The sequence below is a fragment of the Mustela erminea genome, chromosome X (assembly GCF_009829155.1).
Source record: "Mustela erminea isolate mMusErm1 chromosome X, mMusErm1.Pri, whole genome shotgun sequence".
NCBI classification, from domain to species: domain Eukaryota; kingdom Metazoa; phylum Chordata; class Mammalia; order Carnivora; family Mustelidae; genus Mustela; species Mustela erminea.
In genome coordinates, this window is record NC_045635.1 from 115,966,199 (window position 1) to 116,038,287 (window position 72,089).

Here is a 72,089-nt window from a genome sequence, read left to right on the forward strand (position 1 = left end):
CAGTTAAGTTTATTTCTAGGTATCTTATGGTTTTTGGAGCTATTGTAAATGGAATTGATTTCTTAATTTCTTTCTTCAGTTACATGGTTAGTGTATGGAAATGCAACTGATTTCTGTGCATTGATTTTATATCCTGCCATGTTGCTGAATTTCTGTATTAGTTCTAGCAGTTTTCGTGGGAGTCTTTTGGGGTTTCCACATAAAGTATCACGTCATCTGCAAAGAGAGTGAGTTTGACTTCTTCTTTGCCAATTTGAATGCATTTTAGTTCTTTCTGTTGTCAGATTGCTGAGGCTAGGACTTCTAGTACTGTGCTGAGCAATGATGGTGAGAGTGGACATCCCCATCATGTTCCTGACCTTAAGGAAAAAGCTCTCGGTTTTTCCCCATTGCGAATGTTATGCGCTGTGGGCTTTTCATAGATGCTTTTTAGGATATTGAGGTATATCCTGTCTATTCCTATACTTTGAAGAGTTTTAATCAGGAAAGGATGTTTATTTTATCAAATGTTTTTCAGACATTGATTGATATGATCATATGATTCTTGTCTTGTCTTTTTCTTTAAAGATTTTATTTGTCAGAGAGGGAGGGAGAGAGAGCGAGCACAGGCAGACAGAGAGGCAGGCAGAGGCAGAGCGAGAAGCAGGCTCCCTGCCAAGCAAGGAGCCTGATGTGGGACTCGATCCCAGGACTCTGGGATCATGACCTGAGCCAAAGGCAGCTGCTTAACCAACTGAGCCACCCAGGCGTCCCTCTTTTCTTTTATTAACTTACTCTATCACCTTGATTGATTTGCAAATGTTGAACCACCCTTGCATCTCAGGAATAAAACCCACCTGGTGGTGGTGAATAATCCTTTTAACGTACTGTTGCATCCTACTGGCTAGAATCTTCTTGAGCATTTTGGCATCCATGTTTATCAGGATTATTAGTCTGTAATTCTTCTTTTTGATGGGGTCTTTGTCTGGTTTTGGGATCAGGATAATGCTGGCCTCATAGAACGAATTTGGAAGTTTTCCTTCTATTTCTATTTTTTGAAATAGCTTCAGTAGAATAGGTATTATTTCTTCTTTAAATGTTTGGTAGAATTCCCCTGGGAAGCCACCTGGCCTTGGACTCCTGTTTTGGGGGAGGTTTTAATTTCCTTGCTAGTTATTGGTCTATTCAGATTGTCTATTTCTTCCTGTTTTAGTCTTGGTAATTTATAAGTTTCCAGGAATGCATCCTAATGTACTCTTCAAAACAAGAGATAATGTGGTCACTGTCCTGTCTTATCAAGGTGCAACGGATATAGGCTGATATCACCAAGGTAGGAGTAAAAGTTAAGGTCTCACATAGGCTAAGGGTCAGGTTGCTTAGAGAATAAAAGTAGGAAGAGTCCATAGTCATCATGAGATATACTAAGTACTATGAGATACCTACCTATGGGCAGGACAAGTTGCAGTTCAAATCCATAGTTAATCTATGTCTCGAAGTTAACTGAATAAAAGTGAAGATAGAGAAATACAGTGTATGGACTACGGATACGGACTCTGGAGCCTCATGGTTTAGGCTGGAATCTTGGCTTTACTACTTAACAACTGTGTGATTTTGGATAAGTTACATAACCTCTCTGTACCCAGATTTCCTCATTTATAAAATGAAGATAATAATAGTACCTACATTATAGGGCTGAAGTGAGGAATCAATGAGTTAATGCATGTACAAGTACCTAGAAGAGTTCTTGGCACTGAATAAAAACTTTATAAATGTTAAATAATTAGAACTCATGTGGTCTAGGATTATTTTAGGGACCACTGTCTTGGGGACAGAAATCCTGGAGATAACAAGTCCTGGTTTCAACGTGTCTGCTTCTTTAGACACAGCACCATAATCCCAGAATTTGGACAAGTCACTGATGAATGCATTGGCTCTGATGAGCACTTTGAGTCTTCCCAGGTAGATCCTTGGTCTGAGTTTCATATTTCATGGGAATACACATATATACTTCTAGGTCTCTAGAAGTTCTGACAGATCTGCTGGAAGCTTTTACAGAGACTGCTGTGTCTATCAAAGCAGATTTTATGGCAGAGTACTTGACCACAAATGTTTTCAGGAAGAACACAGAGATCACATGATAACCCTCCTTGGTGCAGTCTGGAAATGTCAGAGAAGTCAGTGAAGCATCTCTGGGCTTGGATGGTGGGGAATTTTCTGAAGCTCCTGGATATATCTTACACTCGACCTTTATGTCCCATGGCCTTACAAAGTAACAGACTCGGCATCACTGACCTTATTTTATAAACAAGAAAACTGAGGCCTACTATGACACATCTAGGAAGTGGAGTGGCTAAGAATCTCAACCAGGTTTTTCTGACTATCCAGGTTCCTTTGAATGACATGGTACTTCTCATTCCTGTGGTTTAGTTTCCATGATTTAGCTTTCTGTGTTAGTTCTCTTTTAGTTTTCATGATTTAGCCCACAAGAAGTCAAAAGTAGGAGAGCACTGGTAAAACGTACCAATGGGAAGGAGTTTGATAAACCAAGAGCTCTTCAGTGACTAGGTATATGGATTCAGAGTGCAGAAAGACCAGATGAATCCCATCTCCAGCACTGGGAGTAGTTTGATTACAGTTTGAAACCACTGAAGTAAAACTGGTAAGTATGGAGAGCTAGGGAGAGTTGCTCAGGATAATACACAAAAGTCATTATGGCCTCACTATACTTGGAGAGAACTACACTCTTGGCACCAATAACACTTTGGTACATTGATTAATTTTGGAGGGGAGGATGGAGCCCACGAACCTGATACTAAGATGTTGGATAAACTTGCATTTCCCAAGTACAGCACAGTTAAGGTGCTGGGACAGTCCTCCTCAGGATGGTTTGCAAGTAGTGTTCAGGCATGGCACAGTCTGTAGATAGGAAGGAGATTCTACTGGATTGTGGCCTCCTTGGCCCTTGACTCTCATTTTGGATCCTAGTTGGGCTGGTGATCCCAAAGAACTTATTGAGTTCTTCAATGAGTATAGCCAACAAGTTCTTTTTTTTTTTTTTTGGAAGATATATTTATTTATTTGAGAGAGAGCAAGAGAGCGAGCACATGCATGAACAGGAGGGGCAGAGGGAGAGGGAGGATCCCAAGCAGACTCCACACTGACCGCAGAGCCTGACACAGTGCTCAGCCTCATGGCCCTTAGATCACAACCTGAGATGAAATCCAGCGTCAGATGCTTCACCAACAGTGCCAACCAGGTGTCCCTATGGCCAACAAGTTCTTATATATGGCTCAGAATTGCCACGACATCTTGAACTACTTTATCACTATCACCTTTTAAAAAAAATTAATATATAGTGTATTATTTGCTTCAGGGGTACGGGTCTGTGAATCATCAGTCTTACACAATTCACAGCGCTCACCGTAGCACCATAGCAATAACAGTACAATTTCCCTGTCAGAGGAATTACTCATATTTCTTGGATCTCAGTGGTTATTCATTCATTTAACCAGTATAGGTTGAGCCCCTAATATATACCATCTACTAATGGTGAGCAAAAACACACTCAGAGTCTTCTTCATGGAACTTACGTACTAGAAAGAGAAAGAGGCATTAATCAACCGTTTATTGCTGGTCCCTATCCTCATTCAACAGCCCAGGGCTTTGGCCCCATCTTAAAAGAAGAGATTTCTGATTTTTGGCCTGTTTTAAGAGATGGAAATAAAACTCATATTTACTGACAATCTCCTTTATACCAGGTACTTTACTGGCCCTACACTTCCTCACTTAAGTCTCACAGTAAATTTGCAAGAAAGGTGTTATTTATCCTCACTCTTACAGATGAGGAAATGGAGGATCAGAGAGGTGTAGCAACTTCCCCAATGTCAGGCAGCAAGTAAGCAGCAGGAATGGAATTTACTCCTAAATTTTATAGAGTTTATGAAAAATGCTGCTTCCAGGGGGTCCTGGGTGGTGCAATCGGTCAAGTGACCAACTCTTGATTTCAGCTCAAGGTTCTCAGGGTTGTGATCTCAGGGTGGTGAGATAGAGCCCTGCCTCGAGGTCCACATCGAGGCCCAAGTCAGGCTGTGCACTCAGTGTGGAGTCTGCTTAAGACTCTTTCTCCCTCTCCCTCTGCCCCTCCCCTCTTCTCTCTCTCTCAAATAAATAAATCTTTAAAAATGCTACCTCCAACATTATGCAGTGACAGCTAGTACAACATCTCAGTAGCTCATGGAGTGAAATGGTCTTGAGTTCTTTTTACAGAAGTTCTTATAATCTATATGATAAACTGAGAATTCCATTCATTAAAATAAAATAAATTATAAATTACTTAAAATTCATTCATTGTCTTTTTCTGCAAATTCTGTTCACAGACCTATCGTTAATGATAACACACCATCTTCTCCTTTGCAGCATTTGGTTTGAATATTGATGAAAAGGTTGCCAGCGTTCTCAAAGTGTTGGGAAGAAAAGGAAACTAGAAAAATGGGAAATAATTTTTCATGAAAAGAAAGCATGTCATTTCCCTGAGGAATAGAATACTGTTTTATAGCTTAGTTATGTCATTAGCCATCAAGCAATGCTTCCTCGCTATAAAAATATGCTCTGCAAGCAATGTAAGTTTAGCTGGTTCTGACTTTGTTTGTTATTCTAAATATGATTGACATAAACATTTATTAGCCTGTTACATGGTGAGTAAACAGGATTGTAGAAAGGTTGTTGCTGTATTAATTCTGATTTCTCTGTTCCTGTCTCCTCTTTCGCCTCTTCACCAGCCCATCAGAAATAGCTTTACGTTTGGAAGCTCAACAGTGTCCACTAGTGGGCAAATTGGAGAATAGCCGTGTGACTACAGAGGGAAACCCATGAGTTTGAAATGTAGGCAAAAAAGATTTTCTCTAAAGATTATCGTATATGTTATGAAAATGGCATTAGGTAATATCCAGATCTTGTAATGGATTAGAGAATAAGGTTGTGGGAAAAGTCCGTTCTATATTTGCTTAATGAAGAAATCCTATTTCTGTAGAGAATTCTAGCAGCAATATTAGAAAGTTTTTTAAATTGTTAACATTTTTGATATTCACTACTACCTGAATACTAGTGGAAATCAAAAGTGTCTATGTTTCCAAAGCCCATCTTGCCCTCAATCCTTGCTAGAGATTCCAACTCTTATGGAAATGTTTTAAGGATAGTGAGGCAAATGTCTATTTGATCTCGTGGGGCAGTTATTCTCATACTTTAGTGTACGTAAGAAACACCTGGAGAGTTTGATAAAAATGTAGAAGTAAATATGCTCTGTTGCTGCCACCAAGACCCCCGCCTTTAAGACTGAAGGATTTGTTTTCCCGGATGCCGGGAGCGTTCTTCACTGCCAGCTTATAGCTTCCAGTACTTCCTAGAAATTTCCCTCAGTTGAAGACTTCCTCTAAGGTCATACCACATTCTTAGCATAGGGACATCTGGGTCGATGCACTCTGAGATCTTAAATCCTGACATTCCCTGGACCTTCTGTTTCTGCAGAAGGCCACCTTCCTCCTTGTTAAGAGATGTGGCTTTCACTTTAGTTGGCGACAACGTAGAGGCTTCTCCACATCAAGAAAATATCTGTCCCTCTAGAGATCTCACCCACCTCACCTCATAGCTACTAGGACAATGACCAGGGTCACTCACAACATAATTCAGGTGGGGCATTAGGTCTTGCCAAAAGGAGAAAGAGAGTATGCTCCAAGGGAGCTATAGGACTTAGCTAGTGTATATTGGTTACATGTGCCAGTGGGGTACATACTGGATTAGGTTCCGAGGGAGCTAGATGATGGATCAGAGAGGGGAGAAATAAAGTAGAATATTGGTGAGTTAACAATTAGAAACTCCTCTTCCAGGATATAGGATTTAACAACTTGTCAAGGACCCTGGGACACAGGGTAAACACATTGGTAGGATGACTCCTAGAGACCTGGAGAAAGTGATGGCCCACACAAAGTGAAGTAGAAGTGGCAGGAAGGCATTATGGACAATGGGGTAAGGGATTAAAAGCCACAGAAAGTTGGGCATCCGAGATGTATTTTTGTAAGGATAGAAAACTGTGTTCCACAGTTGGACCCAAAGGATACTCCATTTACGAAAGCGGTACGGAATGCACTAGTGAGAGGTCCATGAGCATTAACGGGTTGTTCTCTGTAGGCCAGGGCTGATGGTAGGTGAGGCTGTCCTAGAACTGAGCTCACTGACAGCAAAAAGGACAATAGGATTCTGAAATAAACAAAGCCAGATAGTGGCACTTACCTGTCAGAAGCCAGGTAGAGATGACCCTAACAATAAGCATCAAGGTCAGAGTCAGAGTCAGGGGCCCTGACCATCAGAGAGGTATAGAAAGAGTTAATTAAATGCAGTGTCCCTGGGGAGTTAGAGAGGAGAAGGGAGGTGGGAGAAATTGGAAGGGGAGGTGAGTCATGAGAGACTATGGACTCTGAAAAACAATCTGAGGGTTTTGAAGGGGCGGGGGGTTGGGAGGTTGGGGTACCAGGTGGTGGGTATTATAGAGGGCACTGCTTGCATGGAGCACTGGGTGTGGTGCAAAAAGAATGAATACGGTTATGCTGAAAATAAATTAAAAATAAATTTAAAAAAATGCAGTGTCCCTAGTGCAAGATAGATGGACAGACAGCCATGCACCATTCAGTATATACACTCAAACAGCAAAGATCAGTGATCAGGAAGCTGAGAGTGACTGCCCAAATAAAAGGGCACAATCCTTTGCGTAAGTTTCCAGGTGTGGGTCTGGTTTCTGACCCAGAAACTGTCTGAGGGAGAGATTGACTCCTTAGGAGGAAGGACCCTGGAATACCATGGAAATGTATACTGTACTGATTCCAGTCCTTCCTAAAAGGGGCACATGACCACATACTTGGGGACCTGAACATTGGGAAAAGGTGAACATCCAAACATTTTGAGGAGGATTGGACACATTGTTCAAGTTAATATTGGTATCTGGTGATTCAGGGTGTCATCATGGCCCCATCATTAGAAAGAAGTTATATGAAGGCCAGGTAATAAATAGATTCTTGGCCTAGGACTGGTTCACAGGGAGTACACCAGGACCATGGACCCATCCATTGAACCTTCCCCTATTTCCAAGTTTATAATTATGATGGACATACATGGTAGTGGCAAAAAGTGGGGAAGGCCAAATAGAAGCCTTTGGAAATGGGCCTCCCCAGTATCATCCTTGACTAAGGCAATAAAAAAAAATATCATCTTTTTGGCAGTAATGGAATGACAGAAATAAATGCCATATTTAATGACTTAAATGATTCTGGGGCAGTAACTCATATTATATCTGTTTAACTCCCCAGTATCGCCTCCACAAAAACGAAATGCAGATTAGGGTCATCCAGTCACCACGCGACCAGAGCTGTAGACCAAGAACTGCTTTCTATCAGTCTCATCAGTTAAAAAGTTGGGGCGGGCCATGAAGGAATTCATCACAAGTTGGAAGTGGCACATCTGGAGGCCCAAGAAGGACCAAAAAACATAAGTAAGCTGGATGAAAAGTTGCCCACACTCCCATGTTACTCACCATTATTGGACCAGCTCCTTTTCCTCAACTCATAGTTACGGCCACATAGGGAATCTCTCATGATTAGCTGATGGCAAGGAACAAGGGCAAGATTAGATCAGGTTTGGGTTAAGTAGGTGTGAAGGGTAAACCAGCAAGACTGCTGTTCAGCCCCCATTGAAGGGTGACCTTGATAAATAGTGGGAGAAGAAATTTTCCCAATTTCTTGGCCAAGCTTTGGGGGATGTACCTGGTCATCTATTTTGTGTGGAGAGGAAAGTTTAGAAGCTTAAGGTTAGAACATACATGGATTAATCAACAGCAGCAAGTCATTTTGTTAGTCAGGAACTTGCAATGAGAAAGATTGGAAGATTGAGCATAGAAGGTCTAGGGTAGAGCCATGTGGATGGACTTTTAGGAGTAGGTTGGAAGTGTGGATATCTTTGTGTTGCATGTTCAAAACACAGAAGGGACTTGAAAGAGACACAGAAGAGACATTAAACAACCAAGTAAGTGTAATAACTTGGCTAGGTGATGGTAGTGAAGCTTTGTCATCAGCCACCCCAGGGTTAGCAAATGGATACACAAAAGGAATAGCCATAGTGGCAGAGATGACGGGTGTTCAAGAGCCCCAGAACGTGAGCTCCCGCTCACCAATGTTGATCTAATTGTGCTATACTACTGCTGCAAATGTTGAATTGCGGCATCTTCTCTTGAGGAGACCCACTGTCTACTTGTTGGCAGTTTGGCTGTGTTGGACTTCTCCCATCCTGGAAGGGGCAGAGGTTTATTTTGGCTAGAGTCGACACACATGTTTTTGGTGTGAGTTGGTCTTTCTTCATATGAGTTCGCTCACAGGTCCTTATCATCATATTTGTTCTATTGACATGGGATCCCACATTACACTCCATGGACTAAATGACCCGCTTCACAGCAGAGTGATCCTTGTAATAGATCATGGGATCTATTACAAGGAATCACATACCATACCACTCAGAAACTGCTGGCCTTTTGAGTGTGCCAACTTGGTGCCCTGTAAGGTAGGGCACCATCTTCTAGGCTGTAGTATAAAATTCTTTTCTTTTTAAAGATTTTATTTATTTGTCAGAGAGGGAGAGAGAGAACATAAGCAGCAGAAGCAGCAGGCAGAGGGAGAAGCAGGCTCCCCGCCGAGCAAGGAGCCTGATGTGGGACTCGATCCCAGGACCCTGGGATCAAAACCTGAGCCAAAGGCAGTCACTTAGCTGAACCACTGAGTATATATTCTTAAGTAAAGACATTTGTAAGTTGCCATGTTCCCAAATAGTGGAACACAGGAGTTTGGCAACCAAAGTGTCAAAGTATGAGTGCCCCTGCTTACCATCAGTTCCAATAATCCACGTTGGGGAATTTGTGCTTTCCATCACTGTATTTATAGGTTCTGTGGGATTCGATGTTCTAGGCCCCCAAAGGGAAAGACTACCCCCTTGGGAATGCAGCAAGAGTCTCATTGAACTAAAGGTACGACTGATGCCTGGACATTTTGGGATCCTTGTGCCAACATCCCAGCAGGCAAGAAGTGAAATGACCATTTTGGTAGGGGTAATTGATTCTGGTCATTAAGAAAGGAGATAATGGGACAGGAAGGAATATGTGTGGCACCCAGATGATCTACCTCTTGGTACTACCTTGAAGAGCCAATTTTTTTTTAAGATTTTATTTATTTATTTGACAGAGATCACAAGTAGGTAGAGAGGCAGGCAGAGAGAGAGGAGGAAGCAGGCTCCCCACTGAGCAGAGAGCCCGACTCGGGGCTCGATCCCAGGACCCTGAGATCTTGGCCTGAGCCAAAGGCAGAGGCTTAACCCACTGAGCCACCCAGGTGCCCCTTGAAGAGCCAATTTGAAGACAAATGTGCAAGTGCCGCGGCAGCCATAGCCCAAGAAAGGCGTGGTGACCACTGAGGAATAGGGGTCTGGGTTATGCCACCAACAAGCTGTCTAGACTTGCAGAAGGCTTAGTTGTTTTTGGGAGAACTCTAGAATGAGTCATAGAGGAAGGAGAGGATGAATGTCATTATAGCCCTGACTCTAGCCGTAGCAGCACTGTAGTTTACCCCGCTAATCTTCAGGTAAGGTTCCCTATCAGAATCTTGGAGATGATGTTCCCAGAACGTATATGAAAAAGTAGAACCGAGCTTCATAAGATATAGAGTGTAGCGGAGGGAGAATATGGCACCAAACGCACTCTCAGGCTGAAGTATTTGTACCCCTGTAGCTGAGATTTGTCAACCCTATCTGGGAATTTTCATCAGTTGAAGAAAGCTGTTCCACCTACGGTCAGGCTTACTGTCTTGGATTGAACCCACGTGCCATTCCTGATTGATGATGGACTTTAAAGGCCTGGCACCCTTGCCTTAACTCAGGGCAACTCTAAAAGGTCATCTTTGCTTCAGTGTTCACCTTGGGGTCAGCTGAGCTTCCTCCTGAGACCCTGTCACAGCCCAGCTTCTCTCTCTGCACAATCTTGCTTCCTTCCCTTCATGTCTCCCCAGGTTTTGATCCCAGCAGCACTCCCTAATTTCCTACATTCTAATCCATTTCATAATCTGTTTTCTAGAGAACCCAACAACCATATTCCCGGGTCCTATCCCCAGAGGGTCCTCTGTAGGTCTAGGGTGGTGTGAGGCCACATGATAGGCATTTTACCAAATTCCCTGGGTAATTTTGACACAGATGGTCCTCATATCACATTTTGGGAAACACTGTCCTTCAAAGACTGGTTTGATTGCCTCCTATTCACCCTCTTGGTGACAGAGGAATCCCCTGCCCTAAGTATTGCAAGATGACCAGCACAAGACACTCGGCTTCAGACAGATAAAATCAAGCTCATAGTGCTAGAGGAGGACCTAGTGTGCCACACGGGGCTTCAGAGAGGTGCACTTAGACATACAGCAAACAAGCAGGGGCTGTGAAGTGATCCCTGGTCCCTATGGAAGGATGTGACTGACTTATTTGAGTAATTCCATGTGCTGGCAGAGAGATCAAACCAATTGGGTTCAGAACCAGGTGCAGTGCAGCTAGCCTGACCTATCTAGGTGAAGTTTTTTTTTTTTAAGATTTTATTTATTCATTTGACAGAGAGATCACAAGTAGGCAGAGAGACAGGCAGAGAGAAGGAGAGGAGGAAGCAGGCTCCCTGCTGAGCAGAGAGCCTGATGCGGGACTTGATCCCAGGACCTTGGGATCATGATCCAAGCTGAAGGCAGAGACTTTAACCCACTGAGCCACCCAGGTGCCTCTAGGGGAAGAGTTTTTGCCATTGGGTTGGAAGGGCATGTCTGGAGAGAGCAGGGGAATTCACCATTAGGGTCCTGGGAGGCTCAAAGATGTTAAAGGCATCCCATGAAATTTTAAGCCTTGCAATGTAAAGGCAAAATCTTATAGGGCACAAAGTCACAAAAAGTCCTCTATTAGATAGCTTTTAAGTGGCTCATTCCTGGCCACTCATTCCTGTTTCTCAGTGGGCATCATTTTAGTCTACCGTGTACTCATAAGAGACATGGATTCTGTTTCTTCATATGCAGAAAGTTCTGAACAACTGCCATTTATGAACCCATGGCTTTGGGTCAGAAGTAGATGCTGTGTAGGTACTGTTTTGTGGAGACATAGCTGCTGCTGCTGCCTCTTCTTTTTCTTCCCCTTCTCCTTTTCTTTCCTTCTCCTCCTCCTCCTCCTCCTCCCTCCTCCTCCTCCTCCTCTTCCTCCCCCCCTCCTCCATCCCCTTCTTCTTCTTCAGATTTTATTTATTTGAGAGAGAGCAGGAGCAAGAGAGAGAGAGCACAAGCAGGGAGCCTGATGTGGGCCTCAATCCTAGGACTCTGGGGTTATGACCTGAGCTGAAGGCAGATGTTTAACTGACTGAGCCACCCAGGCGCCCCTGCAGACAGAGCTTGTCTGGGAAGTGCTGATGATGTACCTCCATGGGCTGAGGTGGCATAGGCCCTTAGCCATGGTGATGGGGTAAGGAGTGCTTTTTTAACTCTCCTCTGTGCTTGGCTTCTAGAAATGTTCTAAAGGTTAGTGTGCAGAATCACATCTTTTAAAATGGACAGTTCCAAGTCACCCTCCCCCCATTTGCCCTGTGATCTTACTATCAGGAATTCCATTCAAAGTCATAGAAAATTCAGATAAGAGAGATTGCTTGAAACTTACATGCAGAGAATTGTTCAGTTGCCTTTTATATAGAACTCAGTTTCCCTCTGTGGACTGTGATTGTTTGGGTGTTTTTAGATAAATATGTACCATGTGGCCCAGTGTTGGCCAGGAATGAGCTGAATAAATTTGCACTGCCTGCTGGAACCCTCGGAACCCAGCTGTGTCTTTCTGAGGATGCCTCTGAATTTTGTAGGCAGTTGTTCTCAACTTCACACATTAGAAACACCCAGGGAATTTTTAAAAATACTGTTGTCAGGATGCACTGTCCTTGGAGATTCTGGTTTAAATGGTCCGGATTTTGACCTGGGCATCTATATTTTTAAAAGCTTCCCATGTGATTCTAGTATGTAGCCCTACGTTGAGAACCACTGCTCCAGTGCTAAGGAAGGCTTGAAGTAAGACACTTCATGAAAGAGGTGTAAAGGACATATGTTATAGGTTGAACTGTGTCCCCCCACAAAAAGGATGTGGGCGTTCTAAGTCTCAAGACCCCATAATATGATGCTATTTGGAGATAGGGTCTTTATAGAGGTGATCAAAGTAAAATGAGGTCATTAGGGTGGGCCCCAATCCAATACTGCCATTGTCCTTCTGAAAAGGAGGGATTTGGATACAGAGACAGACATGCCTAGGAAGAAGACATGTGAAGAGACACAGGTAGAAGACAGCCACCTGCAAGCCAAGAAAAGAGGCCTGGAACAGATCCTTGTCAGAAAGAACCAGCACTGCCAACACCATGACCTTGGACTTCTAGCCTCCAGAACTATGAGATAGGAAATTTTTGCTCTCTAGGCCACTTGGTTTGTAGTACTTTGCTATAGCAGCCATACTAAACTAAAATAGGGTAGAATTTTGGCATCACTGACTCCCAACGAATATTCTTCTCCTGGAACACAAAAATTCCTCCTCCTGGCAGGGACATGCCATCTGGTTTTATTACTCCTTACTCTGCTCTGTATTTGTCTTCCACTAACTTTCTGGTTTATTTGTGATATGCATCCAAGTTTCCCAACTTTTTTTTGTTGTCCTCAATGCTATCATTGTCCCAGCCAACCAGACAGTACCTGGTCCTCTTTAGCAAGTGAACCTTATTCCTGTTTCACTTCAGCTATTCCTATAGTCACCTTGTGGACCTTGTAATCACCAAGAATTTTTTCACCTCTGATATCCTAATCTTTAGTAGCTCATTCATTGACTGCAACCCCAAAGCGAATGGTAATCTTCCCTGCTCATTCTAACTGAAAAGTACCAGGTAGAATTAAGCTGCTACCTTTCTAGATCCCTCATGCCTTCATTCCTGCCACATTTGCTGGAGGGCTTCAGTGAATAGAGAAGGGGAATCCAGAACGTCTTTGAGCTTCTCGTGGCTCTTTCAGCTGGCATGACTCAGGCTCTTCCAATTATTGAATGGCTCTTTCATGTTGTTTTGCTGTACACCGCCCATTTTCAGGTAAACTAATTGTTTTTTTTTTTTTTTTTTACTTAATACACGTGGGCTTGATCTTATGTTAACGTGATCACATTAATACACATTACCATATATGAGTTTGATCAGTTCAGTGATCTGGATTCGTAAGCAACTATATTGACTGTTTTTAGAGGACAGTGAAAGCTCACATTTTACCTGAAAGATGTTCTTATCTCCCTCATCCTTTTGCTATTAACAACACTCTATTCCTTTGGAACATTCTTCCTCTACCCTACATGGTTTGAGAAAAACTACTAACCAGTCTCAGCCACCTACCTGCCACCCCAAGTCATTGGCTGTGAATGTGGCCTAGGTCTGCACAGAGTACCCCAGACACAGGGTTGGTTCAGGGATGAGCTTATTACCCAGATAGGGAAAAACACAATTCTCCCTGAGACTTTTCTTAGGGAGCTAGCCAGGAGACTCCCCTTTTCTCTATAATTGCTGAGCTAGACAAGTGTGAGGGTAGCCATCTTCCCTGACACATGAAGAAGATTTGTTTGAAGAGTAGAGTCTATGCAGAGGGAAACAGAGCAAAGAGATGCAGTGAGAGAAAGACCACAAACATATAACCATAAAGGATCTGAGTAATACAGAGGGTACTCTACCTGCCATCCCAAACAGAGAGACCCAGTGGACATATGCAAGCCCATGTCCTAAAGAGGGAGCTTAAAGTCAGGAGCCAAAAGAGACCAGATGTCCAAAATACCAATGGAAGGAGGCATGAGTTTATGGGAAACAGCAGAACCAAGAGCTGTGAAGTAGAGCTTCACTGTGTAAAAGTGGGAGGAGATCTGAATTAAATAAAGGGCCTGATGAGACTCAGTTTCCCTTTACGGACCTCAAGGTAGGTGAGTCTTTCAAGTGGCAGGTTGGCTTAAAGACAGGACCAAGGGAGACCACTATGATCCACCCTCAACCCCGGAGATGTTGGGTGTGGCTGGCCTTTTCGGTGAAAAGCTGAAATGTATTCCAGGACCTTAGTGAAAAGGGAGGCTTATTGCTTCCATTTCTGGGCCATCTCCTTCCCAGTGAGCTAGAATATGCAGTAGAACTAGCAACGACATTGATGGTACTGTAGTACCCATTTCACTTTAGTTTCTTGTCTTGAGCTGTAGGCATCAACTGAAGAGTACGGTTAAGCAGGTTGGTTGTTGCATTAATTTGTTCAGTAAACATCTGTTGAGTTCCCACTGCGTATAGTTACTGTGCTAGAAAATAAGAATATGGCAGTGAATAACACGGATGGGGATCCTGTTCTCATGAGAACCCTGCTAGGTCTCTGCTGCGGTATCTGACGCTAATCTTAGCAGGGTCCCCTTGCATGCGGGGAGTTTGTTTTCTCTGGATGCCTTCAAAAGTCTCTTTTTTTTCCTTTGATTTTTGGCAGTTTTATGATAGTGACTCTCATTGAAAAACTAAATGGTTTTACTCTGAATGAATTTCATGTAACTGGATATCCATCTTGCTCCCAGATTTGGGAAATTTTCGACCATTATTTCTTTTAAAAAGTTGTCTCCCTATTTTTCTCTCACTTCGCCTTCTGGGACTCCTGTAATGTGTATATATTACTGCCAAAGCTTAAAATAGAACTACCATATGATCCAGAAATACCATTTCTGGGTATATACCCAAAGGAAACAAAATGAGGATCTCAAGGGGACATCCAAACTCCCATTTTTATGGCAGCATTATTCACAATAGTTGAGATATGGAAATAACTTATGTCCATTGACAGATAAAGAAAATTTTATATATTTATTTTATATACATAAAATTTTGTGTATGTGTGTATATTAATGGGATATATCACGCACATATTATATATAAGCATATATAATGGGATATAATATGTATATATTATATATAATATTCACATAGATATAAAAATATATACCTATATATAATGGGATATAATTCAGCCTTATAAAAAGAAGGAAATCCTTCCTTTTGCAACAACATGGATGAACCTGGAGGATATTATGCTAAGTAAAATAAATCAGGCAAAAAAAGACAAACACTGTATGATCTCACTTATATATAAAACAAAAGCAAAAGTTGAACTCATAAAAACAGAAAAAAGGGTCAGTGTCGGGGGGGAAATAGTGAGATATTGGTCAGAGTATAACTTTGAATACTAAGATGAGTAAGTCCTGGGGATCTAATGTACAGTATGCCAGTATGCTGACTGTAATTAGTTACACTGCATTGTATACTTGAAATTCACTAGGAGAGTAGATTTAAGTATTTCTGCCATGTGCATGCATGCGCATACATACACACACACACACACACACACAAAAGTAGCTTTGTGAGATGATGGATGTGCTAATTCTTGCTTATGGTAATCCTTTCACAGTGTATACATCTATCAAATCTCGACATTGTTCACTTGAAATATATATAATTTTATTTTTCAATTATACCGTAATAAGGCTGGGAAAAACACAACATTAGGTATGCCATAGGCATCATGGTTTACTCTGATCAACTTTGATACTTCTCGAAAATACACTTTTGCTCATAGCCAAAATGAATTCTAGGTACCCCCAGTGATCCAGCTTCATGACACTGGGCTTTTTCTATGGTTTTTGTCTATCAGATCTCCTCTAGATCTTCTAGAAGGAACATAACTTTGATGATGCTTTGATTTTCACCCAGGGAGACCTGTGTTGTACTTCTGAGATCCACTATTGTAAGATAATAAATATGTTGTTTAAAGACACGAAGTTTGCAGTCAGTTGTTACAGCAGCGATAGGAAGCTAATACAGCCCCCAGAGATGACGGAGTGAAGGCTGCAATCGTCCTGCCACAGTTGGAGCTCCCCGTTCTACTCTGCAGTACTGGGACGTCAGCAAGGGAGGCTGAAGATCCAGTGAGTGCTTCTTCCCAATCATCCCAGAGGATCTGCCCTTCCGACTCTGACAGTGATTCTATTTTGGGGTATGTGTGTGACACTGTAATCAGTCCTTCGTCATGTATTTTGGGGGCATCCATTCTGTATCTGGTATCCCACTGAGCTCTGAGAATATGAGGATGAATCAGACATGATTCTGTCCTTAAGGAGCCACCAGTCTCATAAGGAAGTCAATTAAGTAAGCTAGGCCTGAAATTATACCAGTGTGATAGTGTGCTGGGGTAGTGGTAAGTTCAAGGCTCTGGAGAAAAGGGCCACCTCAGCCAGCCTGTGCTCAGTTAGAGAAGGTTCCTGGAGGAAAAGGAAATCTAAGCTGAAAGCTTAATTGTGGGTTGGCAATAGGGAGCGATAGGGGACGGGAGAAGGTGGGGAAAGAGAAGGAATGGAAAGTAGATGTGGGGGCACCTGGATGGCTCAGTGGGTTAAGCCGCTGCCTTCGGCTCAGGTCATGATCTCAGGGTCCTGGGATCGAGGCCCGCATCGGGCTCTCTGCTCAGCAGGGAGCCTCCTTCTCTCTCTCTCTGCTTGCCTCTCTCTCTACTTGTGATCTCTCTCTGTCAAATAAATAAATAAAATCTTAAAAAAAAAAAAAAAAAGAAAGTAGATGTGGCCCTAAGCACCCCGTCAGTTGCACTTCTGGTGTGGGAAAAACGCGTCTTTCTTCGTTCAAAACGGTCTGCTGGTTTTCAGAGTATTTTTTCAAGATTCCAGGAATGTCGGGGAGTTGGGGGGAGAGAGACAAATGGGCATCACCAGAGATGGAGCCAAGTTTGCAGACCATCTAGTCAGGATTCTTGACTACGAACAAGACGCGACAGCAACAGTCTCTGGTTGGGTTAGGAAGGTAAAGATTTATAAAAAGGTGTTGGAAATCAGTGTCCCCACTGGCAAACCAGGATGGGACAAATGAAGCTAAGTGGTCAGAGTCCCAGCTGACATGGGACTGGAGCATAGATGCTGAACAGACGGCCACCCCCCTGCTGCCCAGTACCTAACAAAGAGGTGCGTCGTGGGGTCGCCGCCAGAGAAGACCGAGGATGACAGTGAATGTGCACGGCAGGGATTAGTTGGCTGCAGTCACCTGAGGGGTTCCTCCAGCTGAGCTCTTCGGGGACCACTTGTGACAGGCTTGCCCAGCCACGGGGGTTCGGCACTCCCCACCGTGCACAGTCACACTCCAGGAACCAGCTGCTTAGGGTGGTGCTCTCAGGGTGGATGTTCGTGCTGCTGCTCCCTCCGCTGGCTGGTTTCCAGAATGCCTTGTTTCTTTGTGCCCTTTGCTTCAGAGATTGAGAACGTTTGATTGGGCTAGTCCAGATGATATACCCATGGCCTTGTCCCAAGGGCAGGGAGAGCAGGTGTCTTCGCAGTTTCCTTTATGGGATTCGGAGCTTGGCCTCCTGCTGAGGCTAAGCAGGAGAGAATCCCCAGACCTATGAGTGGGATGTGGATGTGAAGTAGCCGACTATCCCCTTGCTGCCCACCTAGACTAGAGTGGAGCCTAGTGTCTTTCCAGTCGTGTAAGACCAAGGCTGACAGGCGTGTGGATGGCGGCAATGTTTACCCAGGGCACTCCCTCAGGACATACAGCGGTGGCTCGGGACTGGCAGGCTCCCCCTGCACTAGAGACAGGTGGCCACCTACCCAGTTCACCCGTGGATGAGGCTTTGGACCAAGCTGGGTTACCAGGCCAACCAGTTCCCCAGAATCCACTGGTGGATCCAGCCATTCCCAGTGTGGTCAGCAGCCAACTTGTGCTCTGGCAAGTTTGTGATGTATACTGAGCCTGGATCAAGGGCCGAAGCGCCCTGGTTCCTCTGATGGTGGCCGGCGGTGGCATTTCCCCGGATCACTGTGCTGGAGCTCTATGCCTATGCGGGCGGGGCTGTTCTCCATGGTGTCAGATGGTGTCTACCGGGCCAGACGTGTGGCATAGGACATGGTCTTCCCCTTTCTTGGCCAGGCCATCCGCTGGCTCTGTCAATTATGCTTTACAGGGGAGGGTCACTGGCTACATCCCAAGGTGACCCACACCCCTGTGTAATTCTCCCAGCAGAACATTTGCAGTTATTCAATCTAGAATGAGAGGTAAAGAAATCGGGCTTTGGAGTTGGCCAGAGAGGGGTTTGAAACCCTGCTCTGGTGTTTATTAGCTGTGGTATCTTGGGTAAATTACCTACCCTCTCTGATCCTCACTTTCTGCATATGGAAAGTGAGGATAATCATAATATCCACCTTGCAGAATTTGTGTGGGGGTTAAGTGAGGACGATAATGTATGTGTGCTTAGCACAGTGCTTGGCAGGTAGTGAGCAATTCTTTGCTATTATTTTTTTTCAAGCCGTGTCTTTTTCTGACTTACTAAGTAAGGCATCCATGACTTCCTTTCCAGTCCCACCACTACCACTAAATCATGCTTCCTAGGTGCTCAGAGGAACTGAGGCCGCTTAAAACAGTCGAGGCAGTTTATGTTGTCCCTGTTTGTCTTTCTAGAGGAAAACAAGGGGGCAGAGCTAAGGATCCTTGAGTTCTCTGAAGCATGGGTGAGCAGCTTTACCCCTCCTCATCCAACCGAGGAAAGAAGGTCGGTGCCTGCCCCAGAGGTCTGTGTTTTTCTCTGTCACTTCCATGGTCACCAGGCTCAGGGATTAGAAGGCAGCTGTCAGCTGATTTTTGTTGCTATGGTGACAAGAGTTCCTGTGGAATTAGTAGTCCACAAAAAATGTCCAAATCTCTTTCTCACAGGGTAGGAGGCTAGCTGGCCAGCCAGTGCTTCTAGGCCAGGTTGGGCTTCTGAGGGACCGGGTAGGGTCTGGAACAGAAAGAGCCAGTAATGCCCAGGGGCCAGAGCACTCGAAGAGGACCTGTCAGCCAGGCGCCCCAGAGAGCAGATGCAAATTCTTCCGTTCCCAGGGGCAGGCACCAGACTGTAAATAGAAGAACTGTCAACAGGCTAGTGTTTGTGGGGACTGGAAAGGGACTGGCATAAAGTGGGAGAAAATGTAAAGCAAGGCAAGCGTTCTGCAATCACTTTGAGCTGTTAAGACATGTTTCTGCGTGTTTCCCCCTAGACTTAGTGGTCTTTGAGGGCAAAGATCTTGTCTTCCTTGCTTTTGTGTCCTCAACGCCTGGAATGTATTAGGAGCATCATGGTCAAGAATATTAATCTTGTAGCCAGGTTGCCCTTATTTGAATCCCAGCTGTGTGAACTTGCACATGTTACCTAACCTCTCTGTGTCTTGGTATTTTCATCTGTACCCCGAGGATCAAAGTATTACTTACCTCATGGGGTTAGTTTGAGGTTACTGTATGCAAAACACTTAGAACAGTGCCTGGTACATGTTAAGAATCCCGTGAGTGTTTCCTGTCACCATCGTCATCGTCATCATCATCGTCATCATTGTCATTATTGCTTTCAAATTCAGTCTTTAGTACGACACACAAGGACCTCCAGGATCGGGCCTTCAGCCTGCCTCCCAGTTCACACCCTCCCTCTAATCCAACTTTCCCTAGACATACGGTGATATTTACGGTTCCCACGGCTCCCCTGGCTGCTGGGTGCCTACAGGCCTCAGCTCCGTCACTCTGTAGCCTCTACCCAGACAGTCTGTCATGTGCACCTCTACTCAGCTTCTAAAACTCACCTCAAGGGCCATTTCGTATAAACACTGATGCTTCTTTTGTGTTACTCTTCCTTGTGCAGATGGCCGCCAGCCTCTATAGGACACCCCTTACCCATCTTTAAGATGGCGCCGAGGTGGCCAGGTGAAAACTAGTGAGAGCGACCTGTGACAGAGACTGTGAGTAGACTTGGTCTTCTGTACAAAGATGCCATCCTCTGCAGAAAGGATTTGCCTCTGTCGGGATTAGGAGCTCCTTAGGTTTCTTCCTGATGATGCCCAGAATGTCAGAGAGACCTGCAAACTTCTAGAAGTTACTGGCTTGGAAGCACCTTACTTCCCCAGCAGAGTGGAACAGCTGGCAGCCGCCAAGGCACCAGCCGCCACTGGGACCCCTGAATGTCACTGATCCTGGGATGTGAGTGAGTGAGGATCGTGGGGCTCTTGTTACCATTGACATTGCTCGGTGGCAGGATTATTCTTAGAATAAGTTTTTCCTGAAGTCAAGGTGTGAATTTATTACACTTAAAAATAATCTGGTTTGGGTCTCTGGGTTCCTTAACTGGGTGGATCCAAAGCCATGCATACGTTCATGTTGTGTGTACTTGTCTGGGCCACATGAAGACTGTCAGTCGGGAAACGAGACACTTGGAGAGTTTAGCTGAAAACCACTGATTGAAGAGACTAGTTCTGAGTGCTGGGCGGGCTTCAGGAAACAGCACAGGACACTGAAGCACCAGGAATCTGTAGCTGTGGGAAGCCCTTCCAGCCCCAAGCCTAAAGGGAAAAGTGGAAGGAACAGAATTCTGAGAACCCAGGGAGAACTTGGAGCCTTGGAATAGAGGCTACCAGGCACAATTTATGGCCAGTGATGAATGTAAGCATTGCCAGAAGTGTGGGAGGTTGGGATAAGTAGCTGACTTCTGTCTCCTTCCACCCTTAAAGAACATTCTGGTACTTCCCTTGGTGAAACTCAAATGAAAGCCAGAGAGCAAAGGGAGCCCGTATTTGACCATCGGTGACCCACTTCCCAGGACACAGAGCTCTCTTTCTGAAGGGGAGAGGGGAGATGGGGAAGGGGACACATGAGAAGGGCCAGATTTAGCATATAAACCTACAGGGTATGCAATTAAGTTTGAACTTCAGATAAATAATGGAAACCACTCAGTCTAAGTATGTCCCATGCAATATTTGGTACATACTTATGTATTTAAAATGATGGTCTCTGATCATCAAATTTCACTTGGCATCGTGCATTTTCTCTGGCAACCCTAACTAGAAAATAACCAACAGAGATGTTTTCAGTATTCGGGTTTATGAGTAAACGATGACTTGATGACTTTAAACACCTCTCTGTGTGTATCTCAGCAAGAATGGGATTCCATTTTCCTGTCTGTGAGAAAAGATGGTCTCTGACTTGGATCCCACCCCCATGCCTATCCCTAGACAAGCTTACTGAACCCACTGAGGTGAATGGCAGCTCCTTGGGAGGAACTTACTAGATTTTATTGGGTTTGGAAAGACTGCAACATGTGTGGCATTTCAGCCAAATAGTGAATAGGTGGCAGTCTTGATCAATTTATCAAAGGGAATAATATTTGCTCTTTGAAAATAAATCAGTGACAGTAAAGGGAGAAAATACGTAGATAGCAGAATATAAAAGAAGACATTTTGATTAATTTTGGTGTGACTCAGGATTGACACTTTGTACTGTAGGGAGACTTGACTTTTTGTCTTAATGAGTTGTTTTTCTTCCTTTTCTGAGTCATTTTTTCAAATTAGAACTGACTTGATTCTTGAGCTTTCAAGCAATTGTGCTTGAAACTGAAGGGCAGGTAGGTAGAAGAAGGGAGATAGTTAGAAGAAGTGTGTGCTTAGCCTGGCAAGGCTACAGGCTGAACTGTGCACTTAATCTGATAAGGTAAACGCTGCCTTTACTATGGCGCAGTGTGGCAGAGCAGAGGAAGCAAGACCAATCGCATCCAATTCACTTAAAAACATAAGTACCTTCCAGGGCCAGGCGTTGGGCTGGGTGCCTGGGATGCATAGAATCAGACTCATTACTCTCCTCAAAGAGCTTTCAATATAAACTTGTGACATAACGTGGCAAAGTGGCATTGATTAAGCTAACCAGCTTAATGTCTTACTTCAGTCTTCACGACAACCCTGTTGGTAAATGCTCATTGTCCCATTTTTCAAATGAGAAGTTGAGGCTAAAAGAGGTCAAGTGATTTGCCCAGTCTCACACAGCTAGGAAGTAGCCAGGCTAGGGTCTGCATACACATACAAGTAAGAGTAGGGTGTAAAGTATAAATGTTTTCTTAGTAATACAGTGTACTTTGGATCCAGTGAGGGAGTAATCCCTTTCCTGGGGCAAAACCAGAGGAGGGTTTTGTGGAGGGGGAAGTATTTCAGCTGGGTTTTCCTGGGAAAAGAACAGATTTAGTGCAATAGCAGAGGCAATATGGTCCAAAGAGTGGAGATTAGGAGGGAATCACAAGTAGGCCGGTTTGATTCCAGCATGGCCACAATGCAAGCTGGGGGAATGAGGGACTCAAGGGAAAGCTGGCAAGATAGATAGGGGCCTGAGTTGTATGGCTTTGAATGCCATAGAGACGAAGTTTTTAAAAGTAAGGACAAGAAAGCCGTGTAACTCTGAGCAGAGCAGCAACATCATCAGACTGGTGCTGCCAGAATCCCGTAGGATGAATTGGAAAGAGGAGATAACACATGCCTAAGAACCTGTTGGAGACCACTGCAGCAGATCAGATGAGGGTTAGAAGCAGGGTATTAGGGGCACCTGGGTGGCTCAGTCAGTTAAGTGTCTGCCTTTGTCTCAGGTACTGGAGTCCTGGGATCTGGTCCCCAGCCAGGGATGCCTCCCCAATGACCCCCCCATTGAGCCCCCTGCCCCCCACTGTCAAGCACCCCATCCCACTCTCTGCTCAGCGAGGAGTCTGCTCCTCCCTCTCCCTCTGCCCCTCCCCTCTCAGTGTTCTCTCTAACACTCTCTCTCAAATAAATAAATAATTATTTATTTAAAGAAGTGTGGTAGGGGCGCCTGGGTGGCTCAGTTAGTTAAGCGACTGCCTTCGGCTCAGGTCATGATCCCGGAGTTGTGGGATCGAGTCCTGCATCAGGCTCCCAGCTCCATGGGGCATCTGCTTCTCCCTCTGACCTGCCCTCTCATGCTCTCTCACTCTGTCTCTCTCTCTCTCAAACAAATAAATCTTTAAAAAAAAACTATTTAAGAAGTGGGGTATTGGGGAAGACAATGTGTTGTATGCCTGGAAAAACCATGGATGAAATTTTCCTGTAAAACATATACCCTGAAGTGAGTACAAAAGAGTTGTTCTGAAGGATGGGTATTGTGCCAGGAAGCAGAGAGCAGCTGGGTAGATAAGAAGTGCCCTATATCAGAACGCTGTCTTAGTTCAGGTAGCTGTGACGAAAGCCCATAGACTGGGGGTGGGGGCGTTATAACAGCTGTGGACGTCTTATAGTTCCGGAGACTGGGAAGTCCAAAATTAAGGCACTGGCTAATTTGGAGTCTGGTGAGAGCCCACTTTCTGGTTCATTAATGGCTGTTTTGTCCCTGTGTTCTCACACGACAGAAGGCAGCTCTCTGGGGTCTCTTTTGTAAGGACACTAATTGCATTCATGAGGACTCTACCCTCATCACCTAATCACCTTCCAATGGTCCACCTCCACATACACTCCCACTGAGGATTTGCTTTCTACATAAGCATTTGGGGGAGACACAAACATTCATTCTATAGCAAACACCAACATCAGTGATCTGTAAGATCTGAGTCCAAAATGCTGTTTTGAATCTAACTCTGTTCTCTGCAACATTGCCCAACAAGAGTTCCAAAGATCCGTCATCCCATGTACTGATCCAAAAGGCCAAATAAGTGTGGAAAACGCTGTGTATCCTGGGTCCTTCTTGATGGCTCACAATGCACAGCAGCCCAGGGACGGCTCTGAGAAAAGTGTAACTTTTCTTGCATGATCACTTTTCAAGCTTATTTGACCCTAGAGCCCTTTTTTAAACGTTGAATCCTAGTAACATGTGGCAGAAAATATGTTTTATGAAATCCATACCAACATTACCTTTGTCTGCAAGGCATTTCCTCCCCTGGGTTCCAGAGAGCAGTCCGTTCTTTCAAACTCGGTCCGGATAAAAGTATCTCACTGTTCGGTGGTTATTTGCCAGAAGTGACCTCTGCTGCTGCCAGTATTGATCCTGACACTAACAGCTGGTGTCACACAAAATTAAAACAACAACAACAACAGCCGGATTAATGTTGGTGTCAAAAAGAGCTGTTAGTCATCAGCCTGGGAGCCCGTCCCCCGGAAGTTGTCAATTACTTTCTCCTCGAGGTTGTTCTTATCAGTTTATTCATCTGAACAAGCTTCGGTGCCTTTCTAATTCTTCTTCTAACCTTAGCCTTAGTGATGGTGGAAAACTTGTGTCTGGGTAATTTTAAAGCATCATTATTTAGTAATAAAACTCAAAACAGCTAGTTAATTTCACCATTCCCTTCCTCAGAGTCTTCCCCAGATCCCCATCACCTACAGAAGGGAAGATGAAAATTATTTGCATGGCCATCCTGGCTCTCCAGGATCTGACCTCATCATATGCACACACACACACACACACACACACACACACACACACACACTCTCTCTCTCTCACTCCACTAATTGTCATTTGCCAATAAGAAGATCTGCTCTTATCTTGCTTCCTTGTGGGTTACTCTGTTCTCTGTGACAAATGACCTTAACTTTGACTGCCAAAATCTCACTTAGCCCAAAGGTCATCAAATGCTTCCTTCTCCTAACGGCTTTCCCAGTTTCCTCCAGTTGGAATTAGTCCCAGTTCCACTTTTTATACTTTTTACATAACCTTTATCACAAGTCACTTGGAGTGCAACCTAGCTTTGTATGAATTGGCCTTCCCCACTGGATGCCAGTACCTTGAAGAGAGAGAATGTTTTACTAACCGTGGCGATCCCTCCAACCAGTCAGTCCATCGGCAAATATCTGAGACCCTACTTTGAGCCATGTACAAAGTCTTACACACAGTAGGGTTTCTACTGATGTTTATGGACTCAACCACAACCCCCAGAAGTGAGTGGGTTCTCTGGTGCAAAGCCTCAGGAGGTGACTCATGTCACCTCCATCACCGTGACTGGTGGGACCACAGGGTAGGCATTGTTGTGGCCACCTTAGGTGTAATTTTGGTGTGAGAAGCCTTGGATGGCTGGGGACGTGTATGAGAGGAGTCAGCCATTCTGCTGGGAATTCCAGGCAACTCTAAGTGAACCAAAGAGGTAGGGGGGCATTTGTGATTACTGTAGAGACTTCTAGCTTAAGCCATCCTGGAAGAGCTCCCAACAGGAATGCCATAGTTACACTGCCACAGTTCAGGACAAGAGTGAAGGTCAGGCCTCTTGGATTTGGTTCTTCCTTTTTCTTTTCAACTGTGGAAATTCTGACCCTCAACTTAATAACAGTAACCACCCCAGTGGGTCAGATACTGTACACACAACAGCTCTACGAATTCTGATAACAACCCTAAAGTATGATTACTGTTATATTCATTTCACAGATTAGGCGAGTGCAGCTCAGAGAGCCAGGGGTCTTCCGGTTTCATCAAGGAAAAGCAGACCCATTAGTGAGCCGAGTCACTCTGCTTCTGAGTCCTGTGGACCTTTTTACTCTCAACTGCTCATCCTTTTTTTTTTTTTTTTTTTTAAAGATTTTATTTATTTATTTGACAGAGAGAGAGATCACAAGTAGGCGGAGAGTCAGGCAGAGAGAGAGAGAGAGAGAGAGAGAGAAGCAGGCTCCCGCTGAGCAAAGAGCCCGATGTGGGGCTCGATCCCAGGACACTGAGATCATGACCTGAGCCGAAGGCAGCGGCTTAATCCACTGAGCCACCCAGGCGCCCCTCAACTGCTCATCCTTAAGAACAGCTAGCGTATATGAGTGCATGCTCTATTCCAGGCATTTCTACAAGTGTTATTTTATTGACTCTTGACAGTAACACTTTGAATGTCCTTGCATCTTAAAGATGAGGAAAATGAGCCTCAGACAAGGTCAGAAACTTGAACAAGGTCACACAAGATGTAAGGCATGGCCAAGGTTCAAATTCAAGTCTGTCTGGCCTCACACTCGCCACTCTTGTCCACTGTTCTGCGTGGCTTCCTCTTATAATGCAGCAGGCAGGCCCAGATGCTGCCGCGTGGAGGGTGCATACAGTTGGTAGAACCTAAGGCTGCGTCTCCTGTGCAGAATAGTTCCATGCTAGTGACTTAGTCTCAAACCTCTAAGCCCTCCTTGTTCCCCTCTTAGAGCTCAGGTGACCCCTCTCGTTGGTCCCTCTGCCGGGTCACCCTGAGCTTCGTTGCCATTACAGCCCATGTCTTCCACGGCTTAGTCCCAAAGCAGAGCCATTTCCTTTAGCAATGTTAGTGTCTGGGAAAACAGATTCCTCTCCCTGGTTCCTCATCACTGTCCCCGAACAGCACGAGGGTGAATTTGTCGCCTCTCCTCTGGGCATAGAGCTCTATGCTCAGCTTTCTGTAGCTGCTTCTGAACGGAACAATCCTTTAAGGCAGGAGCGCCTTTGTGCCTTGGATGGATGGTTTCTAAGCCCGAAGCCCTTTCTTAGCTCCTATCACTGTATTTCCTTCATCTCTTAGAACTTCCTTGCTTCTTCTGTTTGATAAGCAGGTTCTAATAGGAGGTACAGGTTTGAGCCCCACTTTAACCACCAACTTGGTGTTTGATTTTGAACAAATTACTTCCTCTCCCCCCTTTTAAAGATTTTTATTTTTTATTAATTTTTTAAAAGATTTTTATTTATCTGACAGAGATCTCAAGTAGGCAGAGAGGCAGGCAGAGAGAGAGGAGGAAGCAGGCTCCTCGCTGAGCAGAGAGCCAGATACAGGCTTGATCCCAGGACCCTGAGATCATGACCTAAGCTAAAGGCAGAGGCTTTAACCCACTGAGTCACCCAGGCGCCCCTAAAGATTTTGATTTTTAAACAATCTCTCTACTCAAGGTGGGGCCCGAAACTACAACCCCGAGATCAAGAATCACATGTTCTACGGACGGAGCCAGCCAAGTGCCCCTGGACAGATCACTTCCCCCTTTGAGCCTCAGTGACTTTATTTATAAAAGGTGGGGGTGGGGTGATCTCTAAGGCTCTTTTTAGTGTGGACACCCAGTATCTCGTGCTTCAGTGTCAAAGGGCAGTACGGCGGGGGCAGTCTAGGGACCTTTCCCGTTCTTGCTTGATCTCCCGAGAAGGGGATCTCACTGCAGAGATGGAAACTCTTCTGCTGACCCTCCACCCCACCTCCCAAGTTCCCAAATGTGCACCGCAGAGGGAGGAAAGAATTTAAAGTACAGACGACCCAATTGCTTCGAATCGTTCTGAGTTAGAAACAGGATCCTCACTGCGAATGTCGCTCACACCGCTGCAGATGGTGGGAGAAACCAGGTTTTCGAATCCCAAATCAGGACGCAAGTACAAGTGGGCAGAACATTTGAAAAGAGAACTTAACTGAAAAATCCAGGGTGCCTGGTCTCCCCTGTGTATATGACAGCAGGGTGTGCACCTAAGGACGGACATTGGTGCGGCTGGGGCGGCCTCTTGTGGCCTTGTGTCATCCTGGAGGAAGTATGTAGCTTCCCCGTGGCCTCCTGGGAGAATTAGGAAGGCGTCATGGTCTTTTTCATTCCATCTGCGTTGAGCATACGCACCAAAGGGCAAGTTAGCAACTTCAAACAACACCTTGACAAACAGCGAGGTTAATGCAGGCCATCTCTGGAGTCTGCGCTGGCAAAAACAAAGGATTCTGGCTCGGAAGGGGGTCCCCCAAAGCAAATGAAAGAGCAGTTTCCAAATGGATAGCAAAAGCCAGAAGGAGAAAGAGAGATGCTGGGTGGGGAGATGAGGCTGTTTACTCGGAATCTGATTGTTCGCGCTAAGCCCAGCAACCCCTGTGGTCTTGAGCTTGCTTTCAAAACACAACTCTGCTAAAAAGATCAGGATTCGATGGGAACTTTCACACTTGAGCATTTGCCCGGCTCTTCAGAGAAGTGCTGAAGTCAGTGGGAAGAGCCCCGCCCCTCCGTGATTGCAATCACAGCCAGACCCAGGCTCTCTGTCCAGGGCTCAGTCTTCTACAACATTTCCAAGCTCAAGTACTCCAACTTGATTTGGCCAGTCCGAAGAAATCCAGGCTATTTAGGCCCATAATTGTGCACTCGAGCCATAATTTCTACAGAAATTGAAGTGGTGGGAAGTATTTAAATTTAGTTGTTTGCGAAATCGTATGTAAGCAGTCTTTGCCCACAGTCCCTACATAGAAAGAACCCGATCTTTCCTCTTACAGGAGGGGATAGAAACTCAGACGGACGACAGAAAGCCTGCTTTCACATCTCTGGGTTTTTATCTTCCGGGATTGAAAAAACACAGGACGGTAATGAAGTTGGAAGGCCCCCTAAAGGTCACCTCATTCAAACTTTTTTTTTTTTTTTTTTTAAACTGACAGGGCATCAGAAGACCACAGGCCTTCTGACTTCTTGTTCTGGGTTCTCTGTGACTTATGAACACACAGCGCGAGCATGAAAATCAGGACCTTGGCTAGCTGATATCTATTTCTGGGGAATGGAGTGTCTTAACCACTGTCCACTTTGGCAGCCTCCCTCCTTTCTAGGCCTCCAGCTGCTACCAAGGGCTGGCGAGTCTCCTTGCTTCTAATGCCCCTGGCCAGTTTCTCTGAACTAATGCTTTCCCTCCTTTCATTCCGCGACTCTACAAACAAACAAACAAAAACCAAGGGCTCGTAAACACTTCTTAGGAACATTTTAAGGGCCAGTCCTTTGAAAATACAAGCAAGGATCTCATTCTTTTGTCTTGAAAGCTAAAACAAAACAAAACAGATGATACATTATGTTTAAGAGCAGGTTCCAAAAATAAACTGCATCAAATATGGATAAGTAGAAAATAAACAAGCCTTAATCAAAGGGATTTCTGGACCCCTGTGGATGTTATTCAACTAAAAATAAATCTCTTAGTAGAAGAAACCAAAATATGTAGAAACCACGGCGTGCCCTTTTGTGTTTCGTCTGTGCTTAAAGGCAGTGGCCGTATTTTATTGGGACCCAATTTATTCAATAAAATACGGACTCGTAAACTGCAAAGACATCAAAATACCTAGTACTACTGAGCACCTACTGTGTACCAGGCGCTGTGTGTAGGTGCTTGCAAATTTTACCCCTTTTTCTCTTCTGGATAACACCCGAGTGTAGGTGGTATGTTCCCATTCTCATGGGAGAAGGCAGAGGCCACACTGAAAGCCGGTACTTAAGTGCTTGTAGTGGAGACACTTGTTCACAAATCAAATATGTGCTCTTGGGGAGGAATTACACATGCTACACAGACTTGGGTGACTCCTGCTTGAATCGTGATCCTAACAGAGTAAACAAAGACTTCTTTTAAAGTGACGATCCGGTTAGTGTTTTATCAGCACGTACAGAAATGGATCAGAGTTTGTGATTAAGAGTCACAGTCGGAGGGGAGTCCCCCTGCTGTCCACTGAAGGTTTGAACTCACCAAAAGCAACCCCACAGCTACCTCGTCGTTACCATTTTGGAGACCACGTCCATTTGGGGAAAGCAGTCGAGAGCTCCCCCTTTGCACATATGGGACCCACAATACACCTGCAGTGTCCTCGTGCATTCAGGTGAGAGCATCTGTACTTGTTGGTTGTGATCTCGATTTTAAGGAACAATCACAGGTAATGCATAATCTTTCCAGAAGCTGGGCTGCACTCAGAATGGCAGGAAACGGTTTGGCATCAATATTTAATGTAAGTTTATTGATTGTTTAAAAACCGGAGAATGCTAACACAAGCACTTTCAAACTGCATGGAGTTCGTATAGAGTGTTTATGTGCCTGCGGTTCCCAGAGAAAAGTTCAGGCTGCTCCAACAAGCGCCTTTGGGGTTAGTTTGGATAGAGCAAAACAATGTGTGGAAAACCAAACTTCACGACTGGCATGGCTTTCACCAAGGCAAGATGGGCCCGTTCTCTCTGGGGTAGTAGTAGTTGCGCTGAACCCTCCATGGCCTTTTCCCCGCTCTCTCCTGGGGTAACAATGTGCATATGTGTGGGAGTACATTTCTCTCCCACTCCCACTTCTCGCCTTCAATGGAGGCCACAGGAAACCTGGACCACTGTCGTCCGTCATTTAATTGTTTTGTTTTGAGGTTGGCCCCTCCCTCCTGTGTCTCCCTTTTGCATGGTTCTTCCAATTCCTTGTTAAATAGATTTTCTGGATTTTTCCCAACTGTGCCAAATTTAAGCATTCAGTTCCACTGTCTGTCCATGGGCACCCACCTGAGGCTCAGAAAATACTGTCAGCAGATCCTTCTTTAGGAGGTTTGTGCAGTAGCTGAAGCTATCCCAAAATGGGAGGGACTACTTCGGTGGGCAGTGAGCTGCGGGGGGGGACTGCTTTGGGGGGCAGTGAGCAACACATTACTGGAGGCATTCAAGCAGAAGCAAGAGAGAATGCCTACGTTTAATGCAAACCTGAATTCAGAGACTATTAAAGTCCCTTCTGATGCTTTCCTTTTGGGATTTTGGTCCTTTAGGAATCCACGATAGGAAGTGACGGGAAGGCTAGACTTGCTTAAAAAAGTATTGAGAAAGTGGGGGCTGGTGGAAAAGTCGAGAGGAGTGGCAGAGATGATGTCAAATGAACTCCTGCAGTAGCTGCACCATCCGTCGGAGCAACAGCCTGTGGGGGAAGGACACCTACGTGCTGTCTTTCACCTGAGCCAAAGACCTGCTTTGCCTAACAAGCTGGGCCTATGACATGGGATGGAGACTAACATTTGTTGAGTACTTGGCTTATACCAGGCACCTTGCTAGGCCTGGTAAGGGTTTTGTTTTTCTTTTTGTTTTTTAAAGATTTTATTTATTTATTTGACAGAGAGAGATCTCAAGCAGGCAGACAGGCAGACAGAGGGAGAGGGAGAAGCAGGCTCTCCACTGAGCAGGGAGCCTGATATGGGGCTTGATCCCAGGACCCTGAGATCATGACCTGAGCCGAAGGCAGATGCTTAACGACTGAGCTCCCCAGGTGCCCCCTGGTAAATTTTTTAATGTACTGCCCATAGCAGGGCTAAGAAATAGAGCCACATTGATGTTGTGGATGAGAAAAGTAAAACTCCAAAACGGTGTGACTTGTCCAATAGTTCCTTGCACATCACAAGGCTGGAAATGTCCGTCAGGGCTAGCTGACCCCGCATCTGTGAGTTGAGCCCAGCACTGTCCTCCCCCTTCATTCCTCCCTGCCCGCTTCCCTTAGGAATTTCCTCCTGAGCAAAGGCAGAAAAGGAAGAAAGGGGTGGGGAAACTCCTGGACTTTTTCTTGGCAAGCCCTCCAGTTTCTCAACACTCCCGGCCGAGCCTGGACCCGTGACAGGTGCCTCATCCCATCCGCCCTCAGTCACAGTGGAGATGAGCAGGGTGAAGCCGAGGTTTTGAGAGCGCTCGTCACACCACACCTCTGGCCGGCAGCCCTTAGAGCACTCCCTCTTGCCTCTGCCAGGGAGAGCCGCCTAGGAGATGCTGGCGGAGCGCAGCATGTTGAATACCTTCAGCTGGCCGAGCCCGCCGCGTGGCGTTGACCTCTCCTGGGACTGCTAGGCTCCAGGGTATTTTACATAAGACACTGGTGTGGAGCTTCCTACACTCCCTTTGCGTGACACCCACCCACGAGCTGTGAGCTGGGACGGCACCACTCTGCCCCCGAAGTAGCAGAAGCCTGAAGGCTCCTTGGAGGCAATAACTGGTCCGAAGGGTTCCACGTAACAAGGGTGGTGGCCAAGCCCTGGACCCACCTGCTCGCTGGGAGCCCATGCCATGAACTGAATTCAGCCCTGACTGCAGCTGTTGCATTTCAGCCAGATTTCTGGACAAACAAAGCACCACGTCTTAACTGGTACTAAAGGCGGGGAAGGATACACTGATGAGATAGTCCCAGGGAGCAGAATGGACCTCTAAATGAGGGCGAGGGGAGAGGCTGATACCACGATACGACCTGTGAGGCTGTCGGAAGGCTTACCTGCTTCCCGGGATCTGCATTTCCCAGAGGGCCTGACCCTACCTGCAGCCATCCTTCTGGGGTAAGGAGGGGAGAATTTGCTGCAACACGAACCAGTCCCACGGTAATGACAGATCCCACGGGACGGTCATCCAGGCGCTTCACAACCATGTTGGGGGCATCCGCTGCCTGCCAGGGAGTGTGCTGTGTGCTGGCACGGAACAGTGAGCCACACAGGCGTGGTTGCTGCCCTTGGGGAACTTGTCAGCTCGTGGGGAAGACAGGTGTTAATTAGCTAAGTGATTGGGAAAAGTCAGTACAGTCGCCAAGAGGCCCAGAGTTGGAGAAGGCAAGAGACTCCTGCCTGGGGTGGGCATTCACAAGCACGCGTGATGCCACTGAGACCCTAAGAGGGTATCAGCCACGTGTCAGAGGAGGAGAGGGAGCGTTTAGGCTGAGGAAGCAGCATGTGTAAGTGACCAGGGAGGGCTGTTTTCTAAAACCATGAGTATTTCACTTTTCAAAATCGAAATCCTCAGTAAAACTGCACTGGATAAGATACACAAATCAGAGGCGCTCCCGTGGAGAATGAAGCGGGGTCTGGCACACAGCACCTGGCTCAGCCTGCCTACTGTCTTCCCAGACCCGTGCCCTCAGACAGGACCCCATGAAACACAGTTTAAAAACACCAGTATGGGGACACCTGGGTGGCTCTGTTGGTTAAATGTCTCTTTGGCTCTGGGGTCCTGGGATCGATCCCCGCATTGGGCTCCCTGCTCCGTGTGGAGCCCGCTTCTCCCTCTCTCTCTGCAACTGCTCATGCTCTCTCTCCCGTTATCTTTCTCTCTCTCAAATAAGTAAATAAAATCTTTAAAAAAATAAAAAAAACAAACACTGGTATAAAGGAATGCCTGAGTGTTGGAGTCAGCCATACTGGGTTCAAATCTTGACTGATTAAGTATGCTTATAAGGAGAAGCTCACTTCCTAACCCTGAGTTTCAGTTTCTTCTTACGTAAAATGGGAATCCTAATACCTATTCCACGGTGTCGGTGGGGGGGGCGTAGAATTAACAGGAGAGATTCGTGAGAGTTCAGTTCAGCACTAGTATTGAGTAAGACCTTGATCAATGTTCTCTTTTCTTCCTCCTCCCCTTTTCAGGCGCATCTCCCATTCTCGGCCCCAACTCCCTTATCCCTCCACTGGGCCAGGCAGGGCCCTTGGTCACAAGCAGCAGAAGCAAACTCTTTGGCTCTCTTAAATCAGAAAGAAGTTTGCAGGAAGTTTATTGGGTAACCCCAGAATCAGAGAGGGCTGGAGAGGCGGGTTTGGGATTGCATAGCCAGGAGCAAGGGCTAAAATCTCACTGCAGAAGTGACCGAGTGAGAAGACTGTGTTTGCTGTTGTCCCCAAGCACCCTGAAGAGTGCCCCTGCTTCCCTAGGTGCTTGAGATTCCCGTAACTGTCACCACTGCCCGGGAGAGTATGCCTCTCTGTCCCACCACTGCGGGACAGGAGTGTTTGATGTGTGTGCCCAAACCACTTGCCCTCACTCTAGCTGCAAGGACAGATGCAGTCTGTGACGCTGGGAGATGGTGCTGCTCCTTCTGAGCCTCCCAAAGTGAGAGAATTCCCCAAGCATGGAGGCTGGTGTCAGCATTTTGGCTGTATCCTGGATGCTCTCAGACACTGCCCAGAGCCGTCACATAGTAACTCCTCATTCCTCTATTCCCAGCCCCAATCAACCACCTTTTTACTCTCTGCACATGTAAACTTGGCTTATCTGTGACCCTCTATAGGTAGAATCATACGGTATTTGTCCTTTTGTGTCTGGCATATTTCACTTAGCATAATATTTTCAAGTTTTACCCATGCTGTAGCACATATCAATACTTCATTCTTTTTAGGGCTGAATAATATTCCATGGTGTGTGTGCGCACACAAAAACACACCAGGTTTTGTTTATCCATTCCAAATGTCAACGGGCAGTTGGTTAGTTTCCACTTTTTTATACTACATTCACTTTGTTTAATGTTGTTATAAACGTTGCTATGCAAATATGTGTTTGAGGCCTTGCTTTCAATTACACTACATTGTTAAGTTGTTTTCTCAGTGGTTTTCCTTGGGATTACAATTAACATGCTAATTTATAACAATATCATTTGGATTTCTACCCACTTAATTTTAGTAGCATAAAAAACTTTTCTCTGTATAGCTCAATTCATTCTCCCTGAATGAGGGGCTTATCTTGAGGATTCATAATAGGGCAGTTTTGCTAGCAGTGAATTTTCTTAGATTTCTATCTGGTAATATCTTAATTTCATCTTCATTCTTTTTAAAATAGGCTCCATGCCCAATGTGGGGCTTGAACTCATAACCCTGAGATCAGGAGTCACACCCTCAACCCAGTGAGCCAGCCAGGTACCCCTCTCCTTCATTTTTGAAGGACAGTCTTGCTGTATATATAATTTTTGGTTGACAGTGAGTTTTTTTCCCCAGTGCTTTAATTATGTCACCCTTCTGTCCTTTGAGCTCCATGATTTGTGTTGAACATCAATCTGTAATCTTATTGAGGATCTCTTGTGTTGGGCTGCTTTTCTTGCTGCTTTCAGGTCATTCACTTTGTCTTTAGGTTTTGACAATTTGATTTTAATGTCTCTGAGTTTTTCTCATTTGGAATTCTTTGATGTTCTTGGATGTATAGATTATATTTTATCAAATATGGGAAGTTTTTAACCACTGTTTCCTCAAACATTCTTTTTGCCATTTTCTCCCTGTCCTCTCCTTCTGGGACTCCCATTGTGCATACACTGGTGTGCTTGATTTTGCACAGATCGCTGAGTCTCTCCTTTTTCTTAATTATTTTTTTTTCCTGTTCCTCAGACTACATAATCTCAACTGACATATCTCCAATTCTGTCTTCTGCCTGCTCAGATTTGCTATTTGGGCCTGCTATGGCACCGATGTTTTTGTACCCCTAAAATTCATATATTGAAATACTTACCCCCAAAGGTGATGATATTAGGAAGTGGAACTTTTGAGAAGTACTTAAGTCAGGAAGGTGGAGCTCTCATGAATGGGATCAGTGCTTGTTAAAAGAGGTTCCAGAGGGATCCCTTGCTCCTGGCACCAAGTGAAGACACAGGAGAAAACCTGCAACCCAGGAGAAAGCCCTTGCCTGACCCTGATCCTGGACATCCAACCTCCAGAACACTGAACAGTAAATTTCTGTTGTTTATAAGCTGCTGAATATTTTGTAATAGCAGTTTCAACAGACTAAGACAGAAGATTGGCCCTCAAAAGTAGGGGTGGTGTTGTAACAAATACCTGAAAATGTGGAAACAGCTTTGGAACTGGGAAATGGGTAGAGGCTATAAGAGTTTGAAGTTTCTTTGCTAGAAAAGGCCCACACTGCTCTGGTTGGAGCGTTAAAAGCAAGGCTGGTGAGGGCTCAGGGAAGAGGAGAGCTTATAGATAAAGCCTCAGTCTTCTTAGAGAAAACTGAAGTGGTTGTGAACAAAATGTTCGTAGAAATATGGATGGTAAAGGCCGTTATGATTAGGTCTCAGAAATGAGGACCATGTTATTGAAAAATGGAGGAAAGATAATCCTTATTATAACATGGCAAAGAACTTGTGTGTTCATGTCCCAACATTTTGTGGACGGAAGAAGCTGTGAGTGATTAAATTGAATTTTTGGCTGAAGCTGTTTCTAAGCAAAGTATTGAAGGTGAGGCTAAGCTTCACTTGAATGCTTATAGTAAAGTGCAAGAAGAGAGTAAAGACTTAAAGGTAGAATTGGGAATCAAAAGTGAAGCAGATGTAAAACATTTGGAAAATTCTCAGCCTGATCATATTATAAAAATTGAGAAAGCATGTTCAGAAGAGAACACTAAGTATGTGGCCAACGGATGCTTTGATAAGAAAAATTAGTATAAATGTGGACCATAAACTTAATCAACCATACCAGGGGGAAAACAACCAACTCGAATTGAAGAGGAGGGAGACAGGAAGGAATGAAGAAATGTTGTCAGACTTACGAGGTTTTGTAGGTTTTGTAGGATGGGACCATAAAGTTATTCTTCAAGACAAAGGAAGAAGGACCCCAGAGGCGATTCAGAGATCATTAAATTTGCCCACTCAGTTTCAAAAGGGGGTACCATTGCCTGGGTTTCAACAGGTCAGATGACCCCACCCAATGCTGTGGGGCAGATCCCTCCCCATTAAAGCTGTGGAAGTGGGACTGTCCATGAGACATTAGACTAGTAGAGCCACAGGCACATGATTCCAGCTTGGGGGAGCTCCCTTTTGGGGGTATCTGCACCAAAGCCATGAGGGTGGGAATGCCCCAATATGCCTGGAAGTTAGGGCCTCACTCCCAGAGGAGAGAACATCAAGTTAAGATTATACTCAAGCCTTAAGATATAATGTTGTTATAATGGTAACCTGCATACCCAAGACTGAGCATTCTCTCAGAAAACGAGAAAATCCCAAGATTTTCCTTGTAATTGGCTGTCAGATTCTGTACCAACAGGAAGTGAAGGCAAGGGCAGAGTTGTAAACATCCTGTCTGAGCACTGAAGTGCCCTATAAAGAGTCAGTCTGCAGACTAAGAGAATATTTATTTGTTCTACTTTCCTTTGTGTGTGTGTGTGTGTGTGTGTGTGTGTGTGTGTGTGTGTGTGTTGGTCTCTAAACACCTTTAGGTGTTTACATTAACTTTCCAAATACAAGCTGACCATTAAGCTCGCAGAACACAGACCTCAGGGACAATACATGACAAAGAATAAGACTTTACATAGTATAGAAAAAGTACTAAACAAGCAAACAGCAACGACCTGCAATAAGCAGCGACGATGAACCATGGGAGAAACTGTCCATCATGAAGCCAAGACACTGGACTTAACAAAGACTTTAAATCACCTGTCTTAGATAACATGTTCAAAGAGCTAAAGAAATCACTGACGAAGAATGAAAGAAATCTGGAAGAATGATTTTTCATCACATAAAGAATATCAATAGAGATAGAAATTTTAAAAAGTAACCGGATAAAAATTTTGGAGCTGAAAAGTATAACTGAAATGATAAATTCACTAGAGGGCTGAACAGCAGATATGAGCAGGCAGAAGAATGCATTAGTAGACTTAAAGATAGGTCATGTGAGGGGTGCTTGGGTGGCTCAGTTGGTTAAGTGTCTGCCTTTGGCTCAGGTCATGATCCCAGGTCCTGGGATCAAGCCCCACATCAGGCTCCCTGCTTAGCAGGGATCCTGCTTCTCCCTCTCCCTCTGCCATTTCCCTGACTTGTGCTCTCTGACTCTATCTCTCTGTCAAATAAACAAATAAAATCTTTTAAAAAAAAGATGGGTCATTTGAAATTATCCAGTCTGAGTAATAGGAGGATAAAAGAATAAAGAAAAATGAACAAAGCCTAAGAGAATTGTGGAATACAATCAAGCATAACAACATAGGCATAATAAGTCACAAAGGAATGGGGAGCAGAAAGAATATTTGAAGAAATAGAGTCAAACTTCGTGAATTTGATCAGAAACACAAATCTACACATTCAAGCTCAACAAAATCCAAACAGAATAAACTCAAAAGATTCACACCAAGACACATTATAATCAAATTGTCAAAAGTCAAGGAAAGAATTTTTTTAAAGCAGCAAGAGAAATGACTAATTATATACAAAGGATACTTAATAATATTAGCATTCAATTTCTCATCAGAAGCCATGAAGGCCAGAAGAAATGAGATACAGTGAGATTATATATTTAAAGTGATGGGCAAAAACTGTCAACAAGTACATCTATATTTGGCAAAACTACCCTTCAAAAAATAAAGGAGAAATGAAGACATTATCCCATAAAAACTGAGAGAGTTCATCACTAGACCACTTGTAGGAAAAGCTAAAAGGAGTTCCTCAGTCTGAAATGAAAGAACACTAGACAGTAATTTGAATCATACAGAGAAAAAAAAAATGGTTATGTTAGATATGTAGGTAAATCCACGTTCAAAAGAATGAAGTTAGATGTTTTTCCTCACACCATATACAAAAATTAATTCAAAATACAGCAGTGAATGCAATGTAAGAACTAAAACTACAAAACTCTGAGATGAAAGCAAACCTAATGATCTTAGGTTTGGTAACGAGTTGTTATTTATGACACCAAAAGCACAAACAATAAGAGAAAAAAAAATATATTAAAATTAAAAACTTTGTACAATCAAAGGACATTATTAAGGAAGTGAAAAGACAACCTCAAAAACGGGAGGAAATATTTACAAATCATATATCTGATAAGGATTAGATTTTTCAAAATATATTAAGAACTCCTATAACTCAATGACAAGAAGAGAAAAAAAATTTAATGAGCAAAGGACTTGACATTTCTTCAAAGAAGATCTATAAATGGCTAATAGGCATATGAAAGATGCTCAACATCATTAGTCATTAGGGAAATGCAAATCAAAATTACTATGAAATATCACTTCACACACAATTGAATGTATATATATATATGAATGTTATATATATGTGTGTGTATATATAACGATTTATTGATTTGTGGGGGAAGGATGGAAGGAGAGAATCTTTCAAGCAGACTCCCTGCTGAGGGTAGAGCCTGATGCAGGGATTGATCCCATGACCCATGATTTCATGACCTGAGCCGAAACCAAGAGTTGGATGCTTAACCAACTGAGCCACCCATGCACCTATATATAATATATATGTATATATATTATATGTATAAATGGAAAATCACAATGGTAAGCAAGACTGGAGAAATTGGAACTTATTCATTCCTGGTGTGAATGTAAAATGCTACAGCCACTTTGGAAGTTTTGTGCTTAAAGTGTTAAACTTAGAGTTAAAATACAACTCAGCAATTCCTGTCCTAGATATATACCCAGAATAACAAAAAACAGGCATTCCAACATGTCCTTGTACAGAAACATTTTTAGAAGCACTATTCACAGTACCCAAAATGTGGAAACAACCCAAGTGTCCATCACTGGATGAATGAATAAACAAAATGTGCTCTATCCATCTATCTCGCCACAGAAAGGGCTGAAGTACTAAAACATTTGTGATAGTTAATTTTGTGTGGCTTCTTGACTAGGTTACCGGAATGCTGGGGGAGTTGGTTCAACATTATTTCCAGGTGCCTGTGAAGGTGTTTACAAGTGCGATTAGTGTCTGAATCTGCAGACTAAGTAAAGGAGACTGCTCTGCCCGAAGTGAGTGGGCATTATCACCGAGGGCCTAAATAGAGAAAAATGTGGAGGAAGGGATGATTCCCTCTTCTCAGCCTGACTGTGAGAGCTGGGACATCAGTCTTCTCCTGTTCTTGGGCTGGGACTTACACCATAGGGTTCCGTGGTTCTCAGGCCTTTGGATTTGGACTGAATTACGCCACCATCTGGGTCTCCAGCTTACAGACAGCAGATCATGAGACTTTTCATCCTCCACAATTCCTTGAGCCATTTTCTCATAACAAACCTAGATGGATGGATAGATAAGAGATACAGATGTATATCTCAATTGCTTGTTTCTCTGGAGAAAGCTGACTAACACAACATTCTATGACATGGATGTACCTCAATAAAATTATGCTAAGTGGAAAAAACCAGACATAAAAAGTCACATATTATATAATTCCATTTACATGAAATATTTAGAATAGGTGAACCGAGTCCATAGGGCTAGAAAGCAGTATAGTATTTGTCAAGGGCTCTGGGAGAGGGAAATGGAAGGGAGCTGTTTAATGGGCATGGGATTTCCTTCTGGGGTGACTATAGTACTTTGGAACTAGACAGAGCTGATGTTGCACAGTATCGTGAATATACTAAATACCACTGAGTTGTGTCCACTGAGTTAGTACGAGTAAGATTTACAAACTTACTTCAGTTAAAATAAGTTCAAAACAGACAAATTTCTCCTCAGACCAACCATATTAATATATTGGGCACCTGAGAGCCAATGATCAGTAGAAAACACACCCTGCTTTCAGAATGTTCCCAGAAGAACACACAGACACACAGACACACACACACACACACACAGCCCTGTAAGATATTATGAGGCAAACTAATGATGCTATCAGAATACATGGAGGGCACAGGAAAGTTAGAGTTGGGGAGTGAGTGGAAAAGGCTGCCTGGTGGAGGTGACATGTGAAAGCTTCTCATTATGGTAGAAGGAACATGGAATTAACGTTGGACTACTGAGATTAAAATCTTCACTCTGCCTGTTCCAGCTGCATGATTGTGGACAGGGCCATTCACTTCTTGGATACTTCGTGTCCTTATCTGTTAAATAGAGATATTAATTCTCCTGACTTCCTAGGGTGTCTCTGAGGACCAGACGAGAAATGCTTAGTATTTGGCTTAGGGATCTTTGCTAATCCAGCTCACTTCTGTTCAGTCCATTGCCCTGCAGCCTGAAATAGAGCCTTTGCAGCCAATTAAGGGGTTGGCGGGGGTAAGAGGAAGCAAAGTGATGATATTTAGGAGGCCTTCCTTTTCCAGAATCTCAGAGAGGAATCTTGGGAATCTCCACTAACTTCCTTTCCAGCCTAGACTTTTGGGCAACTCCTAGGAGAATACTGCACCCTATGAGTCTCAGACCCAGTGTACAGATGTTTTCAGGGGGGACTTCAGCTTTGAGAAGCTTTTAAGCTCTGTAGGCCCCCTCTGTGTGCTGCTCCTACTTGGTATGCAGTTAGCTGGTAGGCGAATTGGGCTCCAGTCCCTCTGGGGCACATGGTTGTTGTATCTGATTTCAGGGAAACCCCAAAGTGCAGATTATAGTCATTGCATAAATGGATTAAATGAACTGTTCAGCCAGAACCTTGCATCTAATCATTTGACTTGCTTTGTAAGCGTTTTTCTGTCCTGAGAACCCAAAATGATGAAATAGCCCTGGCTAAAAACAAGTGAGCCAGTTGAGTAATGCTCATTTGCATACAGATACAGCTCCTCCTTTGAGCAGAACTGAGCAGTCTGACAAAGTGAAGGAAGCTAAGCTGAGGCCTTTTTTTTTTTTTTTTAAACTGAGCCTGATCTTTTTTTTTTATTATTAATTTTTTATTTTTTCAGCGTAACAGTATTCATTGTTTTTGCACCACACCCAGTGCTCCATGCAATCTGTGCCCTCTCCTATACCCACCACCTGGATCCCCCAACTCCCCATCCCCCGCCCCTTCAAATCCCTCAGATTGTTTTTCAGAGTCCATAGTCTCTCATAATGGCATACATATTTTCAGGTTTTATTTATTTATTTTTTTTACAGACTTTAACTCATTAGCTGCCCAAATTAGTTTAAATATTTTTATGCAATAACTTTCAATAAAAATATACCTTCAACCAAATGATTAAGTAACATCCCCACCCCTGCTTGGCTAGGTTCTAAGTAGTCTGGGTGTTTTTCTATTTCTGCCTACCAAAGGATGAAGATAATTTTTTCTTCAAAGACTGAACCCTGATGATTTCAGGTAAATGTTCCTTTCACCTTTTCTATGGTATATACTTCCCCACTCAGTGTCCACTCAGTATGGCCCATACACAGCCATTGTATAAAATAACTGTTTTGTCACAGAGTGAATGAATATGATGTAGAAATGGCACCATTCCAAAAGTTAGGACTCTTAGAGACTCTTTTCTATTAACTAGCGTTGTGACTCTGAATGTATTTCTTGACCTCTCTATGCCTCATGCGCTAAAGGTCATATCAGATGATCGCTACAGTCTTCCTCAGATATATCATTCATTGTCAAGTACATAATCACACATTCCTTTACCTAGCTTAGCTTGCCTTGAAGTATTGTTAGTCCCATCCATAGTACTAACCATTATTTCAGCCTTAGGTTGTGGGGTGATCATTGGGTTATGGCCTCTGGAAAAGTTTTCTCATTATTGTTTCTGATCGATTAGCATGTGTTTGCTTGGGGCCATCTCATTGTTTTGATAGGCTGGATGTGTTGGTCCATCAGATCGTGTCCAGGGCTTGGGATGAAGGAAATGAATGATCAGTTCAGTTCTAGGCAGGTTGCATTTTACATTCCTACAGAAAAGTTAGGAAGAAAGGTTAGTGAATAGATGAATACTCTGTGCAGCCCCAAAGAAAGACGGTGGCTCAATATATAGATCTGGGATTCACAACTTACAGGCAGTAAGTGAAGCAAAGAAGTGAGGACAATCATTTATGACAATATAGTTGAGAACAGAGCCCTGGGAAATACTAAAGTTTTCGAAGGAGGAAGAGGAGCTCTAGAAGGAAGTGGAGGAAGAGTTGTTCAAGAGATACAAATATGATAGTGTAGTAGAGTAGAAGGCAAAGGAGTAAGAGGTTTCCAAAAAGAGAGTCATTGATAGTAAAGACGGTTGTAAAAGCATATATATTTTACTTGGTTATGGTGAAAAGCCTCTCTGTAATAGGGCTATACCATCTTAACAAAAGTAATTGCAACTAGGTCATCAGTTATTATTATCCAAGTTACTAGTGAATGCAGTCAAAATGATTATTCTGATAACTTCTTTAAAAATGACTTCTGGTTTCATACCATTGTGATCAGAAAAGATGCATGATGTGATTTCAATCTTCTTGAGTTTATTGAGACTCATTTTGTGGTCGAACATGTGATTTATCCTGGAAGATGTTCCATGTGTACTTGAGGTGAATGTATATGCCACTGTTTTTTATGGAATGTTCTATGTATACCTGTTAGGTCCATCTGGTCTAAGGTGTGACCTTGAAAACAAATCTTGCGATCATGGTGAAAATCAGAAGCCTAGCAGAAACTGGGGAGTTGGGAGTGGTGGTGATGGTGGTAAGTTGGAAATCATCGAAAGCCCCATTCCCAGAGAATGTCATTTGGCAGCTCCCTGGAAGACCTCACTCACATGGCTTATCTTTTTTTGACTTGACTTGCCCAGTGCAAATAGCCCTACTCGGAGCATTTGCCAAACACAATCAGCAGCCGTTCTACTAATCTGTAAGTCGATCCATTTGTCAATAATATACTGCCTTGTTTACAGTTGCTTCGTGGTAATTCTTAAAATCTAGTAGTCCAATTCCTCCAATGTTGTTCTTTCTTAGAATTGCTGTAGCTGATCTAACTGAATTTTATTTCTATGTAAATGCTAGAATTAGCTTGTAAATTGTACAGAAAATCTGTTGGGATTTTAATAGGTAGGATTGCATGGAATCTATAGATCAATTTGGGGAAGGTTGATAGCTTAACAGCATTGCATCTTATTTAGTCTGCTTTAATTTCTCAGAGTCAAGATTTATAATTTCTTTATTTTTGATGCTATTCTTGGTATTTCTAATTTTTAACCTCAGATAATTTCATGCTCATAGATAAGAATTTAATTTTGTATATTGTCTATTGTAAATTAACCATGGAACATTTCTAAATTCATTTATTAGTTCTAGTCACTTTCTTGGTGGATGTCCAAAATCATATCATCTATGAAGAAAAATATATATATATATATTTTGAAGAAAATATTTTTACTTATTTCGTTCTGTTATCTCCCTTTTACTTCATTTTCTTGCCTCAAAGCATTGACTAGGACCTCAAGAACGATGTTATTAGAAGTGGTGAGAAACAGCTCTGTTCTCTGTTCCTGATCTTAGTGGAAGCATTCAGCCTTTCATCATTAAGTATAATATTTGCTATGAGGTTGTTTGTAGATGCCCTTCATTATTTTGAGGGTGATCTTCCCTAGTCACTGCCTGCTTAGAGCTTTTAACATAAGTTAGTGTTGGAATTTATCAGGTACATTTTCTGCATCTATTGTGAAAAAGATTTGTTTTTTCCCCCTCTATTTTGGTAATGTGATAAATTATATTGATTTTTCAGTTGGTAAATTAATTTTGTATTAATAAGAAAAACTTTATTTGGTCATGATGTATTATCCTCTTTATATTACTGTATTTGGCTTGTTGAGATTCTTTTAAAGATTTTTATATCCATTTTCATAAGGAATATTGTTTTATAGTTTTTCATTTCTTGTAGTGTCTTTATCTGGTATTGATGTCTCAGTATTGCTGGTTTCATTAAATGAGTGTCCTCTTGTCTAGTTTCCAGAACAGTATGTCTGAGATTGGTATCGTTTCTTCCTTGAGTGTTCAGTAGAATTTGCTAATGAAACAACTGAGATTTGAGTTTGGGGAGGTTTTTCAATGCAACTTAAATTTATGTGATAAATATGGATAGATACATATAGGTTATCTATTTATTATTGAGTGAGGTATGTGTATTTGTTTCTTTCCAGGGATTTGTCCATTTAATCTAAAATGCTGAATGTATTGGCATTAAGTTGTCCTGATATTCCTTTATTATTCTTTTCATGTTTGATATCTGTAGTGATCTTCGCTCTTTCATTTCTAATACTGATAATTAATGTCTTTTCTCTTTCTTCCTGATCAGTTTAACTAGATATTTTTCAGTTTTATTGATATATTCAAAGAACCACCTTTTGGCATTGTGTAATTCTTTCTTCCATTTAATTGATTTAGAATATTATCTTAATTATTTCTTTTCTCTTGCTGATCTGAGTTTAAATTGTTATAATTTTTCTACAGGTTGAAGTTTAGGACATTGATTTGACACCTTTGAATTCTTCTTACATAAGCATTTAATGCCTTTATTTTATGTCAGAGTAGCACTTTAGCTGCTTCCCACTAATTTTGATGTGTTGCATTTTTATATTTCTATCAAAATATCTTTGAATTCCTTTATTAATGTGTTGGTTAACCTAACTTTTGTTTGCTATGTTGCCTAATTTCCAAATACTTTGAGATTTTTCAGACTCTGTTTTAGATTTCTAATTTAATTTCACTGTAGTCAAGGAACACACTCTGTAGAGTCTCAGTAATTAAAAATTGATTTGGAATTGTTTTGTTTTGTTTTTTGCTCCAGCATGTCATTTATTTTGGTCACTGATCTATATGTACTTGAAAAGACTCTGTATTCTCTTGTTGTTAGTTAGAATTAACAGGTTGATTTGGTGGCATTGTTCGGGTCATTTACTTCCCTACTGATTCTTTCTATTGCTTGAACAATTACAAAGAGTTTAGCTTATCTTCAACAATAACTGTACACTTTTCTATCTTTTCAGTTCTGTCAGTTCTTTCTTCATGTATTTCAAAGCTCTGCTACTATGTGAATATACATTTAAGATTATGAATCTTTCTTAATTAATTGGCTTAATTATGATATGAAATATCCATCTTAATCCTTGGTAATCTTTTCTGAAGTTGACTCCATTTGATATTTATATAGGCATTCCATCTTTCTTAGTGTTTGCATGGTATATGTTTTCCACTCTTTAACTTTCAGCATATGTGTCCTTATATTACAAATGGATATATTGGATTCAGTCCAAAGTTTAGACCTTCTATTCTACCAAGTCTGAAAATCTTTGCTTTTTATGTAGAGTGTTTTAGGCCATTCAAATTTGATGTGATTATCTATCTTGACAATTGTAACTAAACTGTATTTTGAGTTTAACTTTACCATCTTGCTACTTCTTTAATATTTGTCTCACCCATTCTTTGTGTTTTTCCTCATTCTCTAACATCTTTTGTTTTTTTTTTTTTTTGGATTAGTTGTCTTAAAAAATAATTCCATTTTATTTTCACTATTGACTTGTTAATTATACTTTGAGCCATTGCTGTGGAGCTGGGAGCAGGAGTATCAGCCATGCTCTTTTGACAGGATGCTGGGTAAGAATGGCAGCCTCTGTTCTCCTTGATTCTCCTGATGTAGATCCTCTGCCCTACAAGCAGGCTGGGGTAAGGGCAGCTGTGGTCCCAGTATTCTTGGTATGCCATTCCTGGGGTAAAGCTTCTACTCTGAGTCAGGACTGGTTAGAGGCCATGAGCTCTCAGCCACACTCAACAGAAAATAAGCTGCTACAAGCTGGAGTTGAACAAGATGAGAAATGCTGGTAGCCTGCTCCTCCCAGTAAGATACCATTTCCTTTGAATGGGAGCTGAAGAGAGGGATCCCTGTCATCTTGCCCACACACAGTCAGAGTGGAGCCACTGTCACCCTCAACTGGGAGAAAAAGGGAAAGAGGGAGACTTGGCTCACATGCCAAGGACCATACTAGGACCACAGCTGCCCTTACCCCAGCCTGCTTGTAGGGCAGAGGATCTACATCAGGGGAACCAAGCCAAGGAGAACAGAGGCTGCCATTCTTACCCAGCATCCTGTTAACAGAGCATGGCTGTTACTCCTGCTCCCAGCTCCACAGCAATGGCTCAAAGTATAGTTGACAAGTCAATAGTGAAAATAAAATGGAATTATTTTTCAAGACAACTAATCCAAAAGATGTTAGAGAATGAGGAAAAACACATTTTTTCATTTATTTTCTTGAATATATGTTACTTCATTTGTCGAATGCCCTCACAGCCATTTATAGAAATTTTAAATGGCATTTAAAAAATATAATCTTCACCAGTATGTATGTTTACTGGGGAAGAGGTCCACAGAACTCCTCAGAATGCCAGTTTATATGTGAGACCCCTATTTGTTTCCTTTTAAAATATTGTTCACTTTTCTCCTTACTGAGTTCCACTTGGCTCTCAAATATTTGAGTTTAATTATAATAGTTGTTGTTTACTTTCTTGTAGCTTGATTTCAATCATTTCTATATCTTTCACTATTGAATTATTTTTCTCCAGTTTATTTGCCATATTTTCCTGCTAGTACAACTAAGGCATGTCTAATTATGTTTTATTGTAGGCTGGATATTGCAATTTTATATTTTTTAGTGTCTTCTTTTTTTTCAAACGTCTCATATTTTGTCTTCATTTAAAATTTTTTAAATTAACATATAATGTGTTATTTGCTTCAGGGATACAGGTCTGTGAATGATCAGGCTTACACAATTCACAGCACTCATCATAGCACATACCCTCCCCCATGTCCATACCCTAGCCACCCTATCTCTCTCCCCTAACCCCCAAGTAACCCTCAGTTTATTTCCTGAGATCAAGAGTCTCTTATGGTTTGTCTCCCTCCCAATGCCATCTTGTTTCATTTTTTCCTCCCTACCCTCTGTGGCCCCCCCACCCTACCTCTAAAATTCCTCATATTAGAAAGATCATATGATAATTGTCATTCTCTGATTGACTTATTTTGCTTAGCATAATACCCTCTACTTCCATCCACATCATTGCAAATGGCAAGATTTCATGTTTTTTTGATGGCTGCATAGTATTCCATTGTATATATACCCCACATCTTTTTATCCATTCATCTGTTGATGGACATCTAGGTTTGTTCCATAGTTTGGCTATTGTGGACATTGCTGCTATAGACATTCAGGTGCATGTGCCCCTTTGGATCACTACATTTGTACCTTTAGGGTAAATACCCAGTACTGCAATCACTGGGTCATAGGGTAGCTCTGTTTTTGAGGAAATTCCATGTGTTTTCCAGAGTGGCTATACCAGCTTGTATTCCCACCAACAGTGTAGGAGGGTTCCCCTTTCTCCACATCCTCACCAACATCTGTTGTTTCCTGACTAGTTAATTTTAGCCATTTTGACTGGTGTGAGGTGGTATCTCATTGTGGTTTTGATTTGTATTTCCCTGATGCCAAGGGATGTTGAGCACTTTTTCATGTATCTGTTGGCCATTTGGAGTCTTCCTTGAAGAAATGTCTGTTCATGTCTTCTGCCCATTTCTTGATTGGATTGTTTGTTCTTTGGTGTTGAGTTTGATAAGTTCTTTATAGATTTTGGATACTAGCCCTTTATCTGATATGTCATTTGTGAATATCTTCTCCCATTCTTTCAGTTGTCTTTTGGTTTTGTTGACTGTTTACTTTGCTGTGCAAAAGCTTTTGATCTTGATGAAGTCCCAATAGTTCATTTTTGCCCTTGCTTCCCTTGCCTTTGGTGATGTTTCTAGGAAGAAGTTGCTGTGGCTGAGGTCAAAGAGGTTATTGCCTGTGTTCTGCTCAAGGATTTTGATGGATTCCTTTCTCACATTGAGGTCTTTCATCCATTTTGAGTCTATTTTTGTGTGTGGTATAAGGGAATGGTCCAGTTTCATTTTTCTGCATGTGGCTGCCCAGTTTTCCCAACACCATTTTTTAAAAGATTTTATTTATTTATTTGACAGAGATCACAAGTAGAGAGAGGCAGGCTGGGGGGGGGGGAAGCAGGCACTCTGCTGAGCAGAGAGCCCAATGCGGGGCTTGATCCCAGGATCCTGAGATCATGACCTGAGCCGAAGTCAGAGGCTTAACCCTCTGAGCCACCGAGGCACCCCTCCCAACACCATTTGTTGAAGAAACTGTCCTTTTTTTCCCCCCATTGGATATTCTTTCTTGCTTTGTCGAAGATTAGTTGACCATAGACTTGAGGGTCCATTTCTGGGATTTCTGTTCTGTTCCATTGATCTATGTGTCTGTTTTATCTATGTGACAGTACCATACTGTCTTGATGATTACATCTTTATAATAGAGCTTGAAGTCTGGAATTGTGATGCCACCAACTTTGGTTTTCTTTTTCAACATTCCTCTGACTATTCAGGGTCTTTTCTGGTTCCATATAAATTTTAGGACTATTTGTTTCATTTCTTTGAGAAAAATTGATGGTATTTTGATAGGTATTGCATTAAATGTGTAGATTGCTTTAAGTAGCATAGACATTTCCACAATATTTGTTCTTCCAATCCATGAGCATGGAACGTTTTCCTATTTCTTTATGTCTTCCTCAATTTCTTCCATAAGTACTTTATAGTTTTCTGAGTACAGATTCTTTGCCTCTTTGGTTAGGTTTATTCCTAGATATCTTCTGGTTTTGGGTGCAATTGTAAATGGGATTGACTCCTTACTTTCTCTTTCTTCTTTCTTGCTGTTGGTTTATAGAAATGCAACTGATTTCTGTGCATTGATTTTATATCCTGACACTTTACTGAATTCCTATATGAATTCTAGCAGCTTTGGAGTGGAGTCTTTTGGGTTTTCCACATAAAGTATCATATCATCTGCAAAGAGTGAGAGTTTGACTTCTTCTTTGCCATTTCAGATGCATTTTATTTCTTTTTGTTGTCTGATTGCTGAGGCTAGGGCTTTTAGTACTATATTGCATAGCAGTGGTGATAGTGGACATCCCTGCCATGTTCCTGACTTTAGCTGAGAGCTTTTCTTTATTGAGAATGATATTCACTGTGGGTTTCTCATAGATGGATTTGATGATATTGAGGTATGTATCCTCTATCCCAACATGGTGAGGAGTTTTGATCAAGAAAGGATGCTGTACTTTGCCAAATGCTTTTCCAGCATCTATTGATAGTATCATATGGTTCTTGTTCTTTCTTTTATTAATGTATTGTTTCATATGGTTCTTGTTCTTTCTTTTATTAATGTATTGCATCACACTGATTGATTTGTGGATGTGGAACCAACCTTGCTACTTAGGAATAAATCCCACTTGGTCATGGTGAATAATCCTTTTAATGTACTGTTGGACCCTACTGGCTAGTATTTTGGTGAGAATTTTTACATCCTTGTTCATCAAAGATATTGGTCTGTAATTTTCCTTCTTAATGGGGTCTTTGTCTTGTTTGGGGATCAAGGTAATGCCGGCCTCATAAAATGAGTTTGGGAGTTTTCCTTCTGTTTCTATTTTTTGGAACAGTTTCAGGAGAATAGGTATTAATTCTTCTTTAAATGTTTGGTAGAATTTCCCTGGGAAGCCATCTGGCCCTGAGCTCTTGTTTGTTGGGAGATTATTGATGACTGCTTCAATCTCCTTACTGGTTATGGGTTTATTTAACTTTTCTATTTCTTCCTGGTTCACTTTTGGTAGTTTATATGTCTCTAGGAATGCATCCATTTCTTCCAGATTGTCAAATTTGCTGGCAGATAGTTGCCCATAACATGTTTTTATAATTGTTTGTATTTCTTTGGTGTTGGCTGTGATCTTTCCCCTTTAATTCGTGATTTTATTAACTAGGGTCCTTTCTCTTTTCTTTTTGGTAAGTCTGACTGGGGGTTTATCAATATTATTAATTAATTCAAAGAACCAGCTCCTAGTTTTGTTGATCTGTTCTACTGTTCTTTTTGTTTCTACTTCATTGATTTCTGGTCTGACCTTTATTATTTCTATTCTCCTGCTGGTTTTAGTCTTTCTTTGCTGTTCTATCTCCAGATCCTTTAGGTGTAGGGTTAGGTTGTGTACCTGAGAACATTTTTGTTTCTTGAGAAAGTCCTGTATTGCTATATACTTTCCTCTCAGGAGTGCTTTTGCTGTGTCCCAAAGATTTTGAACAGCTGTGCTTTCATTTTCATTTGTTTCCATGAATTTTTTCAATTCTTCTTTAATTTCCTGGTTGGCCCATTCATTCTTTAGTAGGATGCTTTTTAGCCTCCATGTATGTGAGTTCATTCCAACTTTCCTCTTGTGGGTGAGTTCTAGTTTCAAAGCATTGTGATCTGAACATATGCAGGGAGTAATTCCAGTCATTTGGTATTGGTTGAGACCTGATTTGTGACCCAGGATGTGATCTGTTCTGGAGACTGTTTCATGTGCACTAGAGAAGAATGTGTATTCTGTTGCTTTGGGATGGAGTGTTCTAAATATTTCTGTGATGTCCATCTGGTCCAGTGTGTCCTTTTAAGCCTTTATTTCCTTGCTGATCTTTTGCTTAGATGATTTTTCCATTTCAGTGAGGGGGGTGTTAAAGTCCCCTACTATTACTGTATTATTGTTTATGTGTTTGTTTGATTTTATTAATTGGTTTATATAACTGGATGCCCCTAGGTTAGGGGCATAGGTATTTATAATTGTTAGATCTTCTTGGACAGACCCTTTAAGTATGATATAGTGTTCTTCCTTATCTCTTATTATAGTCTTTGGCTTAAAATCTAATTTATATGATATAAGGATTGCCACCCCAGCTTTCTTTTTGATGTCCATTAGCATGGCAAATTGTTTTTCCACCCCCTCACTTTAAATATGGAGATGTCTTCAGGTCTAAAATGAATTTCTTGCAGACAACATATCAATGGGTCTTGTTTTTCTTTTTTTTTAATCATTCTGATACCCTTTGTCTTTTGATTGGGGCATTTAGCCCATTTACGTTGAGGGTAACTATTGAGAGATATGAATTGAGTGTCATTGTATTGCCTGTAAGGTGACTGTTACTGTATATTGTCTATGTTCCTTTCTGGTCTGTTACTTTTAGGCTAGCTCTTTGCTTTCAATATTTCCCATAGGGCTGGTTTGGTGTTTGCAAACTCTTTGTTTTTGTTTGTCCTGGAAGATTTTTATCTCTCCTTCTATTTTCAATGACAGCCTAGCTGGATATAGTATCATTGGCTGCATATTTTTCTCATTTAGTGCTCTGAATATATCATGCTAGTCCTTTCTGGCCTGCCAGGTCTCTGTGGATAGGTCTTCTTCCAGTCTACTATTTCTACCATTGTATGTTACAGACCTCTTATCCTGAGCTGCTTTCAGGATTTTCTCTTTGTCACTGAGACCTGTAAATTTTACTGTTAAATGATGGGTGTAAACCTATCTTTATTGATTTTGAGGGGGGTTCTCTGTGCCTCTTGGATTTTGATGCTTGTTCCCTTCACCAAATTAGGGAAGTTCTCTGTTATAATTTTCTCCAATATACCTTCTGCCCTTCTCTCTCTTACTTATTTTCTGGGACACCAATTATTCCAATATTTGTTTCATCTTATAATATCACTTATCTCTCAAATTCTCCCCTCCTGGCCCAGTAGTTGTTTGTCTCTCTTTTGCTCAGCTTCTTTATTCCCCATCATTTGGTCTTCTATATTACTAATTCTCATTTCTGCCTTATTTATCCTAGCAGTAAGAGCCTCCATTTTTTTTATTGCACTTCATTAATAGCTTTTTTTATTTCAACTTGGTTAGGTTTTAGGTTTTTTATTTCTCCAGAAAAGGATTTCATTCCTCCAGAAAAGGATTCTCTAGTATCTTCCATGCTTTTTTCAAGCCCAGCTAGCACCTTGATAATCATCATTCTGAACTCTAGTTCTGACATATTACTAATGTCCATATTGATTAGGTTCCTAGCCATTGGCACTGCCTCTTGCTTTTTTTTTTGTGGTAAGTTTTTCTGCCTTGTCATTTTATCCAGTTAAGAATAGATGAATGAGTGAACGAAATACTGAAAGGGTAGCAGTGGTCCCAGAAAGATATACACTAACCAAATCACAAGAGGCCTGAAACTGGTGGGTGAAGAAAGGAAGAAAAAAAGAAAAAATATATATATTAGACTGGTGAATAGAACAGAGCCATACACTTGATTTTGGGGTTTTTTTTTGGGTTTTTTTTTTTGGTCTGTTACTGTTAGAAGAAACTACCTCCCCCAATTTTTTTCTTTTTTAAAAAATTAACATATAATATATTATTAGCCCCAGGGGTACAGGTCTGCGAATCGCCAGATTTACACACTTCATAGCACTCACCATAGCACATACCTTCCCCAATGTTCATAACCCAAACACCCTCTCCCTATCCCCCTCCCCTGACAACCTTCAGTTTGTTTCATGAGATTAAGAGTCTCTTATGGTTTGTCTCCCTCCCAATCCTATCATGTTTCAGTTTTTCCTTCCCTAACTCCCAAGCCCCCCCACTTTGCCTCTCAACTTCCTCATATCAGGGAGATCATACGATAATTGTCTTTCTCTGATTGACTTATTTCACTCAGCATAATAACCTCTAGTTCCATCCACATCATCGCTATCTCCTAACATTTTAAAGAAAGAAAAACATATATATACAAAAATAAGGGTAAACACGATGACGGGATGGAATATGACTGTAAAGATGACAATTAAAAAAGAGTCTGAAAAATGAATTGATAAGATAAGAAGTTGGTTGAAAAAAGAAAAAGAAAGAAGAAAGAATGTGATCAGGCTGGAGACTAGAACAAAACCATGTGCTAGATTTAGGGTATATTTTGATCTATTAGAAGAAACTGTATCCTAAAATTTTAAAGAAGGAAAAACCTATAGTATATACAAAATAAAGTTAAATATATTGAAGGGATAGAATATGACTATAACAATGAAAATTTAAAAAGATTTTTAAAAGGGTATTGATAAGATGAGATAGTTTAAAAAGTTAAAATAAGAAAGAGGGAAAATTTTTAAAATAGAGTAAGAAAAAAATAAAATTCAGAAAATTTAACTTTGAAAAACTAAGGAATCATGGGGGAAAAGCCACGAATTCCATGTGTTGCTTTCCCCCAGCTCTGGAGTTCTGCAGTTCTCTTTGACTCATGAACTTGATCTTGACTGGATGTTCTTGCTGATCTTCTGTGGGAGGGTCCTGTTGCAGTGATTCTGAAATGTCTTCCCGAGGTGGAATTGCACTGCCCTTGCCAGGGGCCAGGCTAAATGATATGCTTGGGTTTGGTCTTGGGAGCTTTTGTTCCCTCAGTGCTTTCCGTAGAGCCCTGGAGGACGGGGATGAAGACGGCACCCTCCCAATTTCTGGCTGGAGGAACCAAGAGCTCGGGGCCCCACTCCTCAGTGTGCACTCAGAGAAAAGCAGTCAATCCCTCCCATCTCCCTGGTCTCCAGACACATTCCGTGTTCACCCAGCCTATGACTGAACATTGCTATCTCTGGTGCACAGCCCCATTTGGAGTCTCCAAACCCAGCAGATTCCTGCTGCACATTCCTGCACCTCTCCTCCTGGAGGAGGAAGGTGAGTCTCCCTGGATCTGCCACTGGTGGGATCCCTGCTCAAAGAGCAGTGGCCCAACTGTGCCTTGGATCATGGTTTAAGGTAACCTCGAGCTGAGAGCCTGCTGCTTGGCTCCATCTCTGCAGCCAGCTTCCATGCTCCGATACCTGAGGGCTCTACAACACTCAGACACCCCTGTCCTTTCTGTGACCCTGCAGGTCCTGAGACCACACTATCCCCACGAGGGTTCCACCCCCCGCTTGGCCTCTGGAGCGACGTCCCTCAGTGGAGCAGACTTCTCAAAGTCTGATTTTGTGCTCTGCTGCTCTACTGCTTGCTGGGAGCTGACCCCTCCCCCTGCAGTCTCTCCTCCTGTATATTGCCTTGGACTCCCTTCTCTGCATGTCCTACCTTCCAAAAAGTGGTCATTTTCTTTTCCTAGAATTGTTCTTCTTCTCTTCGATCTCTTGTGAGTATGTAGATGTTCAGAATGGTTTGATAAGTATCCAGCTGAACTCCTGGGACCTGATGATATTTAGGTCTCCTACTCCTCTGCCATCTTGCTCCTCCCCCTGAAATATTTTCTCTTGGTGCGATTAAATAACTGTCATTCAGTGTGATCATTTTTAAGCTTTTTAGAAAGCGTTTTAAGGGAAGGTCTAGAACAGCTTTTACTCTAGGGATAGTTTAACTCCACTATTATGTGGCCCTTCTGGATTTTCTACTGAATGCTCTGAGTGATCAATGAAGATTCTCTTCTCTGGCTTGTTACAATTCAAATGCCTCATATGTGAACGCTGGTGACTGAGCAGCTCACAACCTTATGATTACACTTAGCTTGGTCTCAAAAATTTTAGCATACCCATATAGATTTTATTATTCAGCTAGTAGTAAAGGAAACCCCTCTGAAAATTTCTGAAGCTCTTTATTTCTGTGTAGCTACCTACTTTACAGAACTCTTCCCTGAAACTCCTGATTGTCTCAGCCTCCCTGAAATCCAACTCTTTTCTGCTCAAAGAGCCCACTGTGCTGTATTATCTGTCACCATCCCTACTCTGTAGTCCAGAATGTTTTGCCAGATAGAAAGCCAGGGAGACTGTAGCACGTCTCTCATTTGTTTCCCTTCAGCAAAGAATCACAGTTCAATGATCCAGTTGTTCAAGGTCTGAAAACAGTTTTATAGGTTTTGTCCAGTTTCTAGTTTTTGTAGTAGAAAGTTAATTGGTTCCTGAAGTCCATCATGGCCAGAAGCAAAATCTTGGTATTTATTTTTAGGCATTGCTAGCATACATGTAGAATATCTTTTACTCTTGGGCTAGTTTAGCCCCACCAGTATAAATTGACCTTCCTAAGTTCATTACTAAATTGCTAGAGTGTTCAAGGAGTTCTGTTTACTCTAGCTGGTCAGAACTTGAATATTTTCCAACTTATTTGAGTTCTGGGATGTGTTTACAGCTCTACAGTAATTGTTTTCTCACTAGTAGTTATTCTTTGCCATGCCTCATGGAGTGTCTCCTAGGCATGCACAGTTTTGTGTTCAGCAACAGTCTTAAAAAGACTGCTAGGTAAATTGATGAAGCTCTTTCTCTTGAGAGCTCCATCTTCCCTAGAATTCTTCCCTGTAAATTCCAGCCACCTCAGTGTTCCTACACTCTGGTGTCTTTCTCCTCAATTCTGTGAGACTACCTTACTCTGCTTGGGATCTTCCTCTTTGCCCAGAAAATGTCCCCATGCAAAAAAACTGGGACAAATTATAGAACTTTCTGTCAGGTATTACAATTCTGACTTGCCTGTCACCCAGTATCTAAAACAACTATTTCATGTATTTTTTTTCTGTTTTCTAGTTGTTTGTGGTAAAAGGAAAAGTCCCATACCAATTACTTTATCTTGACTGGAAATCTACTAGTCTTTTTATTTCATTTTTTGTTAAGTGACATTTATTTTTCTAATCAGATATGGTCAAGATATAGTTTATAACTTCCACTCTCTCTTTTTAATTATGGTCTAGTTTAAAAGCAAGATTTTTTCCTCTCCAAGTCACTGGGGAAACAAAACACATCAGAAAAAAAGTGTGTCTAGAAGATTGGGCTGGTTATTTGGTCTGCATAGAAATGTAAGGAAAGGGAAAATTATAGGATGCTTGAAAATATTCACTCATTGGTTGAAAAAAATACTAATTTTTAAAGAATATATATCCAGTTATGTAAAAAATCTGATGCAGAACAAGAGGAAAAGGGACAAGAATTTAAATAAAGCTCAGGTTAGTTTGAAAATTAATTCCAGAATTCAAAAATTTAGTGACCTCAAATGTTCTTTTGTGATAAAGGTGTATTCTCTGAGAGAATAAAAGTTGTATAACCAAATGGGTTTAATATTTTGCCTTGAATGCCAGGAAGTATAAGTTGAAATTTATTGTCCAATTGCAGTAAATGCATCATTTCTAGTTTCTGGTAAAGTGAACTACCAATTTGCTCTATATAGTTTCAAATATCTGGTATTATTATTTTAAGTGTCCTACACATATATATTTATATTTTAAACTGCTTTGATTGCTTAGTTTCATTATGAGAAGTACATTAGAGCTCAATAATAAAAGTAATAAAAGTTTAGGGACTCCTGGGTGGCTCAGTTGGTTAAGCATCTCCCTTTGGCTCAGGTCATGATCCCAGGGTCCTGAGATTGAGCCCTGCATTAGCAGGGAGCCTGCTTCTCCCTCCCCTCTGCCTCTTCCCCTTACTCATGCTCTCTCTCTCTCTCTCGCTCACTCTTTCAAATAAATAAATATTTTAAAAAGATGATTACTTGGTCCCTTGAGGAGGTAACAGTATATAAGAAACTGACACATAAAGAGAAAATTCCAAATTATGATTTTGAGATCAGTGTTCTAATCAAGAGATTTGCAGAAGGCAGAGGGATTCCAGTGGTCCATACAACCAAATCATCTGGATGGGATGTCTGGTAGACCTTCCTGGGAGAGATGACATTTTTTTCATCTAAAAGGAAATGAAGGAGTTTATTTATAGCAAAACAAAACAAAACGACCCACAAAGAACATTTCAAGTATAGGAAATAGTATATGCAAAGGCATTCAGTCATAAAAAAAGCATTGTTATAAGAGAATTGGAATAAATTCCACATGGCTGGAATATAGAGACAGAAGAAAGGAATGGCAGGAAGAGATAAAGCAGGTTGGGTGTTTTTTTTTTAATGTTTTTTTTTAAATTTATTTTTTATTTTCAGCATAACAGTATTCATTATTTTTGCACCACACCCAGTGCTCCATGCACTCCATGCCCTCTATAATACCCACCACCTGGTACCCCGACCTCCCACTCCCCGCCTCTTCAAACCCCTCAGATTGTTTTTCAGAGTCCATAGTCTCTCATGGTTCACCTCCCCTTCCAATTTCCCCCAACTCCCTTCTCCTCTCTAACTCCCCTTGTCCTCCATGATATTTGTTATGCTCCACAAATAAGTGAAACCATATGATAATTGACTCTCTCTCCTTGACTTATTTCACTCAGCATAATCTCTTCCAGTCCCGTCCATGTTGCTACAAACGTTGGGTATTCGTCCTTTCTGATGGAGGCATAATACTCCATAGTGTATATGGACCACATCTTCCTTATCCATTCGTCTGTTGAAGGGCATCTTGGTCCTTTCCACAGTTTGGCGACCATGGCCATTGCTGCTATAAACATTGGGGTACAGATGGCCCTTCTTTTCACTACATCTGTATCTTTGGGGTAAATACCCAGGAGTGCAATGGCAGGGTCATAGGGAAGTTCTATTTTTAATTTCTTGAGGGATCTCCACACTGCTCTCCAAAGAGGCTGCACCAACTTGCATTCCCACCAACAGTGGAAGAGGGTTCCCCTTTCTCCACATCCTCTCCAACACAAGTTGTTTCCTGTCTTGCTAATTTTGGCCATTCAACTGGTGTAAGGTGATATCTCAATGTGGTTTTCATTTGAATCTCCCTGATGGCTAGTGATGACGAACATTTTTTCATGTGTCTGATAGCCATTTGTATGTCTTCATTGGAGAAGTGTCTGTAGTAGGTTGGGTTTTGATGGTGAAGATCCTGTTGATAGGCTGAGTTTGGCCTTAATCCTTAGGAAATGGGCACTAGTGGAAGATTCTGATTAGCGAGATACAGTGATTTACCAGAATGCTTCTTTGATAAAACAGGATCAGGCAACATTACTGTATTCTGTTTGCAAAAGGGAAACATCTCCCAGAAATTTTTAATCCAGTTTAGTGCCTGTGCAGCCCCCGCAACTATGTTCTCTCCTTTAAAATCTCCAATTTCTCATTCTATCATTTTCCAGTTTCAGTGTGCTTAACTATTGACTTTCTTTCTTCTTGTTCTCAGGCCTCAGACCTTAACACATCATTCCCTTATTCTTCTGCAGAATTCCTTATCTCATGATAGATAAGGAATGATTCTATTTGCTTAAATCTGAACCTAGGTGTCGACATGTCCCTCTCCCTCATCCCTCACGTTGCATTCACTGTAAGGCATGCTGATTCTGCCTCTAAAGATACACATGCTCCAAGCTACACAAGCTGCCAAGACCACTTTGAGAAGTAGTTCATATGGTGTTCTCCATTTCATTTCTTTGATTTTTCTGGTGAATGAATGGAGAAGTTTCCAATTCTGAGCTTCTGCAAATAAAATTCTTTTTAAAAAAGATTTTATTTATTTATTTGACAGAGATCACAAGAAAGCAGAGAGGCAGACAGAGAGAGAGAGAGAGGGAAGGAGGCTCCCCACTTAGCAGAGAGCCTGATGCGGGACTTGATCCCAGGACCCTGAGATCATGACCTGAGCTGAAAGCAGAGGCTTTAACCCACTGAGCCACCCAGGTGCCCCTGCAAATGAAATTCTATTAGAGTTCTCACATAAAGTTTCTTTAAACCCAACTGCCAAATATCCACTGCAAACACCATGGGAGCTTATCACCTTAGAGACCCTAACCAGATCTGGGACCATACACTTGATCACTTAGTCATGCCTACAGATATAAAACCTCATAAAACTCCATCCTCTTTTCCACTCCAGGAACTACATTCCTTTATCTGGATTTATAGCGGATGAATCCAAACAGTGATTTTCTAGGATCGGGGGCTCAGAGAAAGTTCTATTACTTGCTATAACATTTTCCCACCTGTTTAATCTTGATAAAAATTGTCTTGAATTTCTAGTATGTTCCCTGTACCTTTCTAGGCTTCTAAACACCAATTTAAAAAAAAAAAAAGAAAACCCACCCATCCTTCTGTTGGTATGTGGCAGGGAGAGCTTGTAGTTGTGGAAAAGAGAAAATGGATGAAATTGCAGAAGAGATTATTTACGGTAATCATCACACAAAGCTTCCTGGCAGCTTTGGATCTGGAGAATGTTGGAAGTACTATCCCTAGAGAGAGTGGCTGAGGTCTAGGGATGAAAAACAAAATATAAATAGTATTCAAGGCAAACCAATTTAGAAATACATTTATCCAATTACTTCATAGCCTATTTTTATTTTAGATGTATGATGATTCCATAACATCATCAAGAAAATAGAACTTTAGTACTTAGGACTTAAGTTGCCCACCTCACAGTGAGTATCTATGACACACCACAAATCATTTTCTATAATAGAACTTCTCCTAAGAGCTACAGTGTTTTGAAATGTTAGGACTAGAAGGATCTACCTAGAATGTCTGGTTTACCCTGTCATCTTCTAGATGGGGAAACTGAGACCTAAAATAGGGAGGGGAATTTATTCATTGGAAGACAGACAACTGGCAGAGCTAAACCCAGAGTCCTGCACTTCAGTTCCCTTTTCTCTACATACTGGCTTACAAAATCATACCATATCCACCTGGTCACATATTTGTACAATTACTGAGAACATTTTCTATTTGTTACATTTATTGAAATTGGAACTATTGTGAAAAAGAAATGATAAAACAGGAAAGGGACCACAATCTCTACAAACCCTTTCTTCATTAGACTTCAAATAATAACCCTCTTCTCCCTATATTCCAAGGCCCTATTGATAGTTGATTGCTGAGAGTTTTTTTTTTTTTAACCCAGTCTTGTTTTGCTTATTTCATCCTTGATTGCATTCTGCTTCTCTCTCCAGCAGCCACTTCTTAACTGCTACCATTTTGTAAGCTTCCCTGCTGCTCTAAGGCTGTCACTGCGACTGATTAATTTCATTAGCACAATGATGCACTTAAGCAGGACTAACTCATCTCTTTTGTTTTGTGATCTGGAGTGCACATCACAGAGTATTTGCAGGAATAGATAGCTGCTTAGACGCCAGATGAGAAAAGAAAAATATGAGGACCTTTGCTTGTATGTCTTTAAATAAGATGTTCAAGATCTCCCGGGTCCTTGAGGAACCCAGTTAATGTGTTCAGCAGCACAATCAGAATCTTATTCTTTTGCAAGTGCTTTCCTTATCCTGGAGCATGGGAGCATGGCTTCCAATCTATCACTTATCAAGTGAAGAGGAGAAAGAAAGGGCACATTTATTTAACATCTACTAAGTGCCAGGCACCATCCTAGTAGACCTTTTATCATCTAATTAAGTGCCAGCTTCACAATGATATATCCTTTGCTGCCCAGGAAAATTTTTAAACTAGGATGTACAGTTCCCTGAGATCATGTCACTGTTCCAATCTCTGGCTTCTACTCATGCAAATTAAGAAACCCAAGTAAAAGATGAGCAAGGGGAGCTCCTGGATGGCTCAGTCAGTTAAGCGTCTGCTTTCAGCTCAGGTCATGATCCCAGGGTCAGGGGATGGAGTCCCGAGTCAGGCGCCCTGCACAATGGGGAGTCTGCTTCTCCCTTTCCCTCTGTTTTTGCCCCTGACTCATGCTCTCTTTGAAATTAATAAGTAAAATCTTTTTTTAAGATTTTATTTATTTGACAGACAGAGATCACAAGTAGGCAGAGAGGCAGGCAGAGAGAGAGGGGGGGATGCAGGCTCCCTGCTGAGCAGAGAGCCCGATGTGGGGCTTGATCCCAGGACTCTGGGATCATGACCTGAGCCGAAGGCAGAGGCTTTAACCCACTGAGCCACCCAGGCACCCCAGGATAAATAAATTTTTTTTTTTTTAAAAAGATGAGCAAGGGAAGTGAGATAAAAACTGATGATTTAGAAATGAGAGCAGTCACACAGAACCCACCTCCCTGCTCAAGTAAACTGGGCATGAGTGAAAATAAATTTATGATTGCTCTCTGCAAAGTTTGCAGACTTTTCAGAAATACGGTATAGTAAAACACTCTGGGCTTACTGACCAGGGTTCAGCCAGAGCTGTGCGGCCAACTAGCCTAGTGATGTTGGGTAAGGCTCTTCCTCTCTCTGGGGCTTACTTTCCCCATATTAAGTAACTGTGCCTTACAGAGCCCTTTTAGGAGCCAAAGGGCCGAGCCTGTGGAGCAAGGACCAAGAGAAGGACTCAGAAGCTTCCCTAACCCTGTTTCAAAAAGTCCTCACTTTCTCTATGTTTTAGATAGTGGGGTTCCAAGAAATCTTTCATGTTAACAGGATTTATATGGCTCTAAAAGTTTGAAAATCATTTGGCTAGATTATGTCTTCAGTCCTTTCTGGCTCTGAGTCCTGTGGGTCTGAGTTTTGAAAATCTGGCTGTTGATTGCCCAGCTCTTGAGACTACAAAAGCGAGGTGAGATTCTAAAATTTTTGCTTTCACTTCCAACTCCATTTGTTTTCACTCTTTTGCTTCTAAAGAACCATTTAAAAAAGATTTTATTTATTTATTTGACAGAGAGAGGAAGAGACAGCAAGAGAGGAAACATAAGCAAGGGGAGCTTGAGAGGGAGAAGCTGTTCCTGTTGAGCAGGGAGCCGGATGCAGTCCTTGATCCCAGGATCCCAAGATCATGACCTGAGCCGAAATCAAGAGTTGGATGTTTAACTGACTGAGCCACCCAGGCACTCCTCTCTGAAATTTTGATTAATTAACATTTGGACTTCATGTCCACTTGATCTAATGACCAAATAAAAGAAAGCAAATGACCCCACATTTGTAAGGCAACTTTTCCAGATTCAGATCTTTCTGTATTCCTTTCAGGTCTTCTACAGCTTAGTTATTAACTCTCACACACATGCCAAGATTTTTCATATATCTCTGTGTCTTTTCATGTATCTCTAATCCTCTGGAATTACATTTACCTTCTTTTCTTTATCAGAAAATTAATTTCTCAGAGCACCACTCAAATGAGGGTAGAGTCTTCCTTCAGTCATACCTACAGGAAAAATTCGTGTTGTTATTATTGTTATCAATAATACTGTCAGTAAGAATAGAAATAGTTGCCATTTATTAAACACATTTTTCTCATCACTTACCACAGAAAGCTTTATTCATCCAAACCATTCCAGAGAAAGGCAGGCTCATTTTAGTAAGCTGTGATCTTGGGCTTCAGCCAGTTCTCTCTCCACTCATTTCTGCTCATCTTGCTTCTTTTTCTCCTTAACTGCCATCCTCTTTTCCTCTCCTACCCAAGATTGCCTATAATGGTAGCACTTGGCTCTGTAGGCCCCCCTGAGGTACAGGGCAGGGTCATGGATGATCTTGATGAATGGGGAGACTTGCACCAGCAGCACCGTCTTGCCTATAACCTCTGTTAAGCATTTATTATATGCCCACCTCTAATCCTGACTACAGCACTCTGAAGTAAATCCTGACATTTTCCTTATGAAAATGTATAGTGAACTATGAGAAGATGATGTAACTTGCCCAGGGTCAGACAGCTAAAAATAGCTGAGCTATAGTTCAAACCCAGGTTCGTCTGAGTCTTAACTGCATATGCTTATTATTGATTTCCTCTCTTACTATAAGGGTATATTTCTATGCCTCTCTTTACCACCAGCCTGTGTGTATCTTCAACAAAGCACTGTATCTTATTATTTCTACATTTTCAACACCTGAGCACGATACCTAGCACATGGTAGGCAGTCATCCTATAATGTGATACACTTATAATAATAATAATGTTGGCTGACTAAATAGATGAGTGAATGTGTGCACCAGAAAGAGGTGTGGCTTGGAGCAAATATACGTCCCAGGCTGAGAAAGATTACAGAACACCAGCCTGTATGGCAGAGTACTGAAAAAGTCCAGATACTTTATCCAAGATTTGTAAATTCTGAAATTCAGCCCGGATCACAAGACTTGCTCTAGTGGTAGTCTCGCATTCAGAATTTTACCTCAGCCCTTCAGAGGTGAAAGAAAATGTCTGGTCCTTAAACCATTTGAGGAAGATAAATGTCATATTTCAGATCTGCCACAGGGTTTATGTGATTTAAGAGAAATGTGACCTCAAAGTTAATCCTCATCCTCTTGGTTTAGAATTTCAAGTCAACTAAACTTGAAGTGCCTTAACATATTCCATGCGGGCCAGAAACCCTGAAAAGCATTCTGTTTCTTATAGCCTAAATGTTGAGGGTGTTGTCATTCTCACTTTAAATTTCAGGATGTATTTAATGTCTGTGAAAGCATAGGATTAAGAGGCCTGGGGGCAGCACAAATGTATTGGCATTTATAAGGAGAAGGGTACATTGGCCTCCCTCTGCTCCTGAGTAAAGGGTATGTGCTTTTAACTTTCTGAATATGTCAAACCTGGTGAGACTTGAGACTTGAGCCATGAAATTGATGCTAGCTAGAAATACCTTCGGTGCTTTGGGTGTTGCTTTGTCGTGATCTATGCCTGTATGTTTGTGCTCAAGATTTAAGAGATTCAGGGTGGTCTGGATCAGTGAGGAGGGCAGCCAGGAAAGGATTTGACCAAATTGCAGTGTCTGAATTTGGCAATACGGTATGTCCACACATACTTGCATTCTACCAGATTTTCTGGATGTGAACTCTGGAAATCATGAGATACTTAACAGTCATAGCGTGTCATAGCTGGAAAAGACTATCCAAAGTCATCATGGCTGGATGGAGGAACTGAGGACCAGAAAGGGGAAAGGATTTATCCAAGGTCTTAGAGATAGTACATGCTACCTCTAGAACCCTGGTCTCTTACCCCTCAATCTGTTGTCCCTTCTACTACCCTAAGTTATTTCCTTGGAGAAAGAACAAGTCAAGAGAAAGTGTATCTCCTATCTAAGTGAGGGGCACCACCACTTACTGCCTCTTTCTTTTACTGAATGTTCCTGGCTAAACACTATCTGAAATGATCCCATAATTTGCATATCTGCTCTTGCCCTAGAGCCTGTTTAGACCACAACAGAAAATCTCGAGGCAAATTTGTAGCCCTTAATCTCAGCCTAGGTCCCTGATACTTTTGGCCTTCATTTTTGCTTGTAATTTCTTTCAGCGATTCTCCCAAAACCTTCTTAGTCTCTGGAAGTCTCTTACTCAGCCACCAGTAGATAATGTTCATCAGGAGTAAAAGTCATCAGATGTGAGTTTACCGAGCTTACTATTCTTCTGCCTATACTACATTTCACCTACACCTGATCTTTCATCTTGCTTCTATTATCAGTGGAAGTTGTATTTTTTTTCTCCCATTCAAGTCCTGATTCTTGGTCCTACTGTGAATTGGCTCCTCTTCTGGGACCAATTAGCTACTCTTAATTCTATGTCTCCATGCTCCCTCTCTCTAATTTCCCTACAGTCTGTCTGTCTATCTATCTATCTATCATCCATCTATCTGTCTACCGTATTCATCTATCTCTTTGTCTACACACATATGCTCCCGTATTCAAATAATTCTCTTTTAATAGCGAACAAAAATTCCCATGAACTTACATTTCCTTGTAATAATCACCCATTTCCCTCTTTCCTTTTAAAGACATTCTTCTTGGAAGAATATTCTGTACTTGCTTTCTCCACTTTGTTTGCCATGCAAATCTCATTGCAATGTAATACAGTTGCTCTTCTTACCACTACCACCTCCTCCCAACCCCCAAGTCAAAAGTCTTTTTACCAAAGTGACCAGTGATTTCCAAGTTGAAAAATACAACTGAATACTCTTCATTTCTAACTCATTGGATCTCTCTGCTATATTTGAAATTGGTTCCCACTCCCTCTTTCTTTTAAAATACTTTATTTCAGGGGTGCCTTGGTTGGTTAAGCTTCTGCTTTAATCTCAAGTCATGGTCCCAGGCTCCTGGGATGGAGCCCCGCATTGGACTCCCTGCTCAGTGGGGAGCACTTCTCCTTCTGCTGCTCTCCTTGTCCTGACTCTTTCTCCTTCTGCTCCTCCCCAATTGTTCTCTCTCTCTCTCTCTCTCTAAAATAAATAAATAAAATCTTTTTAAAAAGACAATTTTTTTTAAAAAACTACTTAATTTCCTGGGCTTCCATAATACTAATTTTTTCCCCCTCTGTCTCTCTGACCACTCTTTTCCAGTTTTCTTCACTAGTTTCTCTTCTCTTTCCTAAAACATTGGTGGGATTCAAGTGTCCCTCCTTGGCCCAAAGTTTTTCTCTTTTAAAATTCTTTTCTTGAATCATATCATCATATCCCATGGTTTTAACTACAACTTGGTTGGCAATGACGTCTAAAATAGGATATTTCCCTCTCCTGAGCCCCAGATCCAAATTTATAACTGCCTGTTGCTTGTCTCTAGCATCTTAGTCCAAATGTGACCCTAACTGAAGTCATTATCTATTGCTTATTTCAGTAAATTGTATCACCTATCTAGGCACGTAATAATGCAACCTGACAATGATTCTACACTCCTTCCTATTTTTTACTGCCCTTTCCTTCTCCACCCTTCATCAATCAGGAAGTACTCCTGATTTTACCTATTAATCATTTTTTCAAGGCTTTTCCTGTCTATCCAAACTATTCTCTGCCCTAGTTCAGGCACCCAGTATCTCTTGTTTGGACTCCCGCAACTTCTTCTGAATAGTTCTTTTCACTTTTAGTGCTCAGGATGGTCTTTCTAAAACAAATTGACCATTAGACCTCCATATTTAAAACTTTCGATGCTTACTTATCATCTACAGAATAAAGGTCGATTTTTACCATAACTTAGAAGGTTCTTCATGATTTGTTCCCTATGTGACTCTTAAGCATTATTTCCTACCATTTATCACTTCTGTACAGTCTACTACTATTAAACTACACATCATTCTCTGTAAATACTAATGCTGACTTAGACCTACTGTACTTTTCTTTCCTACCTTTCTTCATCTAGAAAATTACACCATACTGTCAGCAATAATTTCCTCTAGGAGACTTCAGGCTAGGATATGTTCCTCCCTTCATTTATGCACACGTTTAGCATAGTACATATAATATTTTACTGAAATTTTCTGTTTAATTGTCTCTCTATTGGATGATAAGTTCCATATGGACTGGGCTTGCATCTTTTTTATCTTTGCAGTTTTATTTTTGGCACATAATAAGCATTCAGTAAGTATTTGTAAATGATGTAGTCCTATTAATCACTAGGCAGACCTCTTAGATACTCCATTTTATTAATCCTTCCATATCTAACCATTCACCAATGTCTAGAATAGCTCTCCAACCTGCTTTCTTCCCTCTTCCATCACTACTGCTACTGCCTTACTTCAGGACTTTATATTTTCTTGCCTGTACAATTTTCCCCTCCTATTTATCAACTACAGTGTAGCCAAACTAACTTTTCCTAGTTATGGATTTAACAATGTCATTCCTTTGCTTAATACTGTTTGGTAGTTTGTCATTTCTTTTAGGGCAAAGAACAAACACCTTAGTCTGACTTTCAGTGATGCCCCTTTTACACTTTTCCAGCTTCATCTGTTGCCATTCCCCTCCATATACTCACACACCTCTACACCCCATTCATACCAGAAACGTTTTAAATTCCCTAATCATATACATCTATTTCATGCCACTATGGTTTTCCCTATACAGCTCTTTCTTCTCAAAATTATTTCCCTTACCCCTTGTTCCCAAGAAAAATACCAGCTCAGACTGGTTAACTACTAACCGTGCCTGGTATGGTACAGATGCTCAATAACTTTTGTTCAGTGAATAAGTGTATGAATAAACCTAGGTGGTATTTCAGTATAGGCATCATATAAAGATAAGAGGAGAAAATAATTGGAAGATTAATAAATGCGTTTGGGAAGTTTATGAGACTGCAGGAAATAACTCCTCTGATCTGAGAGAGTGTGGGAGAGGACACTAAGGTAAAGAGATAATTTTGGAATCTGACAAGTAATCTGTTTCATCAGTCATACAATGCTGATGGATTAAAAGGAAGTAATCTTTACCTTGTAATGCCAACCATCCCCTCCAAACACACATCCCATTTCTTTCTTCCTTGGTGGTAAGCATTTCTCAGAGAGCTCAAGCAAAGGGAATTACGGTGGATTAGGTTAATCAGTTTTCTTTTCTAACATTTAGTAAGCAAACTGCACTGAAGAAATATCATTTTTAATACAGGAAAAGAGTAGGACCAGTGCTATGTTGAATCTTAGCTTGGGAACCAAGGCGTGAGTATCTCAGTGGTATTTGGATAGAGCAAGAGGGCATATAAAAGCACAGAAAGATTGAATAAGAGAGAAGGCTGAGAGGGAGATAATGATGCATGAAAATAAATTATAAGCAGAGTTATGAACTTCAGTCTAAGTTAAATTGAGCAAACATACTTAACAGGGGACATGTAAAGGCTTTCAAAATTCAAATTTTGAACAAAACAGAGCAGACAAGAGGAAGAAGGAGAAAAGGAAAGAAAAGAGGTCTCTCAAATGGCCATTTAGGCAGGACAGAAACAGTTTAATGTTGACACAAACTTGTTGTCTGGTGTATTCATTTTTCTATTGCTGCTTTAACAAATTACCAACAACTTAGTGGTTCTTAAAACATAATAAATTATTATTTACACTTAAACTTTGAGATGTCAAAAGTCCAAAATTGGTCTCACAGGGTTAAAAATGAAGGGTTGGCAGGCTTGCATTCCTTCTGGAAGTTCTAGGAAAGAATCTATTTTCTTGCCTTTCCAGGCATTTTCTTGTCTTTCTAGGCATTTTCTTGCCTTTCAAACTTCTAGCGGCTGTCTATATCCCTTGATTCATGGTCCTCTTCCTCCATTTTCAAAGTCAGAAATATTGGGCCAAATCCTTCTCATGCTGTCACCTTCCTGGTTCCCTCTCTTCTACTACCCTCTTCTACTTATAAGGACCCCTGAGCTTATGTTGGGCCCATCTGGATAGTCTGTCTCAAGGTTAGCTGATTAGCAACCTTAATTCCATCTTCGACCTTCATTCCCCTTTGTCATGGAACCTAACATATTCACAAGTTCTGGGGATTGGGAAATGGACCTCTCTGGGGAGGAGACTCATTATTCTATACCTGGCCTTCCCAGTGCAATATGAGAATATGAAGGTGAACTATGACCAGGAAGCAAAAAGAGAGGCTTGGCAGAGGCTCCCAACATTCCTTGGACCTGACCTTAAGGCATCTGTTAAACACTAGTTAGATAAAACTGCAGGATGGAATATTGAGGCCAGCAACCTATGTGCTGCTCTGAGAGTGCAGGTGGATGGTTAGTTGGGGTGGAGCTAGTCTCAATGTTCTGTCCCTCTAGAGCCAGGGATCTGACAGATCCCCTGAGTCCCTCTCACATCCTGGCAGCGGTAGGTAATGCCATCACCATCCTCTGAGACCCCAATGTTTTATTTGTCTCCTCTTTAAATGAAAAAAAAAAAAAAACAGCGTTAGAAGAAAACATCTGACCAAATGATGTGTGGAATTGCTATGGCTGCTCCTGCTGACTGTAGTCTCCAAGGGACAGTTGAGCTGAGCTTAAGGGGAAGACAGAACCTGTGCTGGAAATCTTTTATCAGATTGATTTTGCTCTGAGTATATTGCGTTTTCTGCCAGCCATAATTAAGCAGGGTGCACTGTTCCCATTCTGATAGTCATTTTCATATTCATTACAAATAAAAAATCTTATAAATCAGCACAGACGTAGAGAATGGCAGTTTGAGTGAGGACAGAAACATAGAACTGCCTGACCCATAGGAAGTCTCAGGTCAAAGGGACCTAGGTTTACTTCTAGTTTCAGCATTTTGAAATGCATTGCCATATTAATTAGAACCTGAAATGCCAAATTATGCTCAGAAGGAGCACATTACAGGATCAAAGATGAAGGAAGATTGCCACTAATGAAGAAGACCTTTTTTTTTTTTCTTTTTGCCTTTTAAAAGTAAACAAAACAAAGAAAAAAAAGGACAAATCCTCTCATTTGAATTAACTAGTACCTCAGAAACACTGGAACCTGTATTGGTAACTAATATAGCTTGTATCCACCAGTCAGGGTTTGGTCAGAGAGACAGAACCACCTTGAGTGATAAGAGAGAAGGGATTTACCATAGAACTTCTGCATTATGCTATTGTAGGATCTCGTTAAGCAGTGTCTGGAAGGCTGCTGCTTCTGCATCTGTTTTTGAGTATGAAGTCATCAGGGCTGGCAACCGGGGAGAAAAGATGGGCATGACGCAGGGAGAGCAGGGACAAACTGGAACCCATGAGGTGAACTGGAATGTATGAGAATGAAGGACAGCCATCAAGGACAAACTCGAAGCTACAAGAGCAGATAAACTTATAAAGACCAACTGGAATGCCTAAAGACAGTTTGGAAACTGTATCTTCCTTTCCCATCACAAACTTCAGTGATGTGGATGACCTACTGGATCTTCAGCACATGAACCTATTATCACACCTCATTATCTGTAAAATGAGTCCCTTGGTCAGAAGCGATGCTGCTGGAAAATCATGAGGGAGAAGAAGATACCAATAGTGGTTTTGGCAGAAGCACTGCAGACAGGAATGGTAAATCCATGTACAGAGCAAGTGTCTGTTCTGCTGAGAATATGCCCTTTTCCATCGATGCAAGTAGTCCGGTGCAATTGTTCTACCACCTGGAAGCTGGCTGGTACCTCTGGGGAATGGGGCCATATTAGGAGCTCACCCTCGATCTCTGCTTTTGACAGGTTGGGCACTCAGCAATATCTGCAGCTGATAAATCTTGGTGGGTAGAAGTCCATGTTGCTGACCCAATGCATAATCTCCAGCTTCTGTTCATGGATACACTGGGCTATGAAGGAGCAGCTGGGAAAATGGGCTGGCTATCTGACTTCTACAGTACTAGGTACTTACCCTTCTGATTATTAAGATATTTCTGTGCTGAGGTCACTCTGTGACATTCATGTGGAACACATGTATCTTCACACTCTGCCCATTGGGAAAAGGACCATCCATGTATTTCTTTCCAGATCTCCTTGTCACCATATTTCTAAGTATTTTTCCAAGTCCCCAAACATCCAGCCAAACCACTAGCCAAGCTCATGAGTCAGTGGTGATTTGTGCTTCCGGCCATCTCTCCTTTTGGGCACCATGAACAACCAAGAGCACTGATTAAAGTTTTGCCTACTGGAAGGATTTCTCTTTACAACTTTTTTTCCAGGGGCATCCAGAGTGTGACTAGAGTAGTACATCTGTCAACTTTTGGGTGGTGTCTACACAGTGTAAACTGAGCTCAATTTTGTTACCTTCAGATAAGGTCAAGTAAGTCCCCAGGAGATCATCGGTGTGAGTGGGGAGAGAGAAGATAAAGTAGCAGTAACGAGAGGAATGGGCATCTGGGCCACTTGCTCATGCAGCTTACTTGTACTTCCAGGACTTGTTTGAGTGTGAACTAACATATATCTTCCACCTGATGATAGACTGCTGCTGTGCACGACCAACTTCATGTCCCTGTGGGTCAAATAACACCCAATTTACGAGTGGTAACTTTGAGGTCTCCACAGAGGCACAATAGTAAGCTGTTTGTCAAAAGGAGAATGCCTGCAGAGGATGCTCCCAAATCATGAGGGCATATGCTCTGATTCACCACCAGGGGCCCGACAGAAACTTCTCTATTTGCTACTGACACTTAAAGCACCATTAGATTTGTCGGGTAATACAGCCTAAGCGATTGAGCGGCTTGCATAGGCCTCTGAATCTGATGTAGGGCCTTCTCTTGTTCTGTGCCCGCAGAAATCTGGCAGCTTTTGGGTTACTCAGTAGATGGACCGGACCCAAGTGAGGACCAAAATGAAAACCCAAATGCCTTGAAAATCCAGAGGCCCAGTGAGCATTTGCCTCTATTACCAAAGAATATACTGATTTGTTCCAAGATGAAACCATGTCCGGAAGAGCAGCTGTAATTGGAGTTAAGACGTGATTAAGTTTATGGTAATATGCATGCATTCTCCATGCGTGCTGCCTTCTGCACAGGCCAACAGTTGATTTGGTTGGGGTGTGGTAGGTAGAGTCAGTTTTAATGGTTTCTACTTGTTAGTGCTCACCCTAATAGTCCTCACTCTGTAGATTATGAAGCCGAGGGACTCTGCCAGTTGCTGAATGTATCTGTTCCAAACATGCATTTGGAACTGGACGAGTAACCACAGGGTGCGACTGAGGACTTGCTGGTCCACTATGAGAGAGATCTGAGCTAATACTGTACTGATTACCTGACTTACAAAAAAATCCTACTCTGGTAGATTACAGGGGTCTTTTGGGTCTTTAACAGTTAATGTTAAAATTTCTTTTTTAAAAAAGATTATTTATTTGAGAGAGAGAGAGAGAAAGAGAGAGAGAGAGAGGGCATAAGCAGATGGAACAGCAGGGTCTCTGCTGAGCAAGGAGCCTGATGCAAGGCTTGATCCCAGGTTCCTGGGATCATGACCTGAGCCAAAGGCAGACGCTTAACCCACTGAGCCACCCAGGTGTCGCTCCAAAAGAATTTTTATATGTTAAAGTAGCTTCACAGGATCCTGATCCCCCAAATTTCTGATCATTCCAGTTTCCTCAATATTTATTCACCATGATAAGTGGACACAGATCTCTTTCCCCACCTTCTCCAGTGCACTTAGAAGCAACCAACAAACCCACTCTATTCCCTTTTTCCCACTAAAATGCTATATGACAACAAATACTTGGTTCCTCCCAAATCTTGTCCTTTATTACAGGTGTCTTACAGGTTGTGACTTAGGTAACTGTTTGCTACTACCTAACATGGGCTCAGAGTATGCCTGTTACCACTGGAAACAGAGTAATTAGTGCCTTTAGATCTCATCAGCTCAGAAAATCAATTATAAATCTCCTAAAAAGATAAAGAGAATATATTCTTGAGGCTCTGTGTGTACCCTGGAACTACTTCTGGTCCCAAACACTATATGCTATAATATATAGCATGCATTTGATCAGAGAAGCAGACTGGCATGAAAGAGAAGAAAGGATTTATTATAGGGATTTTACTTTTTGCTACTGGGGGATCCGTGTAAGCTGTCTGTATAAGGCTGTTGCTTATGAACCTTGTGATGGTAGGAAGTCATCTGAAATGGCAGTCAGGAAGGGAAATGGATATAAAGGGGGGACTAGAGTAGATAAACCGGAGCCTATGAGGACAAACTAAAACCTCATCCAGACTTGCTGCTGCAGACCTGCAGGATGAATTGTGAGAGCTGGAGGGTCTGTTGCTGCCCCGCACCAGCAGAGTCAGCCAGATCAGTG